Source organism: Phaeoacremonium minimum (assembly GCF_000392275.1).
Source record: "Phaeoacremonium minimum UCRPA7 unplaced genomic scaffold PA7_03_scaffold_314, whole genome shotgun sequence".
In the NCBI taxonomy this organism is placed as follows: Eukaryota; Fungi; Ascomycota; class Sordariomycetes; order Togniniales; family Togniniaceae; genus Phaeoacremonium; species Phaeoacremonium minimum.
The window spans coordinates 1-69306 of NW_006921218.1; the positions used below are offsets into that span (position 1 = coordinate 1).

The window sequence follows — 69306 nt, forward strand, 5'->3', positions numbered from 1 at the left end:
CTTCAGGTAGCAAATGCCCGCCTCGCGCAGGAGGCGAACTCGGAGGCACCTATGGGAGAGGAGGAGAGGGATCTCAGCGTCTCTTGGCAATTGGCCAGGGAGCGAACGAAACGAGCAGAAAAAAGACGTTGCTGGAGCCAGTGAGGCCAGCTGCCGCAGCCAGGGCCCCTCTCCCCGGCATGGGCCCTGGGGAGAGACGCTGGCGCAATGGGGAAGGAGATCTTCACCGTTCCCGAGTAGAATCATTTTCTGACGGTCGGGGGTCCCAGATGGGCTCCTGCGAGTGTAAGGTATGTGACTCGGGGAATGGCCGACGGATGGTACCGGTCGGTCAGGCCCAATTCAATGGTCGAGGCAAAGTCACTGAGGTGGCCACGGGTGGGTATATTCGAGTGTAGATGTGGATTAGGAGGCAGGGTTCATGGGAGTCAAAGGACAGAGATGGCGAGCAGAGTACGTATCGATGGCGGTGGGGACGGAGGGGTGGGCTTCCACTCGAACAAGCGTGTTTCAAGATGCTGTCGAAAGGCGGGATGCCGTCCATCATTGCCTGGTGAGGCATGGTCGATGACGCCCGGGGGAAGCTTGATGGGATGCTGGCGATCCACCAGATGGGTGGCATTCCTCGGGCCCGGGCAGCAGGACGACACACGTGATGGCATCTGACTGATTGGACATAACATGCCAATTAAGGGTTCAATAACAGACGGTATGATATTAATTGCGATCTGAGGGCAAAGACCCCTAAAGCTATCAGGCGCATGAATGGAATTACTGAGTACATTGCACATTTGGCACAGCTTCCACTGATGCGATCGATCTCGGCGGGGCTGCTGTGAATCTGGTGTGTGTCTTGTTGTGCTTGGGGGGTGTTAGACCTGCGTGATGCCTGATGCCATCCCACCACCACCATTAGTAGATATCAATCACAATCATTCAATCCACACAAAACGAGCCCCGACTGGGTGAAGTGGGGCAGGCAACTGCGCGACGAGCAGCGTGTCGGCACAGTGACGCATTTGGCGCGGAAACAGATATCACCAGGAGTACAGCAAGCCCCATGGGGCGCACAACCGGTCACTCCAATAGAGGCCGGCCGTCCGCCTACGTACCTGGATCGGGGGGATGGTGAGCAGGTTTCGGCACAATGAGGTCAGAGACGCCCCTCCTGGTACGGGCTGGTGTCAGGGAGGGCAAAGGCAAGGCAAGGCAAGGCCAGATATCCCGGTCCTGTATGTATCAGAGCCCGAATCCTAGGTGGTTGCAGGTGGCCGAGCGATGCGCCGCGATTAGATGATGATGGGAAAGGACTCCTCAGGTGGGAGCAAAAGAGCCGCTGCTGGAGACATGGGAGGCAGCTAAAAAGATGCGGAATCCGGGATGCAGCAATACTAGGCCGACGAGTCAAAGATTCATGACCCCGCTGCTGATAATTAGAGTGTAATATGCAGCCAGTAGGCAAGGTAAGGTAAGGTAATGTGAGGTGAGGTAGATCCGGGAGCGGTCTCCAAGAGGAAGAGGAGGTGATATCAAGCCGTGTTAGGCATAGTGTTGTGTTGCTCCTCCTTCCCCCTCACACCGTCCAACCGGCGACATGCCCGGAGGTCTGCGCGTAGGATGGCATCAATTCCGCGGGATAACACCAGTGACCCATGAGATGATGATGTCTTCCCTTAGAGCCTTTCCCCCTTATCCCCTTGTCCTTGCATGGTCGGGGAGAATGGTCGCTCGTTCACGGGACTGGTTGCTGCTATCTGGTACATCTCGGCGAAGTCAAGGCCATTTTCACCCAGAATGGCCATTGTCTGCTCGGCGTCGGCTGGATTGGGAACCATGGACGATGAACTATCGCCATGCTACGCGTGCTAGGCGTGGGAAGAGTCCTTCCGGGCCACGATGACATGGCCGAGGGACCTTTAGGTGTAGGTAGGCCTTGTCTGTCTTGTCTAGGGATGGGTGCCTTGTCTTGCTGTCAGATAGGAACCTAGGAAATGGACCGCCAATTGCGGCGGCTTGTGGTTTGTGGTTGGCCGCATCCTTCTCGAAGGGAAGCCGCAGATGACGGAAGGTGCTGGCCTGTGACGTCAGTGGGGTTGCGCCTGCCAGGGAAGCGACGAGCGGCCATCTCTTAGATTGTGTAGCGGAACGGCTTAGCTTATTAGGACGCGCTGTTATAGGAAAAGCCTCAACATCCATCCTAGATACATGGCAAAACCCAACCCAATCCAATCCAATCCGATTGCACTCCTTGGTCAATTTCTGACTGACCCGGTCGAATGCTCCATCTCGTCCCTCATGATTGAACTGAGCAATGCAGGTAGTTTGGGCCTGACCGACTGCTTACCTAAATACGCTTGCGCTACCGACACGCGGTGCGGAAACCATCTCTGTACGACATCACTCGGCCCGATCTGTCCAAACCTTCCTGACCTTGGTAGACACTCGCAAAGATGTACCAGGACTTGCAGCAAGACTGAGAAACTACGGTCATCCTTGAACATGGCAATCTCCGTCGGAATGGGGGAATCTCAAGTGGGATTTGTGGTTGCGGGGCCCTCGCCCGCCTGCTGTTAGCGGTACAGTACGTAAACACCGCATCGACCGTAACTAATTGGCAACGGCGATCTTCAGGGTCCTCCTGCTTGTTGACGCCAACCCACGGCTCCCGGGGTGTGACAGCGCTGCTGGGCTGGGATATGGTCGGCGTCCACAGTGCTCAAGGCGCCTTGCTACCATCCACCACAACAACAGCAATCTGAGCCGGGGAGCCGGGGGCTGGTCTGCTTGACAGGCCATTGGATTGGATCCTTATCATTGCGGCCTGCTTTGTGTTTTGGTGATGCAATCAGGCCTCTGCTGCGACACACGGGTTTCGCCTGCCGTACCGCCCCCTTCTGACGCCCAATTAATCTCGTCTCCGGAGATATTATCATTCACCAATGACAGTACGGTCACAATTTGGAGCAGCTTGACCGCCCTTCTATTGCGGATGGGCTCTTCTCTACATTCGCCGTTGGGGCCTGAAGTTCGGATACCTCGAGGTGGTACGTCGGGATTCGACTGATTAGATCGGCCACAGAGGGCTGCGATTAAGTCATCCAGCAAACCACCCTAAGGTCCTCTACCTGAAGTTTATCGGAGCCGCACCTGCCATCTGCCTCCGATACCCGAAGCTTACACTAAGGCCGCGCTGAAGACTTGCCTAATACTTACAAAGGCCGTCAAGATGCGCCGCATTTGCTCTGGTTAGGTTGCATGGCGACTTAGAGTTTGCGCGGGCCACTTTCAATGTTACATTCTTTACGCGTCTTATCGGGGTCCGATACTTCCAGATTGCAGCAATGGAAGCTTCACGAGTGAATGATGGGTTAATTCACCCACTAAGCCGAGCGTTGGGCCCGGAATTGGCTGCGACACTTGTCTAATGTGCACGCCCTAATTGTTTGTCGTCTCTGCAGTTCCGTCTGGGGGGAAGAGACACTTGTCGTCTGCGTCTGGTGTCGTCAAAATAGTGCAGCCAGCCACCGACGTCACAGAATCCGTTCCGAAGCAACCCCTGCACATCCATCATGACCCCTGTCAGCGGGGCTCGTTCTTCGAAGCCCATCAAACAGAGAGGGGTGAAGAGAGGGAGTGGGGTTGGGGTGTATGCAGAATCGATGCTACGAGAAAACAGAGGGGCTGTCTTTGCTTGCTTAGCTTCAAGCTGTGCTCAAGTGAGTTAGGCAGTCTTGCGCGGACTCTCTCCGAGAAGGCAACGAAGTACCTAGAGCAGCACTGCAATTGATTCAGGATGGTTGAATGGAACAATCCGCCAAACAGCGCCGAGGCGGCAGCCCACAAGCCCTGTATCCGCTGAAGTAGAGTGTATAGGCACTTCGTCGTGTTGCGAATCACTCTCGATATCTGTCAGGCATTATCCCTAGAGTTGCAGCCCCGGTTTTCTCTTACACAGCCGAGAGGCCTTATGGTGCAACGGTACCGATACAGTCGCATTTCTCCATCTTCTTATTGGATGCTCAACTTATTGGTATTGCAGATGGAACGACTTTGAGCTCCATCCAGCCTTGAAAAGCATTACCTCGAGTACTAACCCTTTTACAGTAGTCTATGCTTTGTATTTTGCTCCCTCCCTTTTCGCAAAACCTCGTCCGACACACCCCCAGCCGGGGTTTTGCCCAGCGCGAGTCCTCCAGCAAGGAATGTGTACCCGCACCACCTAATGTTCACTGTTATCTCAGCTATCTACACTAGTATCTGAGCCGAGAGCCATAGTGCGCCGCCCAGAGGGCGGTTTTTGCAATTAATTTAGCAGTGATCCACTGCGCGGAAGCCGAGTCCACCTCGCCCACCCGCGCCGTTTTATTTCAGATGGAATGCAAATCTAACAACTGGAGCAACTCAATCTCTCGGGCCCCAGCAATTGACATCATAACGTGTTTCATGTTCTGCCCGAATTTTCGGCGGATCCCTTTTCCAATTTCTCTCCCTCTTGTGGAGAGGGACTTAGCTGAGTATCCTGGACTTACTCTGTGTTGGCCTCCCTCCCTGCGACCATAGCACTCGCGATGCGACATGACAGCCACCACTAAGATCCCCAGGGTCCAACAGCATAATGCAAAGGAACTTGGAATGTTTTAGGGGACTTCTTGAGAATACCAATGACTGCTCGAACCTTGCACCTTGCGGCGTTTCTCTCGGGCATTCAAACATGGCATTCTTTGGAAAAGTTCGATGCGTGGATGAATGCCATCATTTCAGCAGCTGCTGGACCCCTAATTTCCCAATCGTGAACCCCGAAGGAAAAGGGTCCCGTCCCCTGGCAGGACGCTTCCATCAACGACGCCACCCTTCTGTCTCTGTCCCTCCAGGCAGAACTGACAGGACCCTGTTTGTTCTGTATCGGGGCTCTCTATGCACTATGCACTGGGCAGAAAGGAGACACACCCTTCCAGATGGTACAAGCCCGTGGCCCCTATTGCCCAATCCCGCTCCCCCCCTATCCAGCGAGCCCCGAACACCTTGAGCGCTATCTTTCTCCTCCTCCCCGAACAGCTCAGGAACTAATGAGGTGCTGTACTGCGTGAGCTGCCTTAGTTCGTGCTGACAACAGCGCCACCTGCTGTGATCGAGGTTACCCCACTTCCACTGGCTCTTCTTCCATCTGCATCAGCCCTTCACACCGCCACTTAACGTTTATTTTGGCCCCCCCGACGGTAGTTAACTTCGAGTATGCGCTCCGGGTTACTTGCATACGGCTTACGTTTCGCGTCCCGGACGTGCATTGGACCAAACTATCAACAGTCGCTGCACGGCAGGCAATCGATTCTCCGGAGGTTGGACCTCAAAGAGGTACCTCTTTGCCACCTCCCCCCCCCCCCCCCNNNCCCCGCCCGTAAGACATGGGTGTCGGGTAGTGCAGCGTACAGACATAGACAAATACCTCACGAAATCTGTGAGCCATAATGACCACGTGACGATGCTGGGAAACTTCGATGCTGCGACTTGCACATAGCACTCTTCACAATCATAGCAGTCGAGGCGAGTGATCGTCCGAGTTCGTTGTCAGGAATTGAGCTTCCTGAGATGCCTGACATGCGCTCCTCCCCTTAACGGTCGAGCCAGATAGATGGGATTGCTCGAGGCGTCCATGTCCTCTCTCTAGCTTGCTAGAGTCAGATGAGCCTCGTTGAATCCTGAGAACCAATGTCAAACATGAACTTGTGGCTAAGATCAAGGCCGTAATGTTGGGGGATGTTGCTAACAATAGCATTGCAAGGTCGATAGCCGTCTGTCTAGCCTCTGAATCTCAGACGGGAGATCATCACTCTGCCCGTCGACAAATGAAGTCTATCAAGTGATTGGCGCTGTCAGGCAGTACTGATCGGCTCCGGCTACGGCAACTTTCTCAAGAAAGAGTTGTGCACAGCGCGTTGCTTCCTGTTGCATTCGGCAATGATGCTCGTGAGAGGTTAGCCATTTGTAGAGTAGCCCATAGTTCCATTCAGATGAAGGATTGCTCGATAGCATAGACTTCGGGTGAATAGTATGGCATCAGGGAATAGCTGTCGATACTGGCTTAGAAGAAGAGTGAGGAACAGCAGCGTAATCCATCAAAGCTTCACGTTAGGCGGTGATAAGAGGGACACAGTAAATCATCATGTGTAATCTTCACGTTACGCCTTCTTTATGCTTCTACATTAGTAGCTAGTACAGATACAAACATTGCTACCAGCTCTTTGCCTAATTCCAACAGTCCCTTCTACTAGGAATACAGTTGTCATCTATGATTAATGACCCAATCTTCCCATTATGACCTTCTCCCTCTAAAGCATCATCGCTAGCTCCCCTCTGTCTACTCTGTCCTCCTCCAAGTTTGGATAGTAGGGAACCATCGCATCAGCTCCTTGGACGTAGGCGTCGTTGTACAGCCTCCAGTATGGCGTTCGCACCTTGCGCGCGGGATGGAACAGCCCAGCCCATACGTAGTTGAGTACCAGACCAGGACCGACAGCCATGCGCACCGCCTCGATAGCTTCCACGATTCTGTCGATGACGTGAGGGCTGGTCTCGAACAGGTTGGGATAGAGTAGATTGAGCAAGTGCACCATGGCATCCTCGCAACCCAGACCAACAACGCCCAGAGCAATGTGCTTGACGACCGACGCCGCTGTTTGTCGATGAACTTGGTCTCGATCGATCAAGGCATCCTCGAGCAAGGGCGTCACGGCGTAGACATAGTCCTTTGCCATCTCACCGATGTACTCGAAGAGGAAAGACAAAGATTTGAGCACACCGTTCTGGACGTTCAATTCGGGGACTCGGTACTCGTTCATCAAGGCAGGGAGGACAGTGAACGGTGCACAAGTCTCGGCGACGATACCAATGGCAACAGCTGTGTTGACTCTGCTCTGACGCTCTTGCACCCGCAGGTTGTTGAGCAGTGTGGCAAGCACATCTTGAGGGCCGATGGCCTTCGCGATGAAGCCAAAGGTGTTGTTGGCTGCTCGTCGAATACCCTTCTTGTGCGCCTTCAACATGTCCAGCAGTTCGAAGCAGATTCGCATCCATTCACGAGCGTTGACTGACTCAGGACCTCGGTCAGCGATACGTCCGACAAGGTCGATTGTGTTCTCTTGGACTTTTTCGTGTCGATTACGGAGAATAGGGGTTAGGCGAGGAAGAAGATCCTTGATTGGAGGCTGCATCTGGCTGATGCCGACAACAGTGACGATAGATCGCAGAGCACCGAGAATGGAGCCGAGCACCTCTGGATACTCTTCACCTAGGTATTCGTAGAGGACGATACCAAGCTTCCCCATAAGGGCGTCCTCTCCGCATTGCTTCATGACCATGGCAATGCGGGAAATGAGGTCAGCAGCCTGCTGTCGTACAGTCGCTGACTTGTTGTTCAATCTCCATAGAATCGTCGAGACAATCTGTGGTAGGTATGGCTTGCATCGAGTGCCAAGGGCATTGACAACAGAGCCGAAGCCGTTGAGCATGATAATGTCTTCGACGCTCTGCTCCTGGAAGGCATGCAGAATGCCGTCAATCAATCGCTCTTCCAGTCGCTCGCCTATATCGGCGGCACCTAGAGAAGCGACAATCTTCTCAACTGTCTCCACGGTCATTTTCCGGTACGCCTCACTTTCATCCTTCAGGTTGGCAACGATTCTCTCGAGGATCTCGCTGACTCCGACTTTCTGGCCGATATCAACCGTCGTTTCGACGACTTGACGATAGTTGCGCTTGTCAAGAGCCATACGTCTAACCCAGAAGCTCTTAAAAAACTCGTCCAAGACATGCTCCTTGAGATAGCCAGCGGTGACACCCTCTGTGCCTGCGCATTGTGACACAACCTTCAAGACCACCTTCTTCATCTCCTCGTCTGGTGAAGAAAACTCTCGCAGCAGGATCTCCATGATTTGTGATGTGTAATAGTTTGCATACTCTTCGTCCATCAAAGGAATGATGTACCCGACAGCCTTGAGGAAACCGGCCAGGCCTTTACCTCGCTGCTTGCGAGCGCCAGTCCATAGTGGGTTGAGAATATCATCGAAGCTCTCAATACCATAGGGGTTAGCAGCTTCGGCCAGCGCTGCAATAGCCAAACTGGTCACCGTTCGAACCTTGGTTTGCTCATCGTTAAGATTTGGACCAATGCAGTCTACTAGGCGCTTGAGATGAGGCAGGACAGCACAGCCCATCAGAATTGGAATCTGCTGCACAATCTTGACTCCCGTGTGCCTGGCCTGCCATGACTTCTTGCTTCGGCAAACAGCTTGGAGGAATGGCAAGAGAGCAGGTATTCCTAGCGCAGAAGCAACAACAGCAAAAGCTCTGGCCGTAGTGTTTCTGACATACTCATCAACATGATCAATATCTGGCCTCATCGTGCTGATCATGGTAGCAAGACCTGCCGCCTTCGACAAGTTCGAGATGATTTCACGACCTTCAACACGTGCATAGTAGTCTTGGTCAATGAGTAGAGGCTCGATGACAACCAAGATCTTATGGACGTATGGCCGGACCATGTCGTCGAGCTTGTAAAGGATACGATCAATAACCTTGACCAGCAAATGCCGCTCCTGGTCCTCCAGTGTCTTCTCCATTAGAAGCGGGAGAATCTGGTTGAAGAGAGGGCCGGCACCAAAGCTTCGTGCGTTATCAGTGAGTTGTCTCAGGGCAGTCTTCCTCATAGGAGGGGTGCCGTTCTTGACCTTGAGCAGTAGTCTCATGATCTTTCGCTCCTTGAGTTCTTCGACGCTCAGATTCTCCTCGTCAGTGCCATCTGTCAGCTTCCCAAAATATGCCATATCCTCCGGCTTGAAGAACTGCAAGTCTCCCACACCAGGTATTTCCTTGGGCATCTGTTGACTTGTGATTCTGCTACTGTTGGGATCCTGCATCATGAAACCACTTGTCTGCACTGGTGTCTGCATCAATTTATGAGCAGGGGCTCGAATGGGAGCGTAACCAGGAGGAAACTCGAGTATCTTGTATCCATCTTCCTCTCCGGGAAGAATGAGATCCAGCTCTTCGTCACTGATCGGGAGGTTTCGACCAGATATATCAGTGCCGAATGTTGTGGGCAAAGCAGCGCCCTGAGAAGGGTGCATCGGTGTAACAAGTCCCTGATTGCCGATAGGCGTGGCTGCTGGAGCCTGGTCCCATCGTGAGCGCTTCTTAGAGGCTTCAGCACCAGGAGCAGGGATAGCAGGCGCCTGATCCCACCTTGAACGCTTTGACTTGCCATCGGCCGGCTGTGCAGCTTCTTCCGTGGTTTCTGCCGCCGCGACATCCCATCTCTTCTTGCGCTTGCGTCCAGATGCTGCTTCAGTCGATCCGGCCTCAGCATTCTCCTTATCCCCATCCTTCAGGACGGGCTTATGGTCCAGGACCTCATTACCCGTATCCTCGCCATTGGCCTTCGCCTCTATGGCTCGTTTGACCCTTTCCTCTTCTCTCTCGAGATCGCGTCGCTCCATAATCTCACGATAGCTCTCACCATCTTCGGCAGCCACAGCTTGGCGGTTGGCGGCGAAAGGATCGGCTCGGGTGGGTGTCAGGACGCGATTGAACCGGCGCTTTTGATACTCAGTTTCTCTGTCTGAAATTCGGTTGCTGCGTTCACCCTTGCCAAGTAGAATATCGTCTTCCTCCACGCCACTTCCACGCGCAAACTCATCAATCTGGGCTCGTGAAGCAGTATACTGTCCAACCAGCCTCCGGCTGCTATCAGCATCCTCCATCTCCTCGTCATCATCTCCTGCCCCGGGAAGCGACGTGTGATAGCCGGCAAATTTGTCGGGCCCATCGCGCTCGTACAGATCGGTGTCGAAAGCCTCGTTCAGCTTGACCTTGGATGAGGAGTCGGCGCGTTGGCTGGCAGGGTCGAAGGTCTTCGAACCCTTCTTGGCGGCCGAGGCAGCATTGCGCTCTGCCTGGAGCTTTCGGATCTGCTCGAAATCTGCGTCCGACATTTTGCAACGTCGAGGGCGATACGGCTACATTTATCAGGGACCGGTTTCGATGCTGTACAGATGTTCTGGTGCAAGTTCTGATGGCGCGTCTTGAGGTGATGCGTGAATGTCGTGAAATTCTTTGCCTCGCCTAGTTCACAAGGCTGGTAAATTTCAAGTGCCACTCGCGAGCGACTTATGTCAGCATGTGCATGGTCCGTGCACAATTTTTCACCAGCTCATGTGTCTTGACTTCCAAAACGTCCTTGTTTTTTTCTCTGCGAGGTTGAAATCCGTCAAGATGTAGAGTATGCTTGTAGAAAAGATCTTTGATAGGGAAAGGATTTGTTTAAACGTGTACCAATATGAGAGCACTAAAAATCAAGGCGTTCCTCTCAAAATCTCGTTTTAGTGAACCCAGTCTGGTTTGTTAATATATATTCTTTCTACAGCCGTGTGATATCTCTATGATTTCGTTCGCAATCGTTTACTTGCTCTGGTACTAACGATAGCCGTTGTGGTGGAAGCATCGATGCCTTCCATTTTGATGATTTTGGTCACAACCGCCTTCCGCTTCTTGTCCGGCGAAGGATCCGGTGTCATTAACATGTCTTCAACCTTCACGACAGCCTCAACAGGTTCCTTCTTCTCTACCAAACGGTCCGAGAAGGCTCGTAGGTCGGCGGTGAAAAGCACTGAATGGGCCCAGCCAGCTTGCTTTCCCCAGAGATCCCGAAAGTGATCACCAACCGCATCATACATAACCTTGCTAAATGTCTTGGTCTTGAGCTTGCCGAATTTGTAGTCCCGCACAGCGATTTGCCAGACATGAGTGTCAACTGGTACTGCCTCGGCCCATCCCAGGCCGAATAAGCAAACGCAGTCCGCAACTTTTGGCCCAACGCCGGAAAGCCCCACGAGTTGCTCATGGGCCTCTTTGTAAGTTGTGAAGGGCGGACCAGCACTCCGTGTATCGCCCCACGCTTGGCTTTCTGGGTTTCTCAGATCTAGAAGCCAATCTTTCGGCTTATCTTCGACAACGATTCGTGCCGTCTCAGCAATGTACTTAGCCCGGTAGCCGAATCCTAACTCTCGAAGATGAGATTCAACACCCGACCGATTCAAAGACTCAGGAGTGGGAAAGTCATGGAAAGCTTCATCACCGATTTTGCCAATGAATGGACCATAATGTTGACAAAGTTTGCGAACCTGGTAGAAATATTAGCTCATCCAGGTGTTTGATTTTAAGAAGTTCAGGCCCACCATCTGAGATATCCTTGAGATGTTATTATTGCTGCTGCATATGAAGCATATCAGAGCTTCCCATGCATCTTGGTTTAATATGCGGACACCCGCAAATTTCGGGGCTCTCTTGCGAAAGTTGGGGTCTGCCCCAGCCCACTGCTCATAGAGGAGAGTCAGATCGTGCTCCAGGTTGAAATAATTTCTCAACAAAGCCTCTGTGTCATCCAGCACAAACGCTTCAATGGCCACCGAAGCTCCTTTTGACACTGAGGTTAACGATGGAGATGTTAGTGGAGCGACGACAGACTTTGGCCACATCACTCGGTAATGGAGATGTGTAGGGTCCTGCTTGAGGGACAGAAGCCGACCATGTAAAGTGCAATGCCTGCCAGAGGTGTCAACAAACCTCCACCTCCACATCCTATAGATATGCTTACCATTCGTCATTGATTTTCTGCCAACGAAACGACTGACCACAACGGAGTGTTGTGTCAATGCAGAGCTCGGTAAGGCTCAGGGGCAGTTTGCGCCATTCGGTAGCCCTAGCTGCAGCCATGACAACAGGAACAAAACAATACAAGGTTTTTAAAGATCAAACCAAAGAAACTCATCAGATACTATGAATATAGATGAAGAACTCCAAGGAAAATAAGACAAAGGGTAGCTGGGTGAGTTGGCAATATTTCAATATTCCTTCTCCCAAAGGGGCATTTGTAGCTTTGCCACTAGCGCAAATGAGAGGGTGAGTTCTGTGAGGTTGGGCCAAGAGGGACCTACAGCTCAGGGGTTCATACGACGCTAATCTACATGGAGGATAGCGTCGCGCCGGCAAAAAGTTCCAGCCTCGTTGGATTCGGATTTTCGAGCTGTGCGGCAAGACGTGCCTCATCTCCTCTGTCGTGAGCTGTCGCAACATCGCGATCTCTCCATCACCATCGTATTTCTCGCATCAACAGGAGACATGAACGGAGACAGTTATTCTTCTCGAGGTAAGCCCTTTGGACAATTGAACTCACGAGTATTTGGCGTGTTTGGCTGACATTGTTTTGCAACTATTAGATGGTGGCCGCCATGGCTCATCTCGAGACTATCCAGTATGTTCACCCCTCCAAGCCCCATCCAGCGTATCTAACCTTCTGCAGCCATCCAGACGCGATCGTGATGACAGACGTGACCGAGACCGAGACCGACCTCGACGCCGATCACGCTCGCCGTATGATGGTGTAAGACGACGTGATGCGGGAGGCGAGGTTGATTCCTATTCCTCCAGTCGCAGCCACAGAGATCGAGAACGAGAGGACCGCTATTCCGGACGGGACCGCAGGGGAGGAGAGCGGGAATGGGACCGTGACAGGAACTCTAGGCGCGATGCGCGACGGGACGATGAGGAACGCCCGCCACGACGAGACCGTGAGCAATTCGAGGATCGGCCGCGGCGACGAGAGCGAGATCAAGAGAGAGAGCGGGAACGCAGACGAAGTGCTACTCCACCACCCAAGAAGAGAGAACCCACACCGGATCTCACAAACGTTGTGTCTGTGCTGGAGCGCAAGAGGCGATTGACTCAGTGGGACATCAAGCCCCCTGGCTACGAGAATGTGACAGCTGAACAAGCCAAGTTGTCCGGCATGTTCCCACTGCCTGGAGCACCCAGACAACAAGCCATGGATCCGACTAAGTTGCAGGCCTTCATGAACCAGCCTGGCGGGGCAGTCAACAGCGCATCTCTGAAGCCAAGCAATTCGCGACAAGCGAAGCGACTCATTGTCTCGAACCTTCCTCCATCGGCCAGCGAGGATGGCATCCAGTCATTCCTCAACTTGCAGTTGAACGGCCTCAATGTCATCGACAGCACGGATCCCTGCATTCTTTGCCAATTCTCACCAGACAAGTCGTTTGCGCTTGTCGAGTTCCGAAACTCTACGGATGCCACCGTTGCCCTTGCACTCGATGGCATCTCAATGGAGGCGGATGACGCTATGGATGGCAATGGAGCCTCAAATGGTAGCGCGCACGGATTGCAGATTCGTAGGCCGAAAGACTACATTGTTCCTGCAGTTGTGGATGACACTGGCTACGAACCCGGCATGGTGTCGAACGTTGTGGTGGACACTCCCAACAAGATTAGTATCACAAACATCCCTGCTTACTTGACGCCGGAGCAGGTTACGGAGCTGCTCACGTCCTTTGGGGAACTTAAGGCGTTCGTCCTGGTCCAGGATTCTGGCACTGAGGAGTCAAGGGTAAGATCCCTGCCGAGCTTCCTAGTTATTACTCATTAACATTATGTAGGGTATTGCTTTCTGCGAGTATGCTGAGCCCAACACCACAGACATTGCCATTCAAGGACTGAACGGTATGGAGCTGGGTGACAAGAAACTCAAGGTCCAGAAAGCCAGCATCGGTATTAGCCAAGTCGCAGGTGTCGAGATGGGCGTGAATGCTATGGCCATGCTTGCCGGGACGACCTCCACAGATTCCGAGGTTACTCGTGTTCTCCAGCTGCTGAACATGGTCACACCCGAGGAACTCCTAGACAACGACGACTATGAAGGTACGTGCTCCCATGATGTCTTTTGCATAGTTCTTCGAACTAATATAATCAGAAATATGCGAGGATGTGAGAGATGAATGCTCCAAGTTCGGCACCGTTGTCGACCTGAAAGTGCCTAGACCTGTGGGAGGCAGTAGGCAGTCAGCAGGCGTGGGCAAGATATATGTCAAGTTTGATAGCAAAGACTCAGCAACGAAGGCTCTGCAGGCTTTGGCAGGCAGGAAATTCGCTGACCGAACTGTCGTGACAACCTACTTCCCTGAGGTAAGTTCATGGAGCTATATCAGACAAAATACCACTCTAACACACGATTCTAGGAGAACTTCGACGTCGGTGCCTGGTAATGGCCTTTCGTTGCTCGACGAAGCAATATTTGGCGATATGTGAAGACTGCAGCCGGTGTTATGAGGAGACAGAAGAATGGACCTCCGAGCCCTATTCCAGGGCATTAAACATGAGTTGTAATTTCGATTGTACAATAGATCGAGTCATAGTTGGGAGACGTCAGGTACTGTCGGAATAAGAGGGACCGTTCTCAAGCGTTTCACTTAGTCACGCTGATTCACTGTTATGGTCAGGTTAAGTAAAGGCAAAATCGTCAGTGATTATTACTTTTATTTGAGCTACTTGAAGAGTGTGAGAGCTTTCGTTAGTCCATGTCTGTCGCACTGTGATGAAGATCCTCTCGGGATCGCGACCAAAATGCCATTGTAAGCGCCTGTCCATCCCATCCAGGCACTTGCCGCGGTTGGGGCCCGTTAGATCCAATGAGGAAACCATCTATATCTGAGTCAGCCAGCGTATCCCCAAGGTTGTTGAGGTAGAATTCAGAGTCAAGAAAGGGTATCGAGGTCAGAAGTCCAGTTCATTCATTGAATCCCGAAGGATTCTAACATAAGAGGTACCAGAAATAAGTAAAACAATAGGTTGTAGATCATCATCGAAGTGAGATTGACAGGAGGAACTAGAAGTGCTGCACTTACCAGAGAATAGATCAAGAAGATAGGGAACACTACAATAAGCATAAATAGAAACCTGCCCTGAGAACATGTCCTCTTTTTGCAGTCACCATGATGTTGATGAAACTAGCTTTCCACGAGGCTCGAGACGGCTGTGTAACAGGATTAAATGCTGTTGAAAGAGTAACGGAAGTTTTCTCTCCGGGCGGTCGAAGCAGAAGGTTAGCTTCACGGCAGAAAGTCATGTGATTATCCACGTGTAGCCACCACCTCACCGAATTTTTAGCTCAGGTTCGGCTAGGGTTCGTTTGATTAGCTAATGCGACACTCTCCCACACCAAACTTTGGATTTCTCACCCGCCGCCATTTGAAAAAAGTTGCATCCATCTCCGACCGACCGACTGACGATATCACCGCCAGCGCCAACCAGCAACCATGGGTCGTCTTCACAGCAACGGAAAGGGCATTTCTGCCTCCGCAATTCCCTACTCTCGCACCGCCCCGTCGTGGTTGAAGACCACCCCCGACCAGGTCGTCGAGCAAATCTGCAAGCTCGCCAAGAAGGGTGCTACTCCCTCTCAGATCGGTGTCATCCTGCGTGACTCCCACGGCATCGCCCAGGTCCGCATTGTCACTGGTATGTGATTTCTCTTGTCGGAAATTGGAAGTGCTTAATTACTAACTATTTGCGCAGGTAACAAGATTCTGCGAATTCTCAAGTCCAATGGTACGGGATGAACCCTCACCCTTCGCTGCTCGATCGCACCACTCGAATGAAACTCTTCCAAACATCGTATGATGGGGAACGAGATGTCAAACATAAAACTGCCTCTGTTCGGTCATATGCTGACAGAGAGATTTATCACAGGCCTCGCCCCCGATATCCCGGAAGACCTGTACATGTTGATCAAGAAGGTACGTTCGAACGGCCCTTTTGGGCATTCAGTCTGCCGGGGTGACTATGAATGCTGACAATTTTCACTCAGGCTGTTGCCGTCCGCAAGCACCTTGAGCGCAACCGAAAGGACAAGGACTCCAAGTTCCGCCTGATTCTGATCGAGTCCCGAATTCACCGTCTGGCCCGCTACTACAAGACCGTTGGTGTCCTGCCTCCCACCTGGAGATACGAGAGCGCCACTGCCAGCACCATCGTCGCATAAACAGTGACTGGGCTGCAGTCGGAGATGGACGGCGTGGAAGGAAAAGTAGGCGGTTTGCACATTGCATCGTCATGGAAGATCACTCTGTTACGGAGTTTGGGGCCTGGAAACTTGCATTTACAGTGAGGACAGCTCCTGTTACTGGTAGTCGGAAATGAATCACGGCACCTGAAAGCTCAACGCTCAAGTTATTGACTTTTTATGCTGCTACCGTGCAAAGTGGTATCTTGATATGCCTAATCGACAACTGTAATGCCTACATCCGGGACGCCTATGCCAATGTGACTTTTGCCTAAACCCCTCCTTAGAAGTTGAAAGAAACCCTGATCATAATGCCGTCCCCATCATATCGTTCAGTTCCCAAGGCTCCTTGGCTTATGAGGTGCCTTCGAGCTCCTTCGAGCGCTGGAGCAGGAACTCGCCTAACACTCTCAAAGGATCCTTCGGCCTGTAGCAATGAAACATGTAAACATGTGCCTGATAGCCATACCTATACAAAGACAGGCTTTGAATCATGTGGGCCAACTTACTTGTCCTTCGCCAACTGCTTCATGCCTTCCAGCAACACACCAGTGACCTTGCTATTCAGATACTGGCGCGTGGGCGCACCGTGGGGCGGCGCCTCACTCGGCATGGTGAATCCTGGGTCAGGGTGCTGCGAAGTAGATCTCGAGCCCGAATCACCGTTGGTGTTACGCATCGGGGTGCCGGTTCGCACAGGCATCGGAGATGCAGCATTGACTGGGGTGGACGCAACATTGGCGGGGGCTGGAGACTGGAAAGACGTTAGCTAGATCGTTCGATACAGCAATTTGGTCATGCTCCAAAGAGTCGGTGCTTATGTGGCTAGACAAAGCAATATCATGGGGGCAGGAATCCGAGATCCAGGTATGTGAGTTGAGATATGAAGGTGAGGTGAGATGAGATGAGGCGCAGAGAGAAAACGTACAGCTGCAGACTCGGGAGGAGCATCAGTCATGGAGACGTCCTTTGAGCTGGCGGTATCCTGGACAGCCGCGTTCACCGCAGCATCACCAGTGGCCGGGGTTCCATCCTCAGTTGCGATTGCAGCCCGGAAAGCTTCATCAGGCACAGCAGCATCAGGGACCCCTCCAGCAGGAGCTTGGTCAGGAGGTGGTTGCGACATGATGCCGGTCGATTGAGCTCCTTTTTTTCGGACCAGGAGCTTCGAGGAGGAGTATTCCGGCTTCCACTGCACTCGTTGAGCGTCGTTGTTGGCTTGAGGACGGGAATCGCAGAGCGCTAAGTTATTTGCGATCGCAGAGGCTAGCTGTCGAGCTTTGTAGTCAACTGAATGGCGTGCCCCACCAACGCGTTTCCCCGTGATTTGGCGTTGCTGTCCCTGATTTGCGACACGTCCCGGCTTGTATCTGCCTAATATCTGCAAAAGCTCCCTTCTTATCCCTCATTTCGTGAGTTTCCTGATGTTTGTGTATGAATGGAACATCCAAATCAGAATTGGCAATAAATGTGCTTCGCATGAGAAGCACAATGGATGCCTTTGTCCAGAAGTCAGAGGCTTCTAGACAACGAGAGCCGCTGGCGGATATCTCAAACAGCAGCAGCATGCATCATCCGGCAAATCGACCTCTCAAGAAAGTCAAGGTCGAGCACAGCAGAGATAGCAGCGAAGATGAATCCTCTGTGAAGTCTTTTCAAGCCGATTTGAGACCAACACATCTAAATGCCGATGAGGAGTTAAGATCAGAAACTGAAGACGATGGGGATCACCCATCTTCGAGTTCTGTGCGTAGAACAGAGTTCGAGGATGCTCTTCCGCCTGTGGCCACTGACAAGGATGCAATTGAGGAGTATGAGGCAATGCGAGCATCCCAAAGGAGCGCCGCAGAAGAAGGTGAAGACACTACTGCGGCCTCCAATTTTGACAGGAGACAATGGATCCGAGGCAAAAGTTCCATCTATGTGGACGCCTTCAATCTTGCTCTGGACACAGTTCTAGAGGATGAGGCTCATCTCTTTGACACAAAGGAGATGAATGTATTTGAAGCCTGGAGAAGCCTTGACTATGAGTCGCAATACCTGTATGTCGAAAAGCTAACATCTTATATTAGACTGTTGCTGAAATACCCTAGATATGTCAGGCTTTTCTTGCGGAAAACTGCTGCGTGGCATCGCAGTGACCGGTTAGGTTACTATAGTGATATAACAGACCCAGAGGCAGCTATTGAGGCCTTGCAGGAGAAACGCAACTTCGCTAAGGAGATTCATGAGGAATATACCTCAGGCAGCGGTGAAGTTGCTGGAGTCGCACTACAAGACTGGTCGCTTGGCGAGTCTTTCACCTTTGCCGACTCATCGGAGGAGTTCATCACATCCGTGAAGGAAGCGGCGTCGTTATTAAGTCTGGACGAACTGAAAACGCTCGCCAAGGAGGCAAAAGTACAAGGCAAGAATAAGGCAGATATCATCAAGAAGCTTTGTCAGATGAGTTCCCAGCAGATAGGACTCGTGTCCCTGGGTCTGCGTCGGGAGAGCACAAGCGGATCAACTGACTCTAAAGATGGAGAGAGGAACGACAGCCAGACGCCAGACCCTGCGACGAACTATAATCGAAATGCGCATTTCCTAGGCAAAATGCTGGCGATCACAGGACCCTGTATACGACTATCACCGCCTGTTTTCAAGCTCTTTGAGCGGGTGCACCTGGTATTTTACCGGTCCACGGAATGGACAGAGAAGTCACTCACGACGATTATCCTAGCAAAGATCTCACGCAGGAACTTTCCACAGTACATTGTCGATAGAACATCGAATATCTTCCCTTCTCGTCAAAGCCTTCTCGAATTTGAGCAAGCCATGAGGCTAGAGTTCGAAGTGGACCAAATTCTGGAGTTCAACGGACCTCCAGGGGAAGTTGGCTTCCGTCGGGTCTTAGAAATATTTAACAGCCTCTCCACAAAGTGGAGAGAACTTCTCCGCGAAGAGCTGCATAAGGAGGAGAGAATCTACGAATTTGGTGAAGGAGGCTACCTTCGTCGCCTGAATCCAGCCCACGCTTACACCCGAATCGCGCATAAAGCTGCACATGTTCTCGGCCGGCTGCATGAGTATCAACAAGAACATGCTCTCCTGACAGAGCTCCTCGACCAGAGACTGTTCCAAATGGCCCGTCGCGGATCATGGTATCAGCGCAAAGCACTTCTAGAAGAGCATTATATGTTCGAGGTTGACCCAAATCCTAGGTCTGCTGATCCTGAACAGCAGAAGAAGCACTGGCGGCGGATCGCTGTCTCTACGTGCGAGACAGCTCTGGAAGACCGCGATTGCCACCTTATCTACCACTACGACTTGCAGAAACGACTGACAAAACTTGAGAGGAAGTTGAAAATCCCTAAGCGTCTCCAGCATGATTTTGGCCACGTGCGATTACACGCGCCAGAAGAACATAACGTACATGGTATTCAACTTAAACGGGACGATCCAACTGCTGGAAAGCGTGGAGGAACATCTACGAAAACGATTTGGGAGGATGAGGCCGAAGGAGGCGGCGAATGCTCTGTAGAAGCCATGTGTCTATCGCATTACAGAAGCGAGGGCTGGAAAGGCTATCACAGCGAAGGCGGGATCGTTCGGACCCTGTTTGCCTACCTCTTCTACGACATTCTTTTCCTCTATATCCCTAATGTCTTTCAGACAGCATACCAGACCTGCCCTCTCGACCTCCACACGGATGCTTTCTATCCGACACGGGCCAGCGAGATCAACCATCGACTTGTTGAGATCGCCAATGGCGGAGCTGAGCAGATACTTCGCAATGTGGATACACAGCACCGTGAGCGGCGAACCTGCATCGTGGGGTTGAACTGGGATTACGAGCTCGATGACCTGTTGGAACTCGTACGCTGCTTCCGAGGAGAGGCACTAGCGGCCATCTGTAAGGTCATGGCGCAAGAGTACGGTCAGCGGGGTGGAGGCATTCCCGACCTTGTCCTCTGGCGCACGGAACCGCAGCCCGAGTGCATGTTTGCCGAGGTGAAGAGTGCCAATGACCGGTTGAGCGATACGCAGAGGCTGTGGATACATGTGCTCACGGGTGCTGGGGTCAGAGTTGCTCTGGTCAATGCCATTGCGAAGGAGGTCAAAGAAGTGGACTAAACCCCGGGTTGCATGGAGGCCAAAGGTTCTTTGTCAGACGGGCAGACCACTTGCCAACTCGACTGGTGTGCTGTGTGTTTGGGGGCCGTGACGGTTCGCCGAAATGCTGACAACCCACGTGGTGTAGCACATATGTATGTTGGTGATGAGCGAGGGAGCTACAGCTCTAAATTTAGCAAGCTTGGTGTTTCGAAACATCACCGTCTTGCCGTTCATCACAGGGGAAGCTAGGGGTTTAATCTTGCAAGTTCTACTACGTATGATGGGGCCGCTGCACCTGCTTGGACAGTTGTTTCAACAAGTTGCCTGTCTCACCGCCAGCCAAATATATGCCCCGGCTCAATTATGCCGAAAGCAATAGCAGCGCTACCTCGTCTTGTTAACGGGCTGCTCCTGCCAGGACAGGGCGATCAACCTTGCAATTTTACCAGTGGCACACATTCCCTGGAGCTATCTGACATCTCAGATTGAGCTTCGGAGAATTGCGACTCATCCACGGCCGCGGGACAGGCCGGGGTGGATTGATATCAGCGCCTTTAAGTGAGGGGCCTTCCCCTGCTCTTTTGCCGTGGCCCCCTGGCTCTACTCCAGCGAGTGAAATCGTCTGCGCGTTGGCTGCAAACTTGCTGCACACCGAGATGAACCCGCAAACTGATCCGAAGTCGAAAGGACTCTTTCGGACAGGTTAATCTCCGGCCGCTGCAAGGAAGCAGCGCTCTAATCTGGAGTTTCCTGTTCGAGCATTCCAGGACTGTACTGTGCCGCATCCTCAGTTCAGTGCATGCTGTTGGTCCCAAGTAACCAATGAGAAAGGCACTGGCGTTCTCTCAGATGGTTCATCCCAACAAGTCGTGTACAGTAAGGCATCGAGAGTTGGTTCGGCTTTCTGGTCCACAAGCAGTCACAAACGCCTCTCTGGTGTTGTCTCCAGCTTCTGAGGTTGCGCGAGGCTAGCTCCCCTTTGCCCTCCCTCCATCCGTCTGTCTTTCTCTCTGTCCGACTCTTAGCTCTCCGCCTTGCCGCCCCGGGCCTCTTTCGCCATTTTCCCCCTTCCTTCACTTTCACGCTCTTGCATTTCCAAAGTGCCCTCTCCGTGAGCGCTTAGCCGTGGCCAATGAGGCAGCGACGACGGCCCCGTCTGCGTCGTGTCCTGCACGACACTTCACTCCACCCCGAGCTGTTCGCGCACGCCGTTGGTCGGCCGCGACAAAGATGGGCGCTTAGCCCCCTGTCGGGCAGGAGGCGCTAGCAGGGGCTCACCATAGCACCCCATGCACGTCCCGGGATGTCGGGTTCGACTTGGGCGAATGGGGGATTGGCGCGCTCGCTGCTTTGAGAGGGGTAAAAGAAGGTACTGTCTACTCGACTCCTGCCTGCCTTACCTGACATTCCTCAGTCAGTAAGTGGTACTCAGTCGAGTAGATGCATCTATCGTGTGCTGCAGAGAAGGTACAGGTGGGCGGGCAGGCAAGCCAGCCAGCATCACCCCCTCCCCTCCTCATCATGGTACTCCCCTCCCTATACGCACAAATGGAGACGCAACTGCGTACGCAAGAGGACATGGGCCATGGCCACAGATTGAGCAGGCTGCGGGATTATCGACAAAAGTTCTGACAGCTACCTAGAGTTACGGAGGGGGAGGGGTTGCTGCACAGGACTTACACTCGGCTGCAGGAGAGACACTCACTGCACTGCAAAGAAAAATGCCACCCACACAGTTCTGACATCCCGCATGGCAGAGGCAGATCTCCCGAATGCTGATGCTCCGGGACGCCATACATAATGGGTAGCTTCGTTGCGGCCGCGGCCCAGCTGCAAGACATTGAGATATATTCAGATCAAGTGGATTGATTATAGAGGGTGAACAGCATGTATACTTGTTGCAAATGCTGGTTGGGCGGCCAGACCAGTGGCCTCCCTGAGGTCGCTTCAGAGGTCGTGCCGTTGGCCGTCATGCATCAGGCGCGAACAACGCCGCGCGCCTCTCAAATAAATAAATAAACACTTCTCACATATCACCGCCACATTGGTCGTTAGCAAGATCAACGCAGTATAGTCATGATATCCATTGCTTCTGTAAAGCTGCCTATCCTATCGCATAAACCCTAGATACTCAAGCCGACCCGTCCGTCCTTGCCCCGTGGTATCTGCACAGTTGCTTGTAAGACGCCGCCCGCAACGCCGCAAAACTCCGTGCCATGAGGGATTCCCAATGAGGGAAGCAAAAATAATAGAAAGCAACAAGGAAGTCCCATGCCCTCACACAAACGGTTCCAACATAGTAAAGATAGATAGTAGCCCTTCGCTTCTTTTTTTTTTTCATGTCCATGATTCGTGAAAATATCACAATGCCGCCGTCTGGGCTATTGCAGATTCGATGTTTGATGTTTGATGTTCGATTATGTGCTTGCGCCGCGGGCAAGATGCTCGCTTGGAGCCCACATTGCCATCTTCTTCCGTGGGGTGACCGATCCTTGGATGTGCCAGGATTGAGGGCCGCGGGCGGGCACACCAGAGATTGATATCCAGTATTTAGCGATAGATAAGTGTGTTTGTAGCTGGGGAAGGTGACAAAAGAGAAATATTGGCGTATGTAAGAGTCCAGTCATGGTGTCCTTTCTCCCAGCCTGTTCCTGGCTTTGACCATCGACCCGCTCACTCGACTTTTCTCCTCTTTCCCTTGGGCGCGGGGTCCATCCTCGGCGTGTACGTGACGGTCCTCGTCACCACTTCCCTGATGTGCCGCACGCTCGTCTTGCTCTTCTCGCACCGGGTGCTGCCGTGCGCGCCGTGGCTCGGCTTCATCTCCGTGTACCGCCTCGCCTTCAGGGCGGCGTCCCAGTCAAAGGGGCTCTTGACGCTCCTTGCGCTGAACGGCGAACGCACCGGCGAGTCGACATTGCTCACGGCCGGCGAGGGGGGGATGCGCAGGCTCGGGAAGGAGGTGGGCCCTGTTGCCGGTGCTGACAGCGGGTAGCTGTTGAAAGGTGAGGCGGGCACCGCAGTAGATATCTTGGTGGGTGTGGGCGATTTTGGCGACTTGTGGACATGGTTGCAGGAGCAGCTGCAGTCAGTAGCCTCGCTGGTGGCGGTTGAGGGCGCACTATCAGCGTCGCCGTCAGTCGCCACTGCTGCTTCTCCAGCGTCGTCCGACTTTGCGCTGTTGCTCGACTGGCTGCTGGCATTGCTGGCCATGCTGCCGGCGGTAGAGGTCCGGTTCAGCGGTGCTTTTCCAGCCAGAGGCGCCGTCAGAGGTGGACTAACGAGCGAAGGCGATGCCATGGAAATTGACTTTAGGAAGTCCATATAGGCGACCGGTGGAGTGATTGGCGTCTTCTCCTCCTGCTTGATAGCGGCCATCGGATACTCAAAACCGGCAGACTTGATGCCTGCAGAGGGCAGACCGGCGGAAGGCAGAGGCCCCCATATTGAAGCCGAGAGAGGCGTCCGGACTGATGATGCCGACAGAAGAGCATCGGCTGGATAGCTGGCAGAGACGGGGGTCGTCAACTGGGTCAGCTTGGGTCTGGCGGTGGTGGGCATCTTGACTGAAGTGCTGGTAGATCTGACAAGTGAGGGATCTTGGTAGAGGTGGATGTATGTATGTAAGTATGTATGTAGTGGTGGTGGTGGTGGGCGGGTTCAACCGACAGACGGGTGTAACGAGCGTCGGCCTGTCGAGGAAGAGAGGAGAGGGAGAGAGAGAGAGAGATAGATTGGGTGTGTAAGTCAGGTCAAGTCAAGTCAAGTTAATGACTCGGAGGGATGGCCAACTGAGCTGCACTACTGACAGGTCAACTTGCCCTTTGAGGTACAGGCAGGAAGAGAGAAGTCGAGTCGGCAGTTAAGGGGGGGAAGAGGAAAGGGAAGCCGGAGGTAGCTGGAGATGGGGGTGTCCAGGTTATATTATGTCTCTGCAGCAGGCAGAGCAGAGCAGGTAAGGTCAAGTCAAGAGATGGGCGGTAACGATGCAGGGAGGATGGTGAGGAGAGGTGTTGCAAGTGTGTAAGTAGGTGTGTGTGTGTCTAAGTGTGTGAGTGTGGCAGGGTGTTGGAGAGATGGACCGGGGTGTGAGTGCGGCAGAACAAGACAACAACAGTCCCCCCGCGCCGAGATTGAAGAGAGAAGAAGAAGAAGAAGACGAAAATAATAAGTCGAACCCAGAGCAATGGGCCAGGGACAAGGGTATGGCGGACTAATAGCATCCAGTGCTATTCCGCCCGTGTTTATTGTGACTGAGCTGGCGCTTCGGTGGGGGGTGCAGCTGGTCGAGCTTCTGGGCCAGTGGGTTCCCAGAGTTCGCGCTCTGCCGTGGCGGGGAGCCAACTGTCAGTGACTAAAGAAAGTACTCTCGTGTCCAGGGCCTGTCTTGGGTGCGAGGTGGCCGGGGGCAGAGAGGAGACAAGGTACATGCAGTACATGCACCCAGGCAACTTACTATGCAGTATACAGCACCCCGTGCGCTTCGGCAAGGACAAGGGCAGGCCTGTCGAAACAGAGAGCTTGTGTTGGCGCGAGGTGGTGGAGAGTCGAGAGACTTGAGAGGTGAAGAGAGAGACAAAGAGACGGCAACAACTGGCGGAGGGGCCTTCACGTTACGCCCTATCAACGTTAAAGCAGCGGCAACGCGGTCTTCGTCCGAGCAAACCCTGGCCAAAAAGTCGACAAGCGAGGGCTGCGCGACTGCAACTGGACAGGCGCCTGTAGGTGTGCTGGGAGATGCCTTAGTGTGAGTTCAAAGGTGCAGCTTGCCCATCTCTGCCCGCGCCACCAGCCGAAACAGAGAGAGAGACAAGAGTCAAGAGTCAGACTCGTCAGAGTTACAGTGACAGTGACAGCGACGGCGGCAGCGGCAGTGATAAGCAGCAAGAAGTAACTCCGATGCGGGAGATAGGCAAAGGCGGACAAGAGAGAGGAGAAGAGCCACGTTCAGGAAGAGAGAGAGAGAGGAAGACCTTGTCTTGCAAGGGCGGCGGGAGACAGACCCTCGCCCCTCGGAATGAAATGAGGATGTAGATAGTAGAGGAGGTACTTACTTGCTTTACACACGCACACACACACAGTTCGCTAGCGACTGGCGCCAAAGCCGTTCCTATCACAAAGGATCGATTGGAGCACAACCAAGAGAGCGTTGGACAGCTCGACGCCCACCAGCAAAGCACGGCGGGTGTTCTCGTGGGCTAATTTGCCTGTCTACGACCAAGACGGACGGGCAAAAGACTCTTGCATTCAAGTCTGTCTGTCTGTTTGTCCGTATGTATGTATGTCTGTCGCTCGCTCTCAACTCGAGCCGATTGATTGATTGATAAATAAATCGAAGGGTGGTGATATATTCTTCCTGGCTATCCAGCCAAAGGTCTCTTCACAATTTCTACTCTCGTGCAATTGCTATATGCACTACAGCACCAGACAGAGCAGAGGAGATGTGGAGAAATCGGGTGCTGGTGATAGTGTGCGAGGGGCAAGAGCCGAAGGATCAAGCGGATGAGTGACGGATGTGATTCCGGTCCAGAGCCGGAGAAGAGGCTTTACTCGTCTCGTCTCGTCTCGTCTCCTTCCTCTGTCGATTTCGATTTCGATTCCGATTCCGATTGTGACCAGCCAGCGGGTGCTGCAGCCGCTGGGTTGAAGTCACTCGAGATGAGGAGCGGCGGGCGCTGATTGGCCTGTGGCTGTAGGTGTTGCTGCACACCAGAGTGACCCAAATGCCCCCCAAATCTTAGTGGAAGAATGGCAAGCGCTGCCCTATTCTTAGCATCCGCGGCTCAGATCAGTCTGATTGGGCGACGGCAGTCGGCTTACAGTGCAGAGAAGAGAAGCCAGTTCGTCCAACCAGCTTCGAGAATGGCCTCCGTACCAACGGTTTGTGAGCTGGATCGCAAGGTTGTGGGGAAGAGCTTCTTCTTCAAAACCGGGAATATGTGGCTCTTCAACCCAAGATTTTCGATCTAGAGTATAGACTGTTTTTGCTGAGCTTAGGTGGCAAAGGCTCAGGCCGGCGTTCCAAGTAGAATCCACTTCAAAATACCGGTTGGTGGACCAGGGAGAATCTGAAGAGAGAAAAGTGAAGGGGATGAGGCTCAATTGGCTTCTTGGCAGCAGTTGCGGATAGGAAAATGCGGAACGGGAAGCTGTGAGACAGGCGGCCTGAATGGGCTCAGGCTGTCTGGCAAGTTTTCTTTCTTCTTTCGCTGCCTCGGATGGACCTGAGTACGACAGCTTCAGAATGTGGGCAAAATACGAGTTCAGCAACTTCGTCTCATGGACATCAAGCCAAGATATATGTAGGTAAAGCCTCCGAACCCTCCAATTAACCGCCGGCCAGTGTCGTGGCTGCCCCGTCCTGATATGGCGAGGTTTAGTATACCGAGAACGTGCACTTCCACTCTGCTACGGCTCAGCCACTGGCTCTTTCCATCTTTACTTCAATGCGCGCGCGGATACAGTCCTGAGGTTGGGCCTCTTGCTTCAACTATCATTAGCTCTGGACAGCCAAGTGGCTGTCTGGCCACTGCCATAACCATGAGCATGGCGGATTTCGATCGACCAGGTCATTGAGCAGGGCTGGGCCAACCCGCTCCTCGACGGCCAGATCGGAGCGCGCGCGCGAGGTGCTGCACCTTTCCCCAGCATTCGACCAGTCGTTGCTGCTGCTGCTACTGGACATGAATTACGTACCGTGTGGCCATGCGTCCAAGGTCAGGGGCTCATAGGGTAACGAGGCAGATTGCTCGACTCCAAAACTCTCTTGAGCGCGCGCTCTTGGAGCCAGCCCCGGGTAGACCGGCCGCATGACCGGCCGCTTGCTACTTGATACTTTGGGGCAGTTGTCCAAGATCGAATAGTCGATCTAGCATTGGTGCTTCTCCTGCACGAGAGCCAGGTCTCCGCCGTGGCCAGCCTTCCAACACGCTTCAGTACTGGCCGGACCAGAAGAATTCGAGACTGGCGCTTCAGAGCGAGCCTAGGGGCAGCTAACTGGATGACGACACCTGAGGATACACCATGACAGCGGGTTCTATTGGTGAAGCATGCATTCCAGAACACTGTTAGTTCCTATTAGCCACCAGACCCGTTGTGCTGGAGCCGCCACGCTAGCCTTCGTTGGGGATTAAGCGCCGTGTTGCATCAATGGGCCGGCAGCGCCATCGATCCTTCGCATCCAGGAAGGAAGCTCTCCTCCCTGCTACATGACGATGTCTGGGGACAGACGCCGTCGGCCTTCTTTTCCTCTTGTTTATTGCTCGAGGTAGGCCACCCCCGCTGCAGTCTCGCCGCACGCCCAATCGCATCGGCAGCCAGACCTCCATCTCTATGGGCACAGGCGCCATCATCGGCGAAAGAGGGAGATGCTTTCGTGTCTGTTGGTGATGTAAATGTTGCCGTCTGCTCCGATTGGCAGCAAGCAACGCCAATATCTCTAGGGGAGCACATGCAAAGCAGAGAAGATATCACATGCACCTAGGCATACCAACAAAGATCCTTTCATCTCACGCCCGTACCATGCCTGTGGGATGCACCGGAATTTGACTTCTGACAACATCTCTTGCACTCTAATGGCAGGCAATAGTCACGGGGCAAACTAGTGAAGCCATTTGAAGTCAGTCCAGGCTCTCCTAATAAGTCCGTAGACTTTACACAACCGTTCTGTCAGCTGTGGGAAAGATATATCACCCTTGATGAGTCAGGGACTTCTCAGTTACGATGGGAAGCCATAACCCCTTCTTCGCCATGGACTCCATCGCTACCACATGTAGTTCTCCATGGCTTGCTTCCAAATGAGTGGAGGTGGCATCTGCAAGAAAGGAGCACACTCCTCTTCTGACATCGCTTCTGGTCCCCAGCTAGTCTCGCTCCCACTGTCAGGCACCCTGGAACAATCCTCCACATGGCCGGCATCATAGCCGTACTTCAACGGCCGCATCTCCTCAATCTCGCTTACAAGCGCGTCTTTGGCCTGGGATGCTGCTGCATTGATGCCTTGAGCCATAGGATGAATGTAACCAACACTGGTGACTCGTCACCTGCAGATGTGCTTGCCGCGATGACAACCAATATCGGAGGTTGCCCATCGTATCGCATTGACCTGGTGGCGCTCGCGCTTCTCTTGTTGGCGATCGCACAGACGATTATACGATGAAGGATTCCGACCCTCCTCTTGGTAGCGCGAAAAGGGAGAGGGCGAACATGTCCTGAGGCATGGTGTGAGGGTTGTCTAGTGCAGGGTGTCTACCATACAAAGATTGGTTGTTGAGAAGGATTCTGCATGCTATGATCTGCTTCTTGACTAGTGATCTAGTTGATGGTAAGTCCTGAGTTGTAACTTCGGGATCATAGGCACCTCACTATGACAGGGGCCAGCCTCAACGAGTGGTGTAATCGCATGTTGAGAGACCATTTGACCCTATCTGCTTGTCATCTCCCTAGTCTACGCGATTTCAATAGTCTAGTTGTTCCCGAGATGTGGCGATCCCACGTCTGTGCGTGTGACTGTGAAGCTGCAGCGCTTTGATAGTCTCGGCGTATCCGTAGCACGGCATGATGTTGTGAGGCCAGGGAACTGGATTTCTTGCCCGAAATCACAAGACTAGCATAGCTTTGCTTGTCTAGCCCATATCGCGCTAATCTTCTTGTTCTGTAAAGCAGCGCTGAACCGGAACATGAAAGGGCGTTACTCAGGCGCGAGCTCCTGAATGATGCGATCTCCCTGCAGAGAACTTCCCTCAAGGCAACATTAGCATCCAAGTGCAACACGGGCTGGTTCCCTCCACTCTTCTTCTCAAGATACACGAGCGAGGTGGCGAAGGGCACGAAGTCCTCTCCAGCTCCGTCACCATTTCCTTAAGCTTGAATCACAACGGGTTTGCTTTCGAACATGTGCTATGATACTGAACAGACCGGTGGATTTGTCCAGAGACTTTGTTCGAGAGTCAGGCAGTATTGATGTCTTCATTTCCTTCCATTCATCGCTCGTTAACCCCTGGTATGTCTAGAATTCTCGACACATTCCCCCAGACTTTCACCCTTCAAACGTCACATATTCTTTTGTAGACTCGCATAGAACGTTGCCTCTATTTCGCAAATAACCCGGTTTTCTTGCAGACCTTACCATCTTGCAACGTCGCCCTTCACTCTCTATAGCCGAACCAAGAGAGCCGTTCCCACGCTGTCGAAACTTAGAACCGCGGCATCACTACCATACATCGAAAGACTCGAGTGGGAATCATGTGATGCATCTCTCGGGTCACCCGTGCTAAGAATGTCGGAAAGTTTTTATCATGGCTTTGTGGGAGGAATCTGTAGATCTAGCAAGCCATCGACGGCGAGTTGATCTCTCTAACCAGTAGAGATCTATCCACGTTGTCTGAGTTTCGTCAGAGGCCTCTCAAGAATGAGAAGTCCAACTGAGATGTGAAGTGAAAGTCACTCTGGAAGATGTGCTGCTACTACTCACTTCTGATGTTACTCTAGCGTCCGTTCCAATATACATTGCTGCTACTGCGTTTGTAGGAGTCACGAAGAATCATCATTGATAAGTGCTTATCCCAGAAATACAACCCTATGTAGTGCCACGAATGACTTCGGCACATGTATACGTGTCGATGTCTCAAATTTGCCTCGGCTGCCACATCAATTGTAGCGACGACCCAGCATTTTTCTCTCAGTGATTACTCTATAGCATCCTCTAGTATCTGCTCCATAAAAAGCCAACCGTAGATGGTTGTGGTATTTGCTGTCTCTTACGTGTGTACGACACGTGCCGGGCAGGCAGTGTAACAACTCGACTCCATCGTGACACTGCATTGTATCACAGCATCTGACGCAGAATTTGCTTATTTAAGATGACTACAGCGCGAATAAGGAGCCAGGATACTGAAAAGACGTTGGAGCCACAGCATACGCACGACATTCGTGTCGTAAAAGGTCGGGGCAATACCACATTCCGGCCTTTCGAAAAGCAGTCCAGAGGGTGATGTTGCGCCGCTGACGGCGCTTCCATGAAGCCGATCACATCGAAGATTATGTGCTTCCTAGGCAGAGAAAATGAATGTCCGTGGATGTGTCTTGAGTCCGAAGGAATGGAGGAGTAGAAAGTAAGGAGACATAGCCCACGATAGATAGAGGATACTCGTCGCTGGTAGGATAGCTGGTCGAGCGAGACAAATAGTGATCGGGCCATAATAAATCATAACAAATAGAATTTCTGGTAATGACGCTTGTATTGTATATATTGTATATAGTTGTAAATGTTGAGCCACTAAAGGTGCCACTGAAGATCGGATACAAGACTCGTAAGGTGTGGTTTATTAACCCCGAGTCGGAGAAGTATCGCAGTGAGATCCCCATGGTGGCACGACAGATTTCTTGTAAACTTGAATACGTTTCTTATGCTCCATCAGTACTACCATTATTATACTCCTCGCTTTCAAGATCAGTGTGATTTCCCACCTGGGCGATAACCATGTAGTTATCACCATTAATAAAGTGGAAAGGAGTTGAAGGTGTTAGACGGCAGTATGATTACCACATATTTCTCTCTTTCAAATTTGCTATGAAATGAACATGCGTCACTTGCAAGTAGATGCTTACTATACGGAGCCAGCTTTGGGTGTGAGATGGTCTGGTCGTGCGACAAATATACACTGATGTTCGAAGCGTTGAATATACTTAATGACCTTGCCGAAAAGTCTGATAACATACGAGTTCTCATGAAAGTAGGGAGGGTCATTCACGCATATCTCGCTCGAGAGGTCGCATTGTTGCTGACCTCAAGCTAAGAGTAGGCTGAAAATCTTGGGCATCGCGTGAATCAAAGCCGGCGAGAATAGAATCATCTCCGAGTTTGGTCTCCTTTCCCGTCTTTGATGAAGAGAGTGGGCCCCCTTTCATCTTCTTGAGACGAAGTCTTATGCACTCCTCGGAGATTCAATGGGCAAGTGTGGTAGCACAAGACGACGAGCTCTCAGCCGATGGCAAGGCTGTTGAAGAAGGACCGAGAATAAGGAAATGACTGCTCGCCTTGCTAATAGAGGGTTCACGGCCACTTGAGCTAACATATTATCTACTGAGTTCGCTGATCGCCCTAGATGTGTACTTGTTGTACTTCCCACCTTGATATCAGGAGTTCGCGGACCGGAGCGGCTGAAATGGACGAGGCCACAATAGAATCAAGGACATGAAGTTACGATATTGGAGAGACCCCAGCCTCATCCAACAATCAGTTGAGATGGCAAGTCTTGGGAAATGATAGGGTAGTCTATCCCGGAGATTATTGCATCAACTTATGTCATCGCCACGTGCATGAGATGAAGCATGGATTTGAGGATTGTAGCCGGAGGGAGCTCAACCACTACCTTCCCAGCCGTAACACCCTCGTCCATCCCTGAGATCTTGTGAAGGGTCGTTGCATGACGCAGTCTGTCCCGTTCTTGGCGCAGTAGGCCCCATCGAGTCCCTCTTCGCCCCTGCAGAGGCAAGGCAATGCATGAGACATGATATTCCATGCCATGTAGATGGAAGGTCCCCTCATCTGTCTACCACATGGTAAACAGGTAGTGTGAGCTTTGGCGCCGAATGAGAATGCAGAAGTCGAGCTTTGGCACCTCATTGGTTCTCGAACCTACCCCCGACGCAGGGGTGAGCTCATTGCAGAATTAGGAAATGGAGGAAGCGCCACTGGCGATAACGGAAAATAGCGAAGAGAACTAACTCTTCCGGAGATGGTAGCTTGTCTGAGAGGAAAAGGGAAGGATGAAGTGGAGACAATGACACTGGGGGCTATTGCAAAGTAGTATGGGCGCCTCTCTCTCAGGCCAGGCGGGGACGTGATAGTCCTGTCTTCTGCAACAGCTTCTCTTTCTGGGGTACATGAAACAACCCGGCTAGGAGATGAGCCTCACGCCTCACGGACTAGGTGTTGTGATTGCACTGTGATGACAATCCCGATTGGCGAGAGGTGCAAGAGGCGGACGTCAACAATCTTCCCACGGCTGTCGATCGCGATAGACGGCGATATACATATTCTCAGATGTTGTACGGCCGTACAGGATTAGTTGGAGAATCACCATGGGCCCTGCACGGGTTGCTGACGATCTATTTCGAGCCTTGCTCTGGTGCCATGGCACGCATTGTCTTGGGTACTTTCCTTTTCATCCATGTCCAAGACCACCCATTGACTATGACAGTGAGATTAGCATCAGATTGACACCATCTCGGGACTCGTGCAGAAATTGCAATGCAGAAATTGCAATGAGGCTTCCATGTCACAAGAAGAGGGCCTTTGAAAGGTCTTTTTTGGTCTATATTGATGAAGATGGTATCGCCATGCGACAGACCAGGATCAGCGCCACGTGTGTCTCAACCTTGGAACTTGAAGAAGACGCCGGGAAGGCCCCGACTGGAAGACATCCTTCTCAGACTGAAGCCACGATGGATGGTAAGGTGAAGCCATGGCGTTCTTGGAAAGAGTCAAGCTTGAGTAGTCCAACAATATGCTCCGAGTCCTCTTCAGGATGGTGATTTGCCTAGGTGCGGCCGCTGGCCAGTCACATCTTGCGATTCAAGTGGTCTCCTACCTAGGAACACTATTGTCCAACTGGAGCTCACCACCCTACTAGGAAGTAGATATAAGGGCCAGTCAGCTGCGACAAAAATGCACGATTTTCCAGCCACTCAGAATCCTGAAGTGAAGCTGATTTTCTGAGCATTTTTATCCAATCATTCTACATCCGGGTCGCTGCCTGCCAAATTCTGAAAGTTGGTGAGGCTCGGCCCTCGCCTCCGTAACACAATCACACTCTCAAAGGCGTGTGTTGCGTCAGGCTGTTCCAGAGCAGCAGACCAGTGTGGGAGAGTCGCCAGGCACCATCCTTGCGTCTCTTTCTTCCTCCCTCCCCCTCTCGTCCAGCACACCCGATCGTCCGTCTGAGGCACGAGCTCCCAGAGACAACGCATCGGATAACGTCACCTGATTCTGACCTTCGAACTCATGCACCAGGGTCCCAAGTATTGCTCTCGGTGTCTCGGTTTGCCCTCTCTGACACACTAGCACCAGTACCGGCATCGCCTTGCTACCGCCTCCTTCACCGGTCTCTTTGTTAAGCACGGGCTATCATAACTCAGCCCGGTGCATGATAGACTAAGGTCCTGTGCTCTACGTACTCTTCTTTCCGGGTTAGTGCAACTCTCTCTATCCATGCCTGCCTGCCTGCCCCCGCCACACCACGCCGAAGGAAAAGAAAGAACTAGGGTTTGATATGGCTGTTATACGACGTTGTGATCAAATCCCGGCACATCCAGCCTGACCAGTTTGAGCAATACGTCAGTAAAAAGTTTAGTGTCCAGCAGGCGCAGGCGCGCACACCGACATTTTCCATTTGTCTCTGATGCGCTGGCTGGCGTCAAGACGGGGTTTAGCCTCCCAAGACTCCCTTGTCTGGCACGCGCTTCCTACTTCCCCGGGCAGTGCGAATCTAGCTCCAACACGCCTAGTCCGTGGCCACTTTTGTGATATTCAAAGATACCGATGGATGGCAAAGAAACGGTCAGGCTGTCTGCCCAGGAAGATGCAGCTTTACCGCTCTATGGTAGTACTTGAGGATGGCACAGCAACGCCACACAAGCAGGCTCTACGATACTGTGTACCTACCAGAGTCGTCCCCTGCAACACACGGCAGGGGCGGCGGTGGAGGATTACCTGTCTCGGAGCATCTTGGTCCCTGATGACCTCTTTTGGCCTGCGAGTTGCAGCAAAAGAGGGAGTAGAGGCGAACAAGGCGGGAACCAGCAAGGACGAGACGCCCAGACAGGATATTTCACCATGTGAACAGGCCTCCAGCCCATCGTGATGTTGCTGTTCATACGCGACAACCATCACGTGCTGGAGGAAAAACACACTGACCAGCCGTACCAGCCTCCGCTTTACCTTGATCCCAGTCTCGCGACCGTGGCGCCGTCACTTTCTTGGGGCAGACGAGAAAGACAAGGTCAAAAGCAACGGGATTACCTCCCTCACGTACCGTATGTGACGTTGCGACGCCGGTGCACTCTAAATTTAGGCGTGATCTCAATGTCAAAGGACTTCCCAGCTCACTCTTCACCCCTCGGGCAGGTTCAAGGTTGTCCCACAACGCCCACAACCCGGAGTATCCCACACGGACGGGTGGGCGATCGACGATTCAACAGAGCAGGTCAACAGTGAGACCTCTGGCATTTTCAGCTCTCGCGTCAGCAGCTTCCTTTTCTCCCGGCTTGTCTTTGGTTTCTCGTCCTTCCTCAAGTCCCGGAGTGTTTCGTGTGCGAGGTGGTGCTGAGGGGCTGCTAAGACGGCAGATTATCCCAGCAATTACCGTAAGTAGCGTGGAAGTATACAGCAAGCTGTAAGTATTGCGCCGTCCATTTATACCTCCATTAGCTCGACTCCGCACTTCAGTTGGTTTCGCGAAGCAGGCCTGCTCCGGAACGCGACAGAACAAGACAAAGCAGCCAGCGTAACAACGGCGGCGAGAAGTGAGGAGTCCGGGACGGCCTGCGAAGCAACCCTGGGAGTGAAGCTATGTGTAAGTTCGGAGCATTGACAAGCCCTTCACGACGTGCTACGAGACAAGACCCGAACACCTAAAATTACCGTCTTGACACCGGGGCTTGGGGTAGAAGGAAATTAAAAACATTCTCGAAAAAGAAGATTCTTCATCGCCTCGCTTTAATTTGCCCTGAGGTTGCATCACGTCATCTCAGCAAATCAGAAGGGCCGACAACCTTGTCCTTGCTCAAACTTGCCTGCGAGAAGAAGCATCAAACACCTGAATTGCACTGTATTTACAGTAAGGGGCGCCTCAGATACTGTACTGGACCCAATATCCTGCCCAGCATCCGGCGGGGTCTTCCTTGCGTTCTATTGAAGCCACCTAGAGCTAGGTAAAGTCTCGCATTACAGGAAGCTTGAAATACCTCTACATACTACATGCGCAGAGACAAGAGAGACGGCGGGAAAAGCCAAACAAATATGGAGGGATTTCTTTACCTTTATCGGTCAGTTCACACCCTCGATTTGCGCTGTTGGTGTTGTAAGTCTTGACCTCAATTCGTTAGCAGGAACGCAGACTTCGGAAGAAGCACTTCGAGTCACTGTGTACTGTAATGTAAGTCTGTCACCTAGGTACGGCCTTATGCCCAACCCCTCCCAATAGACACTTACGGCACCAGCCAGCCTACCAGCCACCACAGAGAACGCGGAAGTGGCACCAACAAAGGCAGGAGCGACAGAGGAGGCGAGGCGTGGCATCTTGTTCTTGCCCTGCCCTGCCCTATTCTTGCCTGACTGCTTACTGTGGAGGGTATTGAGCTTGCTTTTTGCACTTTGCTGCACTGTGTGAGCGAGGTGTGGCTGCTCACCTATTGAACTGCATTGGCACCTACCTACCCTTGCTACCGTACCTACCGTACCTACCGTACCTCTTCACTCGTACAGTTTCGGTACGGTGCGTGCCCGCCTCGTTGCAGTGCCTAATAAGGTTCTCTTCAACTTTTTGCGGGTGTTCTTGCTCGCTCTTTCCCAGCTTCTGGTATCCGTCCGTCTCCACTCACCCACCCACCCACTCCATTATCCACATACAGTACACACTACATACACACACAGTACTCAAGGTACGGTAGTAAGGTAGACACGTACAGGGAAAACGCCGGACGGAGCAGCGCACCTTCTCTGCTGGGAGTTTGAGGAGGGGTGACTAAGACGTGCCGAATCCCACCAAGCCGTTCCAGGGCAAAGTACGAGAGAAGAGGAGTAGCAAGAGAAAGAAGGAAAGAAAGCACTCACACACACACACATACGCACATCTCTCTCAACATCCGAGGGTAACAGGCCACACACACACAGGGAAAAGAGGAAGAGAGACGCGAAACAGGAATAGCGCGACAGACCCACCTTGCCCCGCTGAATCAGCCAGTCACAGACCACAAGAGAGTTAAGAAGCCTGCGGTCCCCCCCCAATCCACATCCAATCCCTCTCCCAGGCTTCCTCCCTCGAATCACCTCGCGTTCTTCTCTTTTTCTCCCCCTCACACAACCAATCAATCCCCTCTCGACCTCTCTGCCCACGCCCACGCCCAATCACTGCGACCAGAGCGTCCAAGCAGCCTCGAGGTCCCAGGAGCCAGCCGAGCCAGCCCAGGTCAGGTCCACAAACCAACCTGAGTTCTTGTCTCGATTGGAAGAAGCAAGCCCAAAATTCCCGTCAAATCATCGCCTTTTCTGCGCGTCCGTCCTCTTCAGCGACTCCAATCAGGACACCAGAAACCCTATTCTCGCTTGAGGTCTACCTGACTCTTTGGTGCGCGCGCCCCAAGCAACATTCCACTACGTACCTGCAGGACCAACCTACTCTGGGCTTACGCCTACGCCTACCTAGCAGCAGCTTGAAACAGATCCAGCTCAGCCTGGTCCTGGCCTATCCTGTTGTGCGCCGTCCCTTCTTCAATTTATCGACCCGAGCCGGCCGCACAAGCTCAGCGTCATCTCTCTCTCTCTCGAGTCTATCTACCTTATTAGTTAGTGGATAGCAGAACGCGCGACTCGATTCGGTTCGACTCGACTCGACTCGGCTTGAAGTGTTGTTGCGCTCTTTTCCTCCAGTCCAGCCCGCCTTTGCGCTCGCGCTGCTCTTCACCCCGCGCCGCCCGTCATTGGATTCCACACACACGGGTCTCCAATCACAAGCAAAACCTTCCACGAGGCAAAGCAAACTCCCAATCCAACCATCAAGTCACCTCGTCTTAGACCGCTGGAGGCTGTCTTAACGCAGACATCACCACTACGGTACAGGCTGCAGTCACATCTCCTTTTAGGTACGTGCGAACCCTAAACATCCTACTTCACTTCACTCCACTGTCCTGCACCGTCTGGCTGTATTTTCCGCGCATGGGCTGTTTCTGTCAGCTGCGAGCCAACACGGCGGTTGCCTGCCTCCCCTGCCCTACCTTAGAACACGTCTTCCATGTCCCAGCCCTGCTTTTCCATGACTTCTATTACGGGGGGGAGCGGACGATCTCATCCTACAACACGTGTGACGTCCTGCCTTTTTACCCCTGCCCTACCTTTCCCGTCTTTTTCTTCCCACCCTGCTGCGCTGCCGCCTCGTAGAGTCGGCCGGCGCATAAGTATTAGCATAGCACCAGCCCCAGCTCGCACACAAAAACCCCGTTCATGGCCAGAGAGAAAAAGAGTCGTACTAACCCCAGCGCCAGGAATACCGACTGCCAGCCAGTAATCCAGGAGTGCCGTCATCTTGGTCAATATCAAGGCCCTACTCAGCGCAATCCCCGCTGACTGTCGAAACGACACCACTGTCGCGCCGGTCCTTTGCAGCATCCACTTCCAGCCTGGGTGTCTAGCCAGTCAACGGCCCAGCGCGCAACCTTAGAAAAGTCCATTGTCGGCCAGCAAATCAGCGCTCGGCTTCACAACGTTGCGACACCTCGAATCAACGAAACCACCACGGGTCCGGAGACCTATCATCATCGCCAGCTTCACCTTCGCCGTCGCCATTGGCCCCTTCCCCAGTCCCGTGATTATAACTGCCTGCGGAGGACAATTTGCCAAAGCCACGACGTCGAGCAATCAAGTGCGCTGCTTGTTTAGACGTTGCGATCCTCGAGTCTTTTCGAAACCCAGCCGCGGCAGCCTCAAGCAGCCTGCCCGTCGCAATCCCGGCCCAGTCCGTCCATGTAAGTGACCCTTTTTTAACTGTCGTGTATCTGGGCAGATCTCACTGCTGTTGCACCTGCTTCTATTACTACTACTCTTACTGCTCCCCAACCCTCCCGCTCTTTAGGCGCCTCTAGTCCTCCCGCCTGCAGCACACCAACCGTCAGCCAAATACAGCAGCTGGCTATCCCACCACCTTCCACTGTATCTGCACTTCTTATATCCCATGTCATAATCCTCACACTCCCTGCCCTGTTGGCGCTCACCACCTCGTCTGGCGATGCCGACCGCATGCAGCTGTTATTCCTCCTCTGCAGTATTATGGGCCCCCTTTGTTTGTCTGAAACCGCGCGGCCCTGTGGCTAACACACCTCACAGCTCCTACATTTATAGCAGGACTTCCTCCGCGCTGATCGGTGTGCCATCGTGTCTAGCGATCTTCCTGCGCGCGCTACCTGTGAGACCTCACAACGGTACGTAGACAATTTTCACTATCCTGAGCTTCCCTCTTACCCTCGAGGGTTTACCGTACCTCCGCCTGTAACCCATCCCCCACCACAAAACCCCTCACCTCGTACACACCATCACCCGAGAGCTCGGGTGTATGTCTGAATCGAGTAGCCTAGTACCTGTTGTCTCTCACGTTTCTTTGGCCCTGTTTGGTGTTCCATGTTTTGGCTGTATGCTCGAATTTTTCTTATTCTTCCTGCGCGCGCGCACATCCACCATCGCCTATTCCGTCTGTCACTGCTAGGGCGGCCCTTAGGCGGCAGGAGGCGAAGTGGTCCCACCAGGGCAGTTCACACAGAGAGAGAGAGAGAAAGGTGCAACCCCTCCCGGTCTCTGTATCCGCGCGTCATCTTGTAACAGATGCACTCGACCCTGCACTGCACCTGTCACCAGCTCCGTCACTTTGCTCTGCGTGTGTCTTAATGGCCAACCATCAAGCTGCAGCCTCGAACTGCGCTGAGGAGAGCAGTCAGGCATCTGGGATAGCTGCAGTGCAGCTGGCATGCATGGCTCTATCTTCTCAGCGCAATGCAGCGGCAGCGCACAGTGAGCCGTAGGCCGGGTACATGTCTGGGGGTCTGTCTGTCTGTCCAGCCCGATGATTTCTATTTTTTCCCTGCGCCGTCGCCCAACCTGCGCCGCCACCAAGGCTGGAAGTGGAAGTGCCACTGAGCTGGCTGGGACAGGGTGGGGCCTGGCTCGTGCATATTCCGTCATGCATGCCAGCGCATCAAGTGGTCGTCCAAGGCGCGAAAATCAAAACGGCCCACCTCGAGGGGCTCCCTCGTCAATCGCCCCGACTCCAGCTTATATACCGTATTGCAGCAGACTAATGCTTTTGGTTGGATAGATTTCATAAATCCAAAAGAAACCAGGCCCTAAAACGACAGGACCTCTTTGTTTTTCTGGGGAATCAGATCCCTAACGCTGTTTCGCCAAAGCTCTCTCTCGCTACGGCCCGCAGAGATCGTGACAAGGCTGCTTCCGTTCCGGTACGCAGATCGAGCCTCAATCGTCGGCAAACTCAGTCAGGTTGTTGTCATCGACCAAGGCCTTCAGGCTTTCCCCTCACGTGGCTTTCTCGTCCATCCCGCCTTTTCCTCTCGGACTAGGCACTTGTCCGCCCCGCGACTACATCAACTTGCAGGTGCCGCCGTGCGGCCAATTGCGCAGCTCCCTTCCCAGCTTGAGACCTGCCAGCGCATCCACGCATAACCAATAGATTGGGGTGTGTACACTCAACACACTCCACGGGTACCCAAGTGACGACACCGACCACTCCCAGGCGCCGTGCCCAACTGTCACCGAAGATCGCAGTGCTTTCTTTAAACACCAGGCCTTGACTGCTCTCAACCAAGAGCGCGCCGGACAAGCAGACTGCATATCATACGACCCTTGATCGCATCTGTGCCTCGACTTCCCCGACTTAGAGCCTCACTGTAGTGGCTTTCTTGTGAGCATAGCAAACTGTTTCTAGTCGGCTGATTCGCGACAAAATCCTTTGAGATTCTGCCTCGCGAACTCCCGACGCGACTCTTCCTGAACCGTCCCCGAGAATGATGGAGTACGCACAATATCAGCAACACCCGCAGAGTACCCATCAACAACCCCATATTGCGACCGGCTACCCGAACTCGGCAGCCGGCAATAGCATTACCTCTCCCCAAAGCCAGCACATTCAGCACGGTGGAGTCCAAACCTCACCTATTCTACCATCCCAACAACAACAAGGCGCCCCAAACCAAGGCCACAACATGTATCAAGCCCAGTATGGCGTGCCTCAGCACGGCATGCAACAGTACGGCATGCCTCAGATCCAGGCTGCGGCCATGGCAGCGACCGCGGCCGCATCTGGCTCAACCTACCCATACGGCATGTCTTCAGACCCCAGCATGACCCAAAGCTCTCCGAGAATGGGCGGCGTGAATTCTAAGAAGGATTCACGCGGCCCCAGATCCCCACAACAGATGAATAGCATGCCTCAGCGCCGGCTCAGTCAGGTCACCAGCCCGGGCGTTCCAAACCCCGCCATGATGAACCACGTCGGCCGGCCGGGCGTTGCTCCGCCATCGATGCCGCCTGCGCAAATGCAGCATCCACAGTCCCCTGAGATGCCTTCGGGCGCCGTCGAAGAGTCTCCATTATACGTCAACGCGAAGCAATTTCACCGCATTTTGAAGAGGAGAGTTGCGCGGCAACGCCTCGAAGAAGCCTTGCGACTGACCTCCAAGGGTCGAAAGCCGTATCTTCACGAATCGCGGCACAACCACGCCATGCGGCGACCCCGAGGCCCAGGTGGCCGATTCTTAACAGCTGATGAGGTTGCTGAAATCGAGCGAACCAAGGCTGCTGGTGGTGACGAGAAAGAGATCGCAGAGTTAATCGCGTCGAAAGGCACAAAGCGAAAGTCCGAGGGCACCAGCTCGGCCCCCAATAAAAAGGCCAAGCCGGACACGGAGAGCCCAGAGGAGGAAGATGACGATGATGCCGAGGACGACAGTTGAGCGGACTGACATTTAGTCATCCGTCCAGGCATGACCGCCGTACCAAATCCATTATTTACTTTGTTCATGTTCACGAAGTCACGACAGTACAGGAAGAGTTCTGGCCACCTAGTAACCCTGTGCACCATTAGCCCCAGACTTTTGGTGTCGACAGCCCGGAATTTGGGTGAGGAGTAGCGGGGTTGGCGACTGAGTTCTGCCGCCTTTAATTTTCTTCTCAGAATGAGCAACAATATTCTCGGCCGGCAGCGAGTTTGTTTTGGTGATTTTATTTGTCCAGGGTGGGTTTTCATATTTTGCATCAAGGGCACAGGTCACTCGTTTTGTACCAACGAATTTCCTTTGCACCTGCTCGACATCCGGGCGCACTTTTCCTAGTTCTCGTCACAGCAAGCAACAATCAGCATAGCGACGGATTGGAACTCGGACGGAACGGATCGGGCAACCGGACCATTTGACGGCAGGACTTTCTTCATCTCTAGGAACGGATGGGAAAGGGCATAGGAAAGGGAAGACTGCATGGATGACATCATCACGAAAGAATAACAGCTGAAGGATACCCCTCATACCCTTTTTATATTTTGCTTACTTTCCCACTTTTCTGAAATTTCTCTTCGCGATGCGTTTGTGCTTCTGGTGCCTTTTTCTTCACTTCTTGTCTCTACTTTGAATCGGAGAGCCCTCCTTTTCTTGGTGATGTGGTGGGATATTTTTGGTCTGGCTACCAAGCAACAAGGTGGAGAGAGATGTGATGGGCTGAGTCGATCGTTTCCCCGAGGAAATACGCAAACCCCCTTACTTTTGTTCAATGTTCACGAGATCAAGACTGAAAAGAAAGAGAAAAGCACAAAAGAAATTGTCACAAGACGAGGCCCAAGAAGATATATCTTGGGCCCACCCCCCTATATACTCTAGTACCAATGTGTTGGCTTTTTTAGGTTGGACAGATAGACTCTCCATGGATGATGAAATCCGTCGCCGGATAATTGTCTTGGGTTGATGGATTCATTTGACTTATAGTACTTTACTTGACACCCCTCCAATCGAAGATAATGATACTGAACCTCTTGTCTCTTTGTCCCGCTGTGATTAAAAAGCAAGATCATTCTGTAACCTGTGATGACATGACTTGGCTCCTAAATACACGCAGTTAGACCAGCCAAGTGGGCCTCTTGTTTAATACTGAATATACACACTGCCATGAAATTTGACTAGTGAGTAGATTTGGCATGTTGGATGCAGTCTACATATCTTACCGTAACGAAGAGGGCCTTCATTCAGATAATTCTGGTGCTGGATTACCTAAAGCGGTACGATACCGGTGCCTCATGTTTAAGGCACCAAGGGATTGAGAAGCCCCACCAGCAACCTCATCCGTCCAAAACTCAAGTTCATTCGCCCACGGCACCCACAGACAGCAACACAGTGAGCATCTCATTGAGGACGCCAGACACGACAAGCTCTCCCCTAATACAGCCTGCGTCGATGCGATTAAGGCATTCACAATAATTGAGGCGGCAAACTAGTCGCGATCCCCGGCTTTTTCTTTCTTCACACCTTCGACCCTAACGAGACAACATGCTTTTCTTCAGGTAAGTTTGCTTTGCATCAGTTGTCATTTTCGACTCTTCTGGAGGGAGGGAAATTTGAGCGATGCCATAAACGCAAGTGCGTATGAGAGACTACACGAGCATGTCGTTCAATACAGCGTTGTATCGTAACCTTGGTCACGCCTGTTGTTTAGTGTTAAGGACCTATTGAAGACCTGTTGAGTTGAGGGTCTCATCGGCTCCCTCTTCCACAGACCATCATTACTGCCGACAAGTCGACCAGAAGACAGCACACACAACGGCCTCTCACATGCTGAAACCTCGTAGATACCTGCTGACTCTGCCCACAGCTTTTTCAAGACGCTCATCGACCATGAGGTGACGGTCGAGCTCAAGAACGATATCCGCATCCGCGGCACGCTCAAGAGCGTCGACCAGTACCTCAACATCAAGCTGGACGACATCAGCGTCGTCGACGAGCTCCAGTACCCGCACCTGGTAGGAAGCCTCTTCGCCGTGCGCGACGGCCGCGTGCCCACCGCCGGCCCTGTCCTGGCGCCCTTCGTCATCTCGGTTTGTTTGCCATCATCTTGGGAGAGACGTGAAGGAGCACTGTTGCTTGCATGTGATGAAGTGCCGTGTCTGCGCGGAACGGCTGCGGGGAGTGATGATGGCTCTCAAGGCCGAGAGCGACTGGATTGGGGTCCCATCTTGACAGGTGAATGCGTGTGCTGACCATTGTTTCTTGTCCATCCAGAGCGCCGTCAAGAATGTCTTCATCCGAGGAAGCGTTGTGAGATATGTCCATCTACCAGCGAGTGCAGTCGACATCCCGCTATTAGAAGATGCCACACGGAGAGGTGAGCAACATCGGCATCGAACAGGAGAGAAAACGGAGCACTGCTGACATACCCCATAGAGGCTGCAAACCAAGCTAGCAAGGCGAAATGAGCGGTGGGCAGACGAGCAGTTGGTATGGTAGCTGACGGAAACGGGATATCGTGCTCACACGAAGATCAAGTTCGCCTTACAAAACGAGGCAGTGAAGATCATGACTGCATGAGCGGGGAATTTGAAAGAAATTTGCGAGGAACATAGCCTTGCATCTTGACATCCTGAGACATGGATTACGTGTGTGGTACTCTTTTAGAGGGCTGGGTTACGTATGGGCTAGGCAAAATTTTGACAGGAAATACCCTAGATCAGAGAATCAAAACATGGAGTTTGGTGCTCTTCAACCAAAGGACCCGTCTTTGGAATCATGATTCTTTGCATATTGAATTCTGATATCTTAGATGCTACAGTTCATTGTACAAGAGGCGCTTTGACTACCAATACACTGCACCACCTCGACCATCTTTGCCGTCCCACAAAGAGGGCTGCTTCTTGTCTTCGGCAGCATCCTCTTCCTCACTACCTATGAGAACTCTCGTGACGCCGCCCTTCCTCCGCTCTGATAGCCAGCGATCTGTCCATCCCTTCATCCGCCTCCGTGATGGTTCGCTGCCAACGTTGACTGTAGGTACGACCTTCTCGATACGGAGACTCATTACGAACAGCGCTAGTTCTCTGAAACTGCTATGTTCGCTATAAGGCACTCCAAAACACATGGCGTCCTTTGTGCTGCCCCTCTGCGGGATCAAGTCTTTCACACCGAATCGAGTGCGCCAGGCAGGACCGTGTAGCAGCTGTGTGGTCGGCATGCTACTGGGCGGCATGTTGGCATTCACTGCAGCTGCCGCGACCCCCTTGCCGCCGCCATTGCCACCATTGTTCGCCATCGTAGGCCGGTAATTCCATCCGGATGGGCGGAAGCCGACAATGCGCCCGAAGTGTGGGCGGTACGACTCTAAGTACTCGGCGAGCGTCTCGGCCCGGATCTCCATCAGCATCTGCATGTGTACTTGGGCCTCGGTCGGGTTCGAAGTCATCAACGCTGAAAGCTCAGGGTCGCCGAGCTGCTGGCAAATGCGGATCTTGGCTGCCGAGGCGAAAATCTTCGTCTTCAGGGCCAAGGCGATGGCCTTGCAAATCCGTTCCTTGCCAATGGAGTAAGTCCCGCAGACGACAAGAAGGCGATTGCGATTCTTAGGGTTCGGCTGTCCAAGTATCGACAGAGCATTTGGAGGTATTTCGGGCTTGCCATTGCCGTCCTTTTCGTTGGCCCTGTCAGTTGCTGCGAAGAACCGACTGACAGTGTCATTGCCTGCCGCACCGCCGCCCTCACGACGCCTGAGGACTCTGTTCCACTCGGACTCGTCATCAGTTCTCAAACTCTTGTCCAGATCCGAACAGAGCTGCGCAGAAGAGTTGATGACATCGTCTTGCGGTGGGAATGAGTACCGCGGGTTCAGATATGTGGTGTCGAGGTAGCAAACATCAATCTTCTGTTGCTTGACCTTCCCTAATGCGTCCATTGTCTCCGCCTTCAGTTGCGGGTGCTCTACGTGTGCTGGACATGCGCGAAAATCGCCGCAGTGTAGAATTCTCTGCATTCGTTTCTCCTTAGAGTTCGCATTGGGATTTTGATTTCCAGTGAGCTTCTCGAATAGGAAGAGTGAGCTGCCGGGGCAATGATTTGCAGGTATCATGGTGACAGTCACGCCCTCTGTTCCAGGGATCGGTACCTTCTTCTCGAACTCAAGCTCTATCACATACTGCTCGGCAACTTTAAGCTGAGACTTCACTAGACTGCCGGTGACCTTGCTACAGTAGATAGGTCCATGGGTCCAGTGAGATGTAAGACCAACATAGTGATCACTGTGAAAGTGGCTGAGGAAGTAGGCCCGGCAGCCCTCCACAGCACCATATCTGAAGGCATCGACGCAGATGAAGAAGCCTGGCATTATCTTGTAAAACGGGCATGTCCGTTGATATGCGGGCTTTCCACGGGCTGCATGTTCAGCGGCAGCAGCAGTGGCCCAAGCGTTGTCCTCGGCGTGGCCAGACATCAATTTGGAGAACGCCGATCCAGACTCGTTCTTCGTTGGACCGGAACCGCCAATACTAATGGGGTTTGCTTGACCGGGTCGAGCAACAGCAGCGCGGGCGAATCGTTTGCCTACTTCGGAGCCGGATACCGTCTCATGTTTTACGGGCGTTGGCGATTCTGCTGTCGGTGGTGGCTTACTTGACTTGGGGAGTGGAGTCGGGTTGCCGTCGAGACATGAATTGACATGTACTGTTGCTTGATCAGACGAAACTCCGTCGAGACTCCCGCCGCATATTGGGCAGCTTGGGGCCATGTTATCGTCGTCCATCAATGTCTCAAATCCATCGTCACAGCTGTAGTTACCTGCCTCTTCAGCCTCGAGGCGAGCCTGCTCTTTCATGAATCGCATCTCCCGAAACTCCTCACCCTCGAATGCCTCATCATTAAAATCTTCCAAGTCTCCGAATTCCCCAAAGTCGCCATTGGTAGATTCTTCATGCTTGAGTTTGGGGATGATCGGGCCGGATGACGAAACCTTTTCCACAACTGCGGGCTTTAATGCTGTCGGCCATATCTTGTCATCTTTAGACGAGGTGTCTTTCATGTCTTGCAATGGTGTAATATTAGGAGAGCCGTCATCAGATTCCGAGTCCGAATCATCAAGGAATCCTCCTCGTCGCTTCTTCGGCGGGGCTGGCTTCGTAGTAGTTGGTGGCGGACTTTTCTCGATTGGATGCTTGCTGAAGCTCGACGATAGAATATCGTTCTCCTTGTCTTCCGCGTCACTCAGTTTCCTCCTCTTCACGGACCCCTGTGATTCATTAAACCGTTCTTCCAGCTTCGGCTCATCGTCATTTCCGTATATGTCTTCGTCTTCGATATTTGCGATTGATGCTGGCTGGCCGCCAGTCAGAAACATAGGATCATCCGGCCGATCGACCTTCTGAAAGAAGGTTAAAATGCTCTTGTTGGGGACGCCATTTCGTTTTGCAGGCGTCTTGACCTTGGTCGCGGCTTTCGACGGTGTCTTGGTTACTTTGGAGGCGCCCATGATGGCGATGGAGATGCCTTTGCAGACATCAGCTGGTGGAAAGCGAGGAGTTGTCAGGGTGTGGCAATCGGGTGAGCAGAAGCGAAGGTTGAATCCGCCGCCTGAAGTACTGGTTCAACCAAGCTACCGGGAGATGGCGGGCTTTCTAGACGCGATGACTCGGAAATTCTTGACAAAGACGACTCCACTCGACAAAAGTCGTGACGTCCGTTCGGGCGACACGCGAGTAGTGGTACACGAGATCACGTGACAGCCATTAATTGACACGCTCTCCCCTTTTCAGTTTCGACCTCGCTGTAAGAAGTTGAGGAGAAATAGAAGCTTGTATTGAAAGGTGATAGCAAGAAGAGTGGATTGGTCGTATATTAAATTTCTACTATTTGAAGAGGACATGCCTGTCACTCTGGGTATCAAGGTAAGCCAGCCAACTCTGCCGCCAGGAGTTCAAACGCCGCCATCTAAGCCAAATCTTTTGAAGAAATCCGCAACCCGGCAGGCCGAAAACAGAAATTATGTCAAAATTCTAAAAGCCATATTTGCGATCCTGCGAAGTAATCATTACTCTTCTCATGTAAAATGGTTTCTGAGCACCAAGTATCGTATGCTAGAGAGCAGACAATCAATCTTAGGAAACATAGTATCTCATGACGGCCTCCAAGTCATCGGCTTTGATTACTGCGCCAAGAGCGGGATATTCGTGCCTTCTTCTGTAAATCGGAGCAGAGAGCGTCGAGATCGAAATCGCCGCCCTGTACCCGGGGTATGGACTGCAACCGTTCCCTTTGTGGCTGTCAGTCATATACCCATCTTTATGGCAGTCAATACGTACCAAATTGTGTTCACCGTGAGAGATCTTAAACGTGGTTCAACTTCTGGGTCGTTAAATTTAGAAAGAGACGGCGAAGAGAGCTCCAGGTCAGTGCCTAATTTGCTCCACGAGAGACCATCACCTGCATCCGAAGTGAAAAATAGATCTGGTAATGGAATAGAATTGTCTTGACCGTCGAGGTCAGATGGAAGTGGGTGATCAGAAGTTTTTATCCGGTCAGGTTGGCTTGCGGTCTCAGGGGTGACGTTTGTTGACACCTTTGTCCTCTCTTCACCATATTCCGAGGAGGAGATGATACAGATGCGTCTGAAATATAGGAACAGGTTGACCTCCGCACGTGAGATGGTTTGGAAACCTTCGTCATCTCTTTTTCTCTTGTGATGATCAGATTCTTGAGATTTCGTTTGCCTGATAGGGGGACACAGTTTCGCGACTTGCTTCTCTCGACGCAAATATCGCTTGCATTTGCAACTATGACCAACTTTAGCACAGTACTGTTACATTTCGGAGCTTGCCATACCATTGAGTCGAAATTGCGCAAGAACTTTCGAGGATGTTCTGGCAGCACGGACAAATACTCTTTTGGTCATCATGCCAGATGGATTGGTTCTGATAGAATACAACCTCTTGGAGTATCTTCGTTCCGGGTAGGACCGATTGCCGTATATCATCGGTAGTATCAATGTGTCGTTTGGTTCCTTCTTCATGTAACCTGTACTCCTTTCGTCGGATCTTCGACAGGCCAGGTCGCCCCTGAAAGCGGCTTTCGAGGACTGCCTGAAAGACACACCACGAATTGACTAGGGATAGCGGGATAGGCATGATTGCCCCGCAAGCATCTTCGAAGAAGAATAACTCTTCAGTCATGGATGGTAGAGGCCTGGATGCGAATATGGTTTTCAACGCTAGAAGTTCCTCGTAGACTGCACAGTTTCCCTTGACGACGCAGCAGAGGAGCTGCTTGAGATCGCTGCATAGACTGCTGATCCATTGTACACGATCTCCGAGACGTCGTCCGATGCTGTTTCCCTTACAGATCTCTCGTCTATTTTCTTTAATTCTTTGCCGAACTTCCTCCAGGCCGTCCTTGCAAGTTTTGATGCATTCTTCTGTGCTTTTTAGATTGATACCTAGCATGTCGCTGGACTTGTCGTGACTGATATCCAGTGTCTTACTATGAGACCGGCGGGCGGTTAGCAGAGGTCGTTTTCCAAAGTTAGGCGTCACATACAGGCTCACTGTGACAAGGAGAAGCTTGAGAGACTCGGTGTACCCTGTTAACTCGGCCCGGAACTTGGTGATCTCCTGTTCTTTGCTACACAGCTTCCATTGAATCTTCTTGGTCGCGTCCTTCATGCAGTTGCCGCTACCGTTGGGACCAAAGTACCGACTGAACTTGTCGATACGTTTGCGGAAATTCTGAATGGTCTCTCTGCATTTGTCGACTGTGCATTTTGCCGTCCCATAGAGCGCCTGGACTTCTGGTGTCGCACAGCGCGTCGTCCGCCCGAGTTCTTCAACCTGTAACAAGGCCTGGTCGAGAAACAGCAGTTCACGTGTGATGGCCTGGTATTCTGGCGCAGAACCTCGAGTTTCATCCAGAGCCAAAACTAGATCCTTGACTAGGAGACTAACTGATATGATGTCTCCCACTGAGCCAAAGGTTACGGATGACATGTTTTTGATGAGGGTTGGCCCTGAATAGAGCTTACGATACGGCCAAGCCAAGCAGCAGCGAAATATCGTACATCGTGCATCTGTTGGCACAAGAAAGTCGAGACCCTACACGTCCCTCGCTTACGGGGAGGCTCATTTTAAAGCGTTTGTTGTTTTGCAGTCGCAAAACGATTTCTATCTGACCACGATGACTGACAAATGCATCCAGGTCAGCTCTGGCGCAGGGATTGCATCACATAATCAGTGCCCAGAGAAGGAAGCTTTGTAAATGTCTTTGGTGCTGATTCGTTACGTACAGCCCTGTGGTGTGGCTGTACTGCATGGACGTACATCGGGATTGCGCAACCCTCCTCCGTCGGACATAGACTGCGCGGCCCCGGCCCTCAACGTCTGTAATAGTTGGCCATAGATGCAGGCAGTTAGACTCTTTAGGTCCGAAACCCATGTGTAGTGGAACGGCGTCGAAAGAGCTAGAGTGTTCAGAACATTGTTCGGGGATAGCAGTCACAGTAAAGCAGTAATTCATTCCTAAACGGATATGTCTCTATCTCATCATAGACATTTTGCCCGTCCTGTATCCCAGCGCCGGAAACTGAATCTCGTCAACCCGCCAACATTGATTTCCATTGGATATAAATCATGCAACCGCAAAAGCCAACTAGCACATAGGTATACTCAATAAGCCATAGCTGATAGCGGTTCGGACTTAGTGGACAAAACGTTCTCGAGTGCGTCCCGCACTTCAAACTCCTCCATCACGGCACCAAATCTGAATCGATATTAGACACTTGCAATCACGGCCATGGAGGACATTCACGTACCCGTAACACCGCATCTTACTTCCGAGCTCCTCCGTCAGCCTCACAAAGTCGGCGGTCGTCAGCTCTCCTAGCCGGGGGTGGGCCAGCACCATGCCCCATGCCATGACGGGGGTGATCTCGCCGTCGAGGTTGAGGCGCTTGCTCAGGTCGAGCAGGGTGGTCAGGTCGGCCTTGCTGAGCTCCCACGTGCGCTGGCCGCTGTCGAGATCGCCGCTCTTGACGTTGCCGTAGCCGAAGGGGATGTCGGTCGTCAGCTCAGGGAACGGCTCCGGGGGACAGCTGGCCATCAGGGCGTGGCCACAGGGCTCGGCGCCTCCTGTCTCGGTGCCTCTTTCGAGCAGCCACGGCAGGTGGTCCATGCAGGGTTTCTCGAGACTTTACGGATCGCTAGGTTAGCACATGTCCCTATCAATCAAGCACTCCTATCCAATTGCCATTTCCCGATCCTCCCAATGGGTGAGCCAGTGCACGACCTCCTGCGCCACTCTCCACCTTTCCAGTTTTGCATCTGGATGAGAACGAACTTTTCAGGTGTGGAAACAACATGGCAAAAGTGTGCATATGCGTGATCATTGGTGGGGAGGGGACATGTAAGCCTTCGAGGGGTCTTCGTACGTTAAGACGAAATCAATTCCCGCCTGATCATAATCCACACCTGGATTCCGCTGCGGGCCCGGAGCGCTGCCGCCGCCGGCGTGCTGCCCGGCCATCTGCGAGTGGCTGTGGCCATGTCCGCGGCTGTGCTGTCCCTGGCTCATCCCTCCCGGCGACATGCCCTGCATCGCACCAGGCGAGGTGTACGCGCTGGTGTGGCTGGAGGCAGCGTTGGCGCCGCCGCCGTACGAGTGGGTGCCCGAGACGGACGCGGAGCTGTTGTACCCGACCGAGGCCGGGTTGCTGATGCTGTCGTCGAGGATGGACGAGCCGCCGAGCACGGTGCTGGACATGGACATGCCGTTCTGCGCGAGCAGGGCCTTGAGCTGCCGGTTCTCCTCGGCGAGCCGCTCCTTGTCCTGGCTGATGTTGGAGTAGATCTCCTTCAGGCGCAGGACCTCGTCTTCGAGGGCCTTGATGTAGAGTTCTTTGCGCTCGCGGTGCGTGCTACACAGACACAGCCCAGTCAGTAACTATGTCCCACACAAGAAGGCAAGCTGGGTACAGAAGATGACAAACATACCGTTGTGCCTGCCGGTTGAGTTCCTGTCGCCTGGTCAGAGCCGGCTTGCTGTCCGGCTTGGGTCCTCTGCGCTTCGGCGGGTTGCCGTCCCTCGTCGTCCTCTTGTCGTTGAGCGACTTGAGGAAGCCGAGGTTCATCGACGACAGCGGACTCTTGTCCGCTCCGCCGGCTGAGGCGTTCCCAGCGTATGCGCCGGAGGACCCGACGCTGGGCGACACGGACGAGGCCATGGCGGCGCGCTCGTAGAGCGACGAGATGGAGGGGTTCTGGGGCGGCGGGGAGTAGCGGTCCGGAGGGGAGGGATATGCGGCTATGGATCCTAGGTCAGCCATCTTGCTTTTCTTCTCTTGCGCACCTTGAGCCTCTTGCGAGATGTTTGTGAAGAGTGGTTTGTGAGAGAAAGACAGGGTAGTTCCGCTGCGAGCTCGTCGGCAAGACAAGCGGCAATCGTCGTCGTTTTGGACATGACGAGAAACGGAAACCTGGGGGGAAACGGGACAGGGCGCCTTCAAATAGGCTGGAGAGAAGGTTTGGTCGGGGAAGCAGAGAGGAGGACGGATCAGACGCGGGATGTGCGTATGAAGCACGCATGGGTACGAGTAACAGATCTGAAGAGCGACGGATGGGGGTGGATGGGCGGAGGCATCGTATAGGACGAATGAGTGAATGAGATGACAAGCATACCTAAAGGCGGGAAAAGAAGCAATGGAAGAAGAGCAGGACGCAATAAGATGGGCAGATATTGACACAATTGACACGAGGTGATCCCTCTCTCTATCTGGCGACTCTCCCTCTATCCCGGGCAGTTGACGGTGATGCGATGCTTCAGATCGATCACTGGCATATGCCCGTGCCGGCGGTGGTGGGGAGTGACAGTTTCGAGATGATCACCACAGACCCAGGCGCTACTCCCACGATAGAATTTGCAATTGCAGCAGCTCAAGAAGAAGCAGATGCAACGGCAGGTTCTCGTCGATGGGTTGCCGTCGTCTCTGTCTGTTTTGTCTGTGTTATGCGCAGAACCAGAACCCTCTCGCCTTGCGCGGCTTGAGCTGATGATGATGATGATGATGATGCACAGTGGAATTTGGGTGTGGCCGGAGGAGGCGGGATCTTTCTACCAGCACCAGCACCAGCCCAGCACCGGAGTCGCACGTTCTTGTTCCGTGGAGGGCGTGCTCCTGGCGGGGAGGCCTACGAAACGACCCTCCGCCCAGGCCTGGCGTGGTCTGGCGGGGTGTGCTACGTAGGTAGCTCAGGTGGGTAAGCTCAAGTCTGAGCAGCGTGTAAGTCGAGTCGAGTCGAGTCGAGTCGAGGCAAATGCAGGGGGGTGGCGTCGTAGAAACCCCGTCCGTGCTGTGAATCGGCTGGCAGCCCTACAGAATGAGAATGAATGCCTGGGATATGATATGAGCCCCGAGAAAGAGGGCCTGGTGCCGAGAGATTTCGGGTTTGATGCTGTGCAGAATTGTGAAACTGTTTCTATCCCCAGCGACGTCTGAGGTCTCCCCTCGACGTGAAAATGGCGAATCAGTGGCTTTTCTTGCCGGAGACAGAGCCGTCTAGTCACTGATACCTCTTGTCTGCTATGCGTAACGCGTTGTGGCCGAGTCAATTGGCAGAGAGGGCAGGCGGATGAAGCTATATTCTGCACCGCCTCGAGGATTTGGAATAGCTGTCGACTCGTAGCAGCAACCCCCGCGCAATGTATCTCTCCCGCCAATTTGAGTTTGGGGGCAAGTTCGTGCCTCAAAGTAGCCGGCCGCCTATTTCGGGATAGCCGGCTCCTGATTGAAATACTCAGAGCTAACAATTAAGCTTAAGATAAGTTGGGAGTGGCTCTATACCGAGCTCAATTGATAACAGGATCCAGTGTCGAGCTTCCAGGACTTGAAGATGATTCACAGAGGCAAGAGGAAGAAGGGAATGTCTTGGGTTATTAAGCACTTTCACTTTGGACAAACCACTTCCTTCTTACCTCCCTGGCCAAAGACTAATGCAGAGTTGGTGCCAACATGCTGGGACCAGGGGGCTTGTTTCCTCGTAGGGCTTGATGGAGAAGGCGCCACGGCCGACCTCAGACATCAGACATCAGACATCAGATATCAGACGGATAGAATGGCCCAACCGTTGTGCAAAGTAGACATTCTCATGATGGATCAACGCCCACACTTACTCCACACGACCACTCTCTCTCCTTGAAGGCTCACTGCTTACGTACGGAGACAATTTCCTACCCTGGACGTGCCCGTCGATACGCCCCGAGATCACTTCTATTCAAAGACATAGACATGCAGTTGAAGCTTCGGGTCCAGCAAGATGCAGAGTGGGACCGGGACGCACCTAGCCTGAACATGTGCTTGCTGTCCGCTACTGGAGAGGAGGCAACACGAGAGCCATCTTCATTGAGATCGTCTTCTCGATCTCTCATAGGTCGGTTTCCTTGCAGACGCCTCCCAGGGCCTGGCATCGTCAAAGCTATAAGTCCCCAGCAGAAGCTGCCCTTAGTCAGCGCAAGGTCATCTTGGGCGCAGGAGAGTGGACACTGACGATCGTGTTAGTGGCTCCAAACGCCGTCTTTGCGAGATGCCTCTTTCGGCAGCCCAATATAAGCACTCAATCGCTCCGTCGAGAAATTTGACATCCGGCTACAAAGACTCTGATCTCGTTGCTCGTGAGGTTTCGACTTTCGACTCTCTGTTATTCAGTAGTCTTATATCGATATCCCTAACTTAGTCATTGAACATGAACAGGAACCAAAAGTCATCATCACGTACGGCGCCAAAAGCAGACGTTTACACTGTTCCCATCGAAATGGCGGCCTTTTCTTCAATCGAATGATGAACCCCTGGAAAGCCACCGGAAGGAAATTTGCCCTACATCCCCTGGTAATTTTAGGGCTGATTAGCTGGCTGCAAGCCTAAATTTAAGCATTTCACCTCCACTAGTCAGCACTCTTTATTCGGTTCGGCATCTTCACCATTCTGAGAAACGGCCAAAAATGGCACAGAACTCTTTCCGATCTACAGATAGACAGACAGAATCTGCGCAAAAAGTTGCCTGTAATGTTTATTGTTTCGAACGGAAGCTAACGCTGCTTCTGCGGTCCGTATCACGTAAGATCCGGGAGAGGGGAGCGAGGACGTGTCTTGCCTTCGTCGCATCGGCTCACTTCACCGGTTCTAAACCATGATTGACATGGTGCGGCTTCTCTTCCTCGGACCAGGCGCCTGTGCTGCTCCACATCGGCACGCACGTAGGGAAATGGATGACGGCATGGACTCTGGTATAGCACGTTGGCCATGCTTCTTCTTGCATCCTTTGGCTCTTCAGCCTTCTAATATTTGATATATCTCATACACTTGTAATAGAGTGTATACCCTTTGCAATTACTGACGAGTCGTGCTCTCCACGCGTGTAAACCCGATTGCAGACACTTCGCGCCGCCGCCGATCTCCAGCCATTTCCACGTCCTCCGACCCGGAAAGGTGCGATTCTCAAATCCAGAAACAATCGGAGAATTGAAGAAGCAAGTGCTTCTGTGACATGCACTTCAGGTTCTCAAATCTGGTCTGCCAATCCACGCAGGTGCCAGCCGTTCGCTATCCCTACAACACGGCATAAATCTGACCGCCGGCCTGAAACGGATACCACCCCGATTGCGAGAGGCTGGGGGTCTGTGGACTGAGAGAACCGACTGGACAAGTCTTGATGCCCAACCAAGCCTTTGCCTCATCCTCTCATGCTTACCTGCCAAATACTGTTTGCTTTGGAGACTCCTTTGCGCGAGCCCCTACGTCTTAGTGTCACCCGTCTGAGCTAATCTCGGCTCAATCCCGTCACTAACCTCCGGCCAAGCACCGAACCAAGACCCGGACTAAGACCCGGTTGGCATCCGTGAACGCGGGGGAAAATCCACAAAATGGCCGGCAACATCTTCACGCACATCCGTGGTATCCTCATAGTGACACCATGGGTAATATTGCTGTTCTTCCAGGACCTTTTACTCTCACTGCTGCTGCTCATCAAACCCTTCAACCCGAGCTTGGCCTACAATCTTGCATGTCCGATCGTCTACTCATGCTGGATTATGATCCAGTGGTTTTTCACATCGGTCAACGGAGCACACATCACTATCTCTGGCGATCCTCTAGTGCCAGATGAGTCGGCAGTCGTCCTCTGCAACCATGTGGGATGGTCGGACTTCTACATGATTCAAGCATGTGCGATCAAGGCCGGCATGCTCGGCGGTACACGCTACTTTGCCAAGGCACAGTTGAAGAAGGTCCCTTTGCTGGGATGGGGCATGATCGCGGCGGGTATGCCCATGGTCACAAGAAACTGTACGTGTATCTACTCGGCTGGGTTTCCAAGCTATGGCCACAGGTTGGAATGAGCATGAGCAGCCAGAGCTTCCCGGCTTCGCTTCAGTCCCATAGATAACCGTATTTCCACATATATGCTTATTCCAGAGTAGGGCAACAAGACAAGAGGGAACTAGGCCGAGTTTTTGAAGGCATAGTCAAGACGCGCTGGCGCACTTGTACGTCACTATATAACACGTGAGGCACGATGATTGGAACCCGCCATGAACCTGACTCTCTCCAGGGCTTGTGTCCTTCTCCGAGGGAACACGCTTCACGCCGAAGAAGTACGCAGAGTCGGTGGCATGGTGCGACTCAACCGGCCGTCCGCAACCGCAACACCTGCTCTACCCACGGACTAGGGGCTTTATCCAGACCGTGCAGCACCTGCGGCAGGCGCCGCATGTCAAGGCAGTGTACGATCTGACGATTGTATACCAGCATGGTGACAAGTTCGGCGCCGCTCCGGAGTTCTGGTCGACGCTCAGCGTGCCTCATCTCAGCGACGTCGAGGGCTACCGCTTCGAGGTCCACGTGCGCCGCTTCGCAATGGATACGTTGCCGCGTGAGGATGCCGAGCTGGCGAGCTGGATTGAGGCGCGGTGGTTGGAGAAGGGGCAGTGGCTAGAGCAAAAGCGAGTTGAATGGAGTGGGAAGGAAAAAGGGGTCAAATAATATTGAGGCCATAGTATGACGGTCAAGTTTTTAGTTGACTTTTGTGGTCATCATTTACAATTTTACCCTGGGTATCACCTATCAAGCATAGCAGGTTGCATAATCGGACATTTCATAAATGCATACAGTTATCTGAGTAATTGCTAAAGCGTGGATATTCAAGCTTGAATGATCCCACGTGACGATCCCGTTGCAGGTGTTGTGTGAGTCTGGTAGTCGAGCCCCTTTTGCCTGAAGACACGGCTGATGTCGCTCGTTCCAAAACGCGATTATTTCTCCTGCACTCTAGATGCCGTCTTGACGCCAACATCCAAGCATGCCCTATCTGTCAGCTTCAGCGCATCGGCAGATCATTTGTAGCTACTGTGGCTGATGAGAGGAGCTGCGGCTCCGGATGGGGTTCTCTCGTCGCGTCGTACCAACGTGACTCTGCTCGTGTTCGGCAGTCAGGAGCAAGGACCCTGAGTGGCGTATGCTGTGTTGCGCTGTCGACGATGACGGCTCGGACAAAATTCAGCAGCGAGGAATAAAGCGGTGGTATCACACGAGCACGTCGAAGCTTCCTCGGCAGTGGCATCAGTCCTGATCCTTCCCAGTATCACCGTTCAGCCGGCCTGTCGTACTTCAGCCGGATAAACACGGTGCAGTCGACCGACTTCGGCTTGTGTGGTGCGATAATTAGACTATGTACATGATTCCGGAAACACGATCTGTCTCTTGACCAGGTGGTGGACCACCTCTTGGGGCTCGGCGCAAATCACTTGAATGCAGGCGAAATATCGCCATCACGGACTCTGGATCTCGATCTATCACAATAGTAGGGCAATCTCCCCACAATCCCGGCTGCGAGCTTTCCCCGGACGGCGGCCATCACGTGTGCCTGCCAAGTGATTGAGGGTGTGGAGAGAAATCACACTGGTGTTGTGATGGAATGCATTGCTTGGAGGGTGCGAGAGGCTTTAGCTGCATCTGAGCTAGTGATGCGTAGATAGTGAAATATGATGGATGATGTGAGACCGTTGGACGTAACCCCACGTTTAACATCAAAGTGAAACATATCCATAGCGCAAATCGGACTCCGTAGATGGCTTTATGTTGGAGTGTTACTCAGCATTGAGCTAGTAATGCTTTCAGAGCAGCACATCATCAGCCTGGAGTCGAGATCGGTAGGTGGCTTGGAAGGGGCTATTCTGGGCATTAGATGTGGTGTCCTGAGTTATGGTGAGGAGAAGACGGGTAAACGGCTATGAATTGAGAGTGAGTTGGCAAGATGTCAATGGTATGATAGTGAGGCCATCACCATTCGAGTTGACAGCCGTGCAGTTATGAGTCGGTGGGACGGTCATCCTCACCGCTCTGGTATGTTGCTGCTATGGCGGGACTGCTATTGCCAGTGATAAAGTAAACAGAAATGAAGATTGATCCTTCATGGAAAATTTCCGCGGATGTTCGATCGGTGTGCCGGAATAATTGCCCTGTCCTTGCTTGCTTGCCACGCCGATGACCTCGTTGGAAATACGCGACAGAGGCAATACATTGGTGATCCCCCTTGCGTGATGGCCACCACAGCCATGGAAATGGGACGGATTCACAACGGCATCTATCGCCTATCACGGCATGGATGCCGCTGGACTTGACGGCAGAGCTGGGATGAGAGCCTCTGGCCTATTGGCTGCTGATCTGCGAGGAGCGGCAGGTCTTCACGGGGTAAGAAATGCACGTCGCAAGCATTAGTTAGCAGCGCCGTGCTTCAATGGACGTGATGACTGCCTGTCATTGGACGGCGCACCCAATGGATCGTTGAGCAAACCGCATCATGCGGGACGTCTCGTGGAAGCTGTCCCTGGGACTGGGCGGACGCTGTGCGGAACACCCGGTCACCCAGCTGAACCGGCAGTGTGCTGTTGCACTCGGTTGTGAACTCCACTGCAGATGCTCTGCTCGTCGCCCTTGAATCTGTTCATGCCGTGGTCGTATTCTTTGCCTCGTGAAAGGGCAGATCCTTCCTCGTCTCAATCTGTCGGGAGTCGCCGCCAGGTGAGGCACATCCGAAATCATCGTGCAGCGACGGGTTGGGTCGTCATCTGAGAGACTCGTATGCAGGTTGCTGAGCGTATGCACGAGCAATATGCTTTCATCTAATGGGGGTAAGGGGTCTTGATGAGCCGGTGAGTCGGGCACGTCTAGGGCTGCTCTGTGGGATCCGGGCGAGTCGAGTCAGTCGGAGACATCGGCCGCCAATGCCCATCCACTCCAAGCCACCGCATTCGAAGTCAGAAACTTGGATATGCCATCCAACCTACTCAGAGCTACCAAGGAGGTGGATGCAACCCTACACAGATTCAAAACGGCTTGGGCCATGCAATGTAAACCGTACCCTTTCGAGCGGTCAAGGGACTCCAGGTGGCAACTTGGGCGGAGGATGCATGCAATGTAAACAAGCGACTTGGGAAAAGTGAAGAGAGAATACCGGTACCGTTGATGGAACCGAGACCGAAAGGGCAACGGCCACCCCACCATCGCCGTCATAAGACGACACGACGCCATGCTGAACTACTGCTCCGAGCGCATTGGCACGAGATCCCCGTTTTCCAAGCGTCTGCATTTAGGAAGCTAGGTGCAGAAGTCCCGGGCGAGCTACTTACCAATTGGCACCGGATTGACTGGGCCTCCCTCGCATCCCGATGCAGGATGCTGCAGGATGGGGAGTTGGAGCGAATTGGAGTCTGCCGGGCGTAGGCCTTCACGGGCTGAGTCGCCTGCTGAAGGAGGGTGAGTGAGGGGTCAGATATCACCTTGTATAGTTGTAGTAGTGGCAGGCAATGAGTCGCGGTAGCAGCAGCAGTGCCCTTAGTACTGTGCTGACAGACAGGGTAGACATCTCACTGGCAGCATGCACGCTGACGCTGGTGCTGGTGCTGGTGCTGATGAAGCTCCTGCGGGAGTCTGCTGCCGACCTCACCGTCTGCGATGCTAAGACAACGCATCGAGATGGTGGAAAGTGGTGAAAAGGTGGTGGTGGTGGTGAGGTCACCTCCCTGACATGCGCTTACCTAACCTACCTCAACCTCCCTACCTATCCTCGACCGACCCTCCACCTTATCTTAGGCATTGCGTCTTCATCGAGATTGTCGACGGCATCGCACCTGTTCTTCGAAAGAGACAAGACAGGACCAGATCAAAGATCAAGACAAGACATGCAGACACGGGCGAAGGGCCCAGCTCCGGAGGCGGCGCCGAGCAAAAAGGATAAAACCCACCCGCAATGGCTTTGCAATCAGAGGAGGTTATCTCCCATTCGTCTCACTCCAAGTCCGCGCGCGGGTGCTGCATGTCTGGGGACATCAACCGTGTACTGCGACAAGGCCAAGTAAGGCCAGCTCGGCCTCAGGTAGGGAGGTAGCATCTTGTGTTACGAGCTCATGCACGTCTGGTGCTTTTGACTCGCAATCAGCCAACAAGTGGCTTGACCAATGTATGGAACGCCGCACGGGGTTTCCACCTCAACGCCAACAACGCCAGATCACGTCCACGTGATGCCTCCCGTCAAGGTCTAGTGAGACATGCGCTTTGTTGCGGGTGGTTGAGGGGTTTATTACTCGTACAGTAGTGATTGTAAAGAGGACGGGACTGGATGAAGTCAAGTGAAGTTCAGAGACAGAGTTGCAGCAACGGCATGGCAATGGCATGGGGCACACGGGGGCTGGACTGGTATGGAGGGGAAAGAATGGAAAACGGGAGATCATCGACAGGAGAGAAACAAAATGCGTTAGGCTGGAGACGGCGCGAGGTCACGTTCAGGTGTAGATCAGCTAATCGATCTCTTCAGAAGTGTAGATCTGTAACAGCTAGCTACTCATTCCCACAACTCTAATGCGGGCATGGTGGAAAGTATTGACACGGCAAAAGTGACTGGATATAAGCGAGACATGACTATATTGAGTCGAGCAAGGCAAGCTGTCTGGTACATGGAGGCAGGATCAACACTGGATCGAGGGTATCCAATGCAGATAGTCGCGATCTTTTCCCGAGAGGCTACTAATGGCACGTACGTTGAAGTAGACGGCGATCCAGCTTTTCTCTGGCTATTATTGCTTCTTCCCTTCCCGGATCTGCCGCTTTATAGATCTATTCTGGAAACAGATAATATGCAGTTCAGCAACAGAAATAACAAGAACAGAAAAAAGCAATGACTAATGGAGGCCACCAAGCTGCAGTGCTGACGCTGAGAGGTCATGGGGGTTAGGTAGGCGAGGAGGAGAGGGTGTTTCCAGGGTTGGGATCTTGCAAGCAAGTCGAGCCGGACCAGAAGTCCAGTCCACCTGAGTTCAGTCCAGTCTGCCAGTAACAGCTGAGTACTTGAGTAAACAGTCCAGGGTAGGTAAATAATACATCGTCTGACTCACAATAGACTCCGTAAGCAAAGGTATTATATACCAGGTCCATCCTAGATGAGGTGGTTGTGATTGGCGAAGAGAGAGGATTCCCCCGCTCCAAGATGCCCCACCCATACATAACCCATCACCATCACCCCTTCACCCCTTCACTAATTACTACCTAGGTAAGTTCACTCGTCCCATCGATCAGTCGGCTCCAAATGAACGACACGCGAACACACACGCACACACAACTCTCTCTTCTCCGACGGCCTGGATGGATCCAGGGTTCTTCCGTTCACAGGCAATGGCTGTCTGAGGGAGAGTGAGAGTGAGAGTGAGTGTGAGTGAGCATACCAGGGAGTCTCGATGTACACCAGCTTTGGTTCTTATTTGTCAGAGATGAAAATAGTGCTACCTAGTTAAGTGTCTATCTAATGTAGCTGTTGAATTCTGCGAGTCTATTCGTTTAGTGTGGGCTTTCGAGGAGGGTGCTCTCTCTAGAAACGCGGTTGAGAGAGTTGATTGCCGTCGCTTTCTCTCTTCACTTTCACGAGCCTTCAGAACTCATACCGCAAACCAGATGCCCTTATCAACGTAATTATCAACACAATAACTAATAAGTAAAACCTTAGAGCACTCACTGCCTGCCACCCTCCTCATCTGCTTGTCTGTGTTTGTAATGCAATGGGTGGATGAATGCATGGATGGATGCATGGATGGATGGATATAGAAACCTTGAAGCCACCCGCATGGTATGCGGTGCATTGCCTTACATCTTACCTTAGCCTGGTGACGACTACTGTACTGTACTATACTATACTGTACTGTGGGAGACTCGCCCGCGGCATCGTCTCCGCCCTCCCTCCCATTCGTTCAATCATCCATCCCTCTTCTCCTCTCCTCCTCCTCTTCTCCTCTTCTTCACCCATCCGCCAAGTAATTCCAAGGTAGAGTATCGATAAAGGTACAGCTACGCAGTGATGCCAGTACTCTGTACTACCGGTACCTACGTAGTGCGTTGTTTGGTTTGGTGCTGGAGCATCCATCCACTTTCCCTCCACGGCCCCATCCCTCTTGCAAGAAAACCGCTGCGTTTCGATGGGGCCATTCCTAGTCGACCCCGGCTCTTTTCCAAGTTGTAGCGTGTCTGGACTCTGTAGCCCTGTCAAGTCCCGTTCCCAGGGCCGGCTCCAGTCCTGAAGTCGCCTCCAACACACCAGCAACACCAGCAACACCAGCCAGTGAGCCAGTAAAGCCCCCCTCCACCCTCCCCCCTCCCTCCAAATACACAGGCACCGTCCGGCCGTCTCCACAATAAACTTTCCCCGTGCTTCAGAGGGCACTGCGACCAGAAAAGAAAAACAGGCCTGTCTACACCACAGCTCCTTGTCTTGTTTTTACCGCCTGGTAGGAGGAGTTGATCACGACGACCTCACCTTGTCTCTTGTCTCTCGTCTGTCGTCTCTCTCGTCTGGATTGTTAATTAAAGCTCTGCCTTCCTCTTATCGGACGGACGTCAGCACGCCAGTGCCAGTGCCGTGCCAGCTTTGTCGGACCGTCCACCTGGAGCAGCCACGCAAAGTGGAGCGGCAGCAGCCACAAGCGGCTTCGTCTGCTGCCCCCCTCGAATTGTTCGTTCGTTCGTTCGTTCCTCTTCCTCCGAGGCGTGTCGAACGGCCCTCCGTTTCCTGCCCTCCCTAATCCACGAAAACACAAACGTCCACGACAGTCTCAATCTCCACCTCAACCTCAATCTCAGGCACTGCGATTGTGAGCGTGACGGCGGACGCTGCGCTCTTTCCACAGCCCTCCGCCAACACAGAGACATCGACGCCAAGTACCGCTATGTCTCTCAACATCGCGAGCTTCTTTGCGTAGCCCTGGCAGTCTCGCCAGATAATTCCTGGCCCTGGCCTGGCCTCGCTGCCATAGCCCATACCGAAGCTTCGCTCACCTCGCCTGCCCAACAGACAAACAGATAGACCGACCGTCCACAGCCAAGCTGCAATTCGAGCCGGGCAACAGTGAGACTCGCCTCACCTGCCCTCCCGCCCATGCGCGCCCTGCAACGGCATACGCGTTTGCACCCCTACTCAACGCTCCAACCCTCGCTCATAGTCGATCGTCCGCACCACAACTGGGAGATTGGAAGGAGGCCCCTTCTTGCTGACACCCCGATGCAACCGTCCCAATTGGCTCTGTTGCCTGACACCGACCGACAATGGATCAAGACCCCAATAGGCTGGCCCCGCCGGCCGTCCTCTCGCTGCGTGCCCAGACAGCCGGCGTGATGGAGCGGTCGCTCAGCGAGGACATACGGGAGGAACGCGAAGAGCTTCGAGAAGCCGCAGAACAAACTCTGAACGTCATTGTCGACCTCAACCTCGACGGAACCATCCGATGGGTCAGCCCGTCCTGGGTGGACGTCCTGGGCACACCTTCAGACACCGTCCAGGGCACCGCCATCGCCGACATAGTCGTCAGCGAGCCAACCACTATTTTTACGGATGTGGTTGAGTCGATGCAGAAAGATGACTCCAGGAGCCAGTTTATCCGCTTCTCTGTCAAGCTAGGCCCTCTTTCAAAGCTCCTGAATTTTGAAACCATCAAAGAGCCGGAAGCCGAGATAGAATCTCAAGTCGTAGACCTGGAGGCGCAGGGAATCATGGTCTACGATGGTGCTTCCGGCGGAGAAAGTCACGTAAGTAAAAACTTCTAGGATATTGTAACATTGACGCGTAGACATGCTAACTGATTGCTTGAAGACAATGTGGATGATTCGGCCCTGGGTGGCTCCCCGAGAGGTCCAAATCGACTTGAATTCCGAAATTGTCGACTCCCTCGGATCTGGTGCGGAAGTACTCGCCAGCTACCTTACGCAGCTCGCTGAATCAGGAGTTGATGATCCCGCAAATCATGCCCCTCCGCTTCCTGTCCTCTGTCGCATCTGCGAGCGTCAGATACCGCCATGGTGGTTTGAGAAGCATACCGACCTCTGTCTGCAGGAACATCAAGCAGAAATGGAGGTCCAGATGGCACAAGAAAACCTAACAGAACATCGCCACGCGATTGTCAAGGTCCTCGATGCTCTCGAGGCTCGAAAGAGCAGATCAATATCGGGCGACCAGCCTATTCTTCCTGTGGCTGAGTACAAAGGCATGCCAATCGGTCCAACTTCGACCGCATCTTCCCCCGGCACTGGTTCGCCCCTTCCGACTAGTGGCAGGTCTGGCGACAGGTCAGGAGGACTAGGACACTCGAGGGCTCGGTCATTTGCGGTTCGAAGACCACAGGCTAGAATCGTCGAGTTGCTCTTGGATCTTTGCGACACAGCCATCGAGATCAGTACCCCGGCTATCAAGGAATCGTCGTCTCAGAACCCCGGCGAGTTCCGCACCCAGTCACCGCAATCAGAATCTCGCATTTCGCAGGTAATGCAGTGGCAGTCACCTAGCACGAATACGCTGGAACAGGAGCAGGGACTTGCTGTTCTATGCGCCGATACTGAGCGAGTTGCCAAAGCCAAAGTCGATGCTGTTTCCCGTCATCGGAAAGTCATCGAGTACGCCGAGAGAATCCGAGTCGAGTTCGCCATCCGAGTTCAGGACTGCATCGATGCTGCTATGCGAAAGGCAGCTCGGATCGCAGCGGGACAATTGAGTGATTCAACTGGGTCGGAAAGCGACGATGTCGAAGACGAGGAAGAAGCCACTCCGGCTCAAGAACAGCCTTTCTTCACCGGGTCTTTTGACACACCGTCGTCTCTGGCAATGGCGTTGGAGAAGGCAAACATCAGTGACGATCCAGATAAGCGTCGCCTCTCTGCCGCAATCGGGTCTACACAGTCAAGTAGCCCGAAGGAATGCCCAACCCCAAGATCTCACGCTGGTGCTATGAGCAGCGTCCTTAGCACTACAGGACAAAGCGCGCGAGAGTCTCGCCGGGAATCTCTTCTATTCGAGAGTGATGCGGGAGACAGCGACGGAAGTCTAAGATCCTCATCCGTCACATCTCGTCCGCCACCAAGGACGGATTCGCCAATTTCAGAATTTGGAGATCTTCGCCGCCAAGCCAGCTCTCGTTCTCATCACAGAAAGAGTCTAATTCTACCGGGTGCCGTGTCTCCTCGGCGTCAAGAGTCCCCGTCCAGGACGGCTCAACCCTCGTCACCTCTACGCATCCAGAAACCTCGAGGCCTTCCTTTTCCAGCCAGTCAAGAAGCTGTGGTCTCGCCCGAAGCATCGCCAATGCTCCCGAACAGCGAGTTTGGCTCCCCTGCCGCCGTGCACCATCACCACCAACACCATCATCACCATAGAAGGCAGTCTTCAGCAGCCATCTCGCTGTCAACTGGAGATTATGGCCTGAGACATGGTCCGACCTCACCTCGGCTAAACGCTGTCACTGCACAGCCACTGGCTCGTGCGGTGCCTCCTTCGATTAAGGACTTTGAAGTTATCAAACCAATCAGCAAGGGAGCTTTCGGCAGCGTATATCTGTCGAAAAAGAAATCTACGGGAGAGTATTTCGCTATTAAAGTCTTGAAGAAAGCGGACATGGTGGCAAAGAATCAGGTTACCAATGTCAAAGCAGAACGAGCTATCATGATGTGGCAAGGAGAGAGCGACTTCGTCGCCAAACTGTACTGGACTTTCTCCAGCAAAGACTACCTGTATCTGGTTATGGAGTATCTCAACGGTGGTGACTGTGCATCGTTAATCAAAGTTCTCGGTGGGCTTCCGGAAGATTGGGTCAAGAAATATCTCGGTGAAGTCATTCTCGGTGTGGAACATCTCCATAGCCGCGGTATTGTCCATCGAGACTTGAAGCCGGACAACTTGCTCATCGATCAGAAGGGACACTTGAAGCTTACTGACTTCGGTCTGTCAAGAATGGGTTTGGTCGGACGTCAGAAGCGAGCTCTCAATAGTGGCACCAACGAGCCTGTGCCGGACCTGCTCAAGACCGGTCCGTTTGCCCGGTCAGCCTCAATCGGGTCTTCACGGTCTACTTCCCTCGATCTCCATGCCAGCCATCACTCCCCTGGGTCAACGCCCCAGATGACGCCCAGTGATATGGGCTCGAGCTTTGGCCAGCCTTCCTACTTCAGTCTTGGCCTTGTTCATCAGGATACTCGGCGTGTTTCCGGTCACCGCAGTGACAGTGGAGGCAGTGAGGCGTTGACTCAAATGCTTGGGAATTTCTCTTTGAACGACCCTCCGCCGCCAGCCCAAGCTATCCAATCCCCACATGGGAGCGAGGAGGGCAGTCCTTCGCCAGATATGGGATCTCTACATCACACAAATACGCAAGGAAGCACGGAACAGAGCAAGGGTACACCGCCACAGGCGAACATGCCACCCCCTAATTGGGCCCTTTTCGACCCAGAAGATACGAACCGTCGCTTCGTTGGCACCCCAGACTATTTAGCCCCAGAAACTATTAGGGGTGAACCTCAAGATGAAACTAGTGATTGGTGGTCTGTTGGATGTATCATGTACGAATTCTTATACGGCATTCCGCCTTTCCATGCCAGTGAAGCCGAGCAGGTCTTCGAGAATATTCTGGCAAGACGAATCCATTGGCCGGATGATTCCGAAGATGAGGTCTCGCCTGAAGCAAAGGATTTGATCAACAAACTTCTGTGCATGGATCCGCAGCAACGCTTTGGCTCCAATCGCGATGAGAAGTTCTCATCTGGCGGTGAAGAGATTCGAAATCACCCTTGGTTCCAGGGGATGAATTGGGAGTCGCTTTTGGAAGATGAGGCTCAATTTGTGCCGCAGCCCGAGAATCCCGAGGACACCGAATACTTTGACACTCGTGGAGCTACTCTCCAATCATTCGCCGAGGAGATGGAAGATCAAGCTTCTCCCCCTTCAGTGCCAGTGTCTGACTATCCAGACCGCCCGCACGATGCCCTGTCTCGCGTCCGCTCACAGGTCAACTCGATCAAGCGCGGCTTGATGCCGCTTCACATTCCTCCCCATGTGCGGGATCTGAAGAGCAGAAGGCTTAGCGAGCCAGTCGTCGCTGACGACTTTGGCAACTTTGCCTTCAAGAACTTACCTGTGTTAGAAAAGGCGAATAAGGACGTTATTCAAAAGCTCCGAGCCGAGGCTCTTGCCACACAGAATAAAGCAACAGCCATTAGTCCTGGCGGCATGAACCAGGTCACTTCGCCAGGTCCTACACTCGAAGGCAGCCCAGTCCTCTCGATGCCTGTCCAGAGAACGCTTTCGAACGCTAAAGCTTCGCAACGGCCTCAGTCCCCTTCGGGACTGAGCCACGCCAACTCGTCGCCCAGTCGTGTCTCACAGCCATCTTCGCCTCTTCTGGTATCATTTGTCGCTGGGCAAGGTGCTGAAGGAAGACGTAAGGCTTCTAGCAATTCTTCTAGTCTGTCTCAGCAGTCTGGGAGCTCACTTCAACCAGGCAATTTCTTCGACGTGCCCCGTGTCCCGCCTAGCCTGCAGAAGGCGGCCACAACGGTCGCCGCCTCACCTGTCAAGGGCCGAGGTGCACCATCGCCGCTGCCGCTCTCTCCTCAAAAAGCTGTGTCGACGCCTCGCCAGGCAAGCAACTCCACGAGCCGCTCCCGATCTTTGACAGTCGGGTCCCAAGAGGGCAGCCCAGTGGCTCCCGACCTACTCGTGCATCATCGAAATCGGCGCAGTCAAGTTTTTGACATGTCGCCGTCATCGTCAGATAACGAGGGAGATAAGGCGAATGCGGCCTTGCTTAGGGTTCAACGTCGCCGCCAGAGTTCAAGGCGAATGTCCCAGATTGCTCTTGATGGCCCAATGTTCCGTCCGCTTGATGTGCTGATCTGCGAAGACCACCCAGTTTCGCGAATGGTCATGGAGAAGCTACTAGAGAAGCTTCGCTGCCGAACCATATCTGCATCGACTGGCTCTGAGGCTGTCAGATACTCGATGAGTGACATTAAATTTGACATCATCTTCATGGAGTTCAAGCTACCTCAGATAAACGGCGCCGATGTGGCCCGAATGATTCGCGAAACCAAGAATGCCAACTCGCACACGCCTATTGTCGCCATTACCGCTTACTTGAAGGAGCTTCAAGCACCTCACTACTTTGACTCTCTCGTCGAAAAGCCAATAAGCTCGTCCAAGCTGACGGAAGTGCTGGGCAACCTTTGCCAATGGAAGCCATCTTCGCCAAGTCAGCACAACTCCGTATCACTCTCGCTCGCTCATCCTATACCCTCTGGTTTGCGGCAGGAGAGTATGAGGTTTGAGGATAGCCCAACCAGCGCGGCTTCCTCTGGATTTGCCCATCGGCCTGGAAGCTCCTCGTTCCGGGGATCCAGTCGTGAAGACTCTATTTCATCAAGTCTTTTTGGAGATTCAGAGTCCGTCTCCACTGATGACATTCCTGTTGTCATAAGTCGTAAGGCTACCGGTGATTGGGATGACAACGGCGGTTTGGGCATTGGTATCCCCCAAGACGAGATTCTCTTAAGCTCCAGCGACCCAGGCAAACCTCTTCCCCAGCTCATTACTCAACAGAGCGCTCCAGGACAGATTGACTTCAATCCTGGCAAAATGGTCGGGCCGACACCTGTCCCCATCCCACGACGCTCACTAGAGAAACTCAGAGCCAAACGTGAAGCCATTGAAAAGAAGAGAATAGAGGGCAGCATAGACTCTGCAGACGATGAGGATGAGGAACTGGGTCTTAGTGGTGGTGCCGAACGTGCCAGCACTGTTCCTGGCGCGGGCAATACTTCGCACAATCTCAACCATGCGAAGCAGCATTTCCGCAGCAAATCGGTTCTTCCCTCTTCCAAGCTTGGAATCGAAATGATGCGAGCAAATAGCCACGACAGCGTGAACGTCGCGGCATCCGAAGCCACGAGCACAGAACATGGGACTCGAGTTGTCACAACGCCCAACAGAGAGGTAGAGATGCAGTTTCCCTCGAGTACCCCAGATGTTCTGGCACCTGCCGATCTGCACGCAGGTGGTCTAGCTCTGAGCCCTGCTCCAATCATACAAAGCCTAGACGAAGCGGATGATGGCGACACCACCGTCATTCATACACCGCCGAACCCTGAGGAGAGCGCAGAGACAATTGTTGGTGTTGATGAGACACCGCGGCCACCAACCACATCAGGGAGCAAGCAGTTGGGTGTCGAAGAGAATGACGACGAGCAGCCCACCCCTCGACCGCCTGACAAGACAGTAGTCCCTCCCGAATATTCTATGTCTAGAATGATCTGAACCAAGACGACAAATAACCTGTCCCCAACCTAAAGGTGGACACATACCTATCAATGGCTCAGTTGAGCTGGCCATCCACAGAACCATGAACACATTTCCTTACACTTTTGTTGTCATTTCATCACGGCTCAAGCGCGGCGTTTAGTGGAACATAGTCTGATACAGACTGCATATATTTTTTCCTTTCTGGTCTGGTTGTCTTCTTCTCTGTCTGTGACTGTCAGGGCAAGGGTTATCTGCAATGTGAGCAACGGCGTTACATGGGCAATGGAGAGTTGAGGCATCAATCACATCGCCCAGCATTTGGCCCGGATCGAGGTGGCAGCTAGGAGCAATGAAAACAGGGGAGGGCCTATTTGTTTGCTTGCATCTAAGGAGACTGGGGTGTTTCGACGTCTGGCCCCCTGAGAGGCGCAAAAAGACTACTACTGCTACGACTACTACAACGTCAACATTTTTTCTTTTTTCTTGTCACACATGGTTGATTACCACGGTTGAGCAAAGAGGCAGAAGCGCCCAGTGCCACTCCTACGGTCCTTTCTTTCTTCCCTTATTCACAACACACACCCCCTTCGATTCCGGATATATGCTTGATAGTGACGCCCTTGTTAATTGGCTCAGGGAGAAAAGAGAGAGAGAATGGAAGCGGTCCTGTACGTATGTACCTGTATGCATTCAGAGAATGGATGGCAAAGAGTGAGAACACCAAAAAAAAATATAACGGCAATGAAATTGGATTGGTTAAAACTTGTCATAATTATTTCCTGTGAAATGTCGTTCACTTCATTTGATTGACGCTACTGATCCGGCACTTGCAAGATACTGAAATCATGTGCTTAAGTGAATTTGTTTGGAGAACCAATCGGC

At 52.9% G+C, this 69306-nt stretch overlaps 12 protein-coding genes across 12 annotated transcripts; 7 read left to right on the forward strand and 5 right to left on the reverse strand.

The window, feature by feature from the left end:
* Positions 1-6326: 6326 nt before the first annotated feature.
* On the reverse strand, positions 6327-9986 carry UCRPA7_4032 (putative splicing factor 3b subunit 1 protein; the record flags this gene model as incomplete). The annotated part of the gene is made up of 1 exon (XM_007916591.1): positions 6327-9986. The coding sequence occupies one exon, from the start codon at positions 9984-9986 to the stop codon at positions 6327-6329; it is 3660 nt and encodes a 1219-aa protein (XP_007914782.1).
* Positions 9987-12269: 2283 nt separating this feature from the next.
* UCRPA7_4033 (putative u2 snrnp auxilliary factor protein) lies at positions 12270-14108 on the forward strand (the record flags this gene model as incomplete). The annotated part of the gene is made up of 6 exons (XM_007916590.1): positions 12270-12304; positions 12353-12433; positions 12574-13453; positions 13503-13764; positions 13817-14028; positions 14082-14108. The coding sequence occupies 6 exons, from the start codon at positions 12270-12272 to the stop codon at positions 14106-14108; spliced, it is 1497 nt and encodes a 498-aa protein (XP_007914781.1).
* A 1050-nt stretch (positions 14109-15158) lies between these two features.
* Positions 15159-15883, forward strand: UCRPA7_4034 (putative 40s ribosomal protein s13 protein; the record flags this gene model as incomplete). The annotated part of the gene is made up of 4 exons (XM_007916593.1): positions 15159-15360; positions 15418-15450; positions 15592-15638; positions 15710-15883. 4 exons carry the CDS (start codon positions 15159-15161, stop codon positions 15881-15883), a joined length of 456 nt encoding a protein of 151 aa, XP_007914784.1.
* A 375-nt stretch (positions 15884-16258) lies between these two features.
* On the reverse strand, positions 16259-17030 carry UCRPA7_4035 (putative dpy-30 domain-containing protein; the record flags this gene model as incomplete). Its single annotated transcript, XM_007916596.1, has 3 exons — positions 16259-16331; positions 16414-16658; positions 16833-17030. 3 exons carry the CDS (start codon positions 17028-17030, stop codon positions 16259-16261), a joined length of 516 nt encoding a protein of 171 aa, XP_007914787.1.
* Positions 17031-17470: 440 nt separating this feature from the next.
* UCRPA7_4036 (putative coiled-coil domain-containing protein mtmr15 protein) lies at positions 17471-20020 on the forward strand (the record flags this gene model as incomplete). Its single annotated transcript, XM_007916594.1, has 1 exon — positions 17471-20020. One exon carries the CDS (start codon positions 17471-17473, stop codon positions 20018-20020), a length of 2550 nt encoding a protein of 849 aa, XP_007914785.1.
* A 2655-nt stretch (positions 20021-22675) lies between these two features.
* On the reverse strand, positions 22676-23563 carry UCRPA7_4037 (hypothetical protein; the record flags this gene model as incomplete). The annotated part of the gene is made up of 1 exon (XM_007916589.1): positions 22676-23563. The coding sequence occupies one exon, from the start codon at positions 23561-23563 to the stop codon at positions 22676-22678; it is 888 nt and encodes a 295-aa protein (XP_007914780.1).
* Positions 23564-39988: 16425 nt separating this feature from the next.
* UCRPA7_4038 (putative nuclear transcription factor y subunit a-7 protein) lies at positions 39989-40738 on the forward strand (the record flags this gene model as incomplete). Its single annotated transcript, XM_007916597.1, has 1 exon — positions 39989-40738. The coding sequence occupies one exon, from the start codon at positions 39989-39991 to the stop codon at positions 40736-40738; it is 750 nt and encodes a 249-aa protein (XP_007914788.1).
* Positions 40739-42316: 1578 nt separating this feature from the next.
* Positions 42317-43239, forward strand: UCRPA7_4039 (putative small nuclear ribonucleoprotein lsm2 protein; the record flags this gene model as incomplete). The annotated part of the gene is made up of 4 exons (XM_007916592.1): positions 42317-42330; positions 42639-42861; positions 43046-43148; positions 43208-43239. The coding sequence occupies 4 exons, from the start codon at positions 42317-42319 to the stop codon at positions 43237-43239; spliced, it is 372 nt and encodes a 123-aa protein (XP_007914783.1).
* Positions 43240-43616: 377 nt separating this feature from the next.
* Positions 43617-46271, reverse strand: UCRPA7_4040 (putative dna cross-link repair protein snm1 protein; the record flags this gene model as incomplete). Its single annotated transcript, XM_007916599.1, has 1 exon — positions 43617-46271. One exon carries the CDS (start codon positions 46269-46271, stop codon positions 43617-43619), a length of 2655 nt encoding a protein of 884 aa, XP_007914790.1.
* Positions 46272-49452: 3181 nt separating this feature from the next.
* On the reverse strand, positions 49453-51107 carry UCRPA7_4041 (putative bzip-type transcription factor protein; the record flags this gene model as incomplete). Its single annotated transcript, XM_007916595.1, has 4 exons — positions 49453-49546; positions 49599-49973; positions 50214-50699; positions 50776-51107. The coding sequence occupies 4 exons, from the start codon at positions 51105-51107 to the stop codon at positions 49453-49455; spliced, it is 1287 nt and encodes a 428-aa protein (XP_007914786.1).
* A 3590-nt stretch (positions 51108-54697) lies between these two features.
* Positions 54698-55814, forward strand: UCRPA7_4042 (putative 1-acyl-sn-glycerol-3-phosphate acyltransferase protein; the record flags this gene model as incomplete). The annotated part of the gene is made up of 2 exons (XM_007916588.1): positions 54698-55094; positions 55384-55814. 2 exons carry the CDS (start codon positions 54698-54700, stop codon positions 55812-55814), a joined length of 828 nt encoding a protein of 275 aa, XP_007914779.1.
* Positions 55815-62414: 6600 nt separating this feature from the next.
* Positions 62415-68439, forward strand: UCRPA7_4043 (putative agc protein kinase protein; the record flags this gene model as incomplete). Its single annotated transcript, XM_007916598.1, has 5 exons — positions 62415-62894; positions 62959-64028; positions 64665-65174; positions 65730-66568; positions 67040-68439. The coding sequence occupies 5 exons, from the start codon at positions 62415-62417 to the stop codon at positions 68437-68439; spliced, it is 4299 nt and encodes a 1432-aa protein (XP_007914789.1).
* Positions 68440-69306: the final 867 nt, after the last annotated feature.